Here is a 72,089-nt window from a genome sequence, read left to right as displayed (position 1 = left end):
CTATTGTCCAAATGACTCAAAATCAAGTGTTCCCTCTCGATGTTACAAAAGATTATAAAGCCTTAACAGTTAGTTGTGATAATGAGGGCAGGCTTTGGCATCTACGATATGGAAATTTGAATGTAAATGGGTTGAGATTGCTAAGCAGAAAGGAGATGGTTTTCGGGGTGCCAAAATATTGGTGAAGTTGGTTTTTGTGAGGGGTGTGTTTATGGAAAACAAAGCAGAAAGTCGTTTCCTGTTGCAAGTTCTTGGAGAACTTCAGATTGCCTAGAACTTGTACATGCTGACTTGTGTGATCCTATGAAAGCTAAGACATTTAGCGGAAGTCAATATTTTTTCTTGCTTATCGATGATTTCAGTCGTATGAGTTGGGTTTATTTCCTAAAACTCAAGTCAGAAGCCTTTGAGTGTTTCAAGAATTTCAAAGCTCTTGTGGAGAAACAAAGTGGCAGGAACATCAAGGCTCTCAGAACTGATCGTGGTGGCGAGTTTTCATCTAATGAGTTTAATGATTTTTGTGATAAAAATGGAATTTACAGGCAATTAAGAGCACCAAAAACACCCCAACAAAACGGGGTAGCAGAAAGGAAAAATAGAACAGTAGAAGAAATGGCAAGAAGCATGTTGAAAGCGAAGGGACTGTCTGATCAGTTTTGGGGAGAGGCTGTTGCAACGGCCATGTATATTCTAAATATATCTCCAACTAGAGCTGTTATGAATCTCACACCATATGAAGCTTGGACAGGTAGAAAACCCACAGTAACCCACTTAAAAGTCTTTGGTTGTGTAGCATATGCTTTGGTAAATTCTTGTTCAAAACTTGATGAAAAATCTCTAAAATGTATTTTCATTGGGTATAGTCCTCAATCCAAAGCATATCATTTATATAACCCTCTTAGTGGCAAAGTGATAATAAGCAGAAATGTTGAGTTTAATGAAGAAGCAAGGTGGATACCTAATAGCCAAAAAGAAAGAGATCAGGTTATAAACTTTGAAGATGTTGTCACACCCCTAAACCAGACGGCGGAAACGTCCGGGGGTGGAGGACTTCATTTGTAGTATCACGACACATGCATCATAGTAATCAAAGCACAAACAACCATTGTATTTAAAAGTATAATATTTACATGTGTTCAATCATTGTATATTGAAACCAAAATAGTTATACAAAAGAAGAAGATAAGACTCTTAATGGCTCCATCTTCTCAAAAATCTCGGGGAGTACTTGTTATTATTTCCCTGATAATACAAGTAATTTGAAAAGAGAGTATCAACAACAAGTTGAGTGAGTACATAAGTCTTTATGTTTGAATGGGTGTCTTTGTATTTTGAATATGAAAACTGTTCTAAAAAATCCCATATTTTCTGTGGTATTTGAAAAGTAGTTTTATTCCCATAAAACCATCCTATTTTTAAACCAATGTATTTGTAAAACTTGTATATGAGAGTGTGTCTGGCTTCACCAGCTGTTATTGAAAACTGTAGTATACCATTGTACTTTGTATTTTGTAAACTGGTACTTTGAAGATGTACTTACTTTTACTTGTTTATATACTAACGTGTTGTTAATATCTTTTTAATGAGTTATTATAACCATACTTAGACATGAACGCCTGAAACAAACGCCTTGTGGGCACTTAAACTGTTGATAACAATTGCCACTCATTGGCGTGTATGCCTGACTGTAGCTAGCAGCCTGAGTGTCAGGTTGTCAATCCCGATATAGATCTACACACAACTTGTTTCGATCCCCGGACTGGAGATTCTGGTTATAATGTCAGGAATTTACTTTGGTTGTCTAAAATGAATTAAACAACCTGAATTGAATGTCTCATAAAAAGCATATAAACGTTACATGTATATTAGTTATGAAAACCCAATCATTCTGAAATAAATGATTGACAGTATGTTCTTGACTTAGTATCCCGAACATGTATTTGATAAGTGTAAACCCTTGATTTGTTTTGAATTAAAACCCTTGTTTCATGTAAAACAATGTATTCATGTATAATAAAATCATGAATTATTGCTCTATGTATCATAAATTATACCTATTATAATTTATACGTACTTTATGAATTGGTAAATAACTATTTTTGCATGTAATCCTTTGCTCAACATGTTACAAAGGGTAATTAAATTGATGAAATAACTTTTATTTTTATTTACATATACAATTTTATATATAAGTAAAATTTAAACGACCTTCGGACAAATAATCGGTACTATAAGTCCACATCCAAACAAGGAAAAGGACCTAATGAATTATTAGTCCTAAGCCTTTTAAATCCTATTTATATTAATATATATATATATATATATATATATATATATATATATATATATATATATATATATATATATATATATATATACAAATATGTATATTTGGGAAAATATAAGTTTATAAAAGAGTTCAATATTTGAAGTATTTTTGATGCTTTAAAATCATTTTATCGTGATTTGAAATCATTTATTTATAACACAAAGTTGTTGTGTTATACTTGTATTTCCCCCTTAAAACAGTAGAAATTATGAAAATACGGGGGTATGAACTCACTTGATAGGTGGTAATACGGGCAGCGTTTCGTTTCCCGGAAATTAGTTTGTTTGGCGAAAAAACGACTTAAATCGGGCAGAGTTTTGACAGGAGAGAGGATGAATTCTCGAGAATTTCGGGGCTTCACGGCTTACTTCGGGCTCGAGTCTTGATACCGGGGCTTTAGGGGTTGTATATGAGCTTAAGGGAGTGGAAAAGGTGAAAGAGGGTGAAATTTAGGGTGAAAAAGTGAAAAATATTTGGAACCCTCGCATGCCTTATATAGGCCGAAGCCTCGGATCCGAGGCTTATGCGAGGCTGACAGTTTGTGAGGGAAGCAGCTTTGGTTTGGAGGTGGTAGGCTCGGATTGGACCAGACCTCGGTCCAATGGGAAGAGGGCACGTGCGAAGGGAGTGTCCAAGGAGCATGCAAGGGGCGTGCGAGGGGTGTCTCCGGTGTCTCATGCGAGGCTATCCGGTTCTAAGTGGACATCGGTTGCGGTCCAATCAGAAGGCGACACACGAGGCATAGGTCCAATCAGCAGCTGACACGTCGGGGCCTCGCATGTGAGGGGTGACGTGGCGTTACTATTCATGCGAAAATTCCCGATTTTTGCTATTTTTCTTTATTTTTGTGCCAAAACTTGTAAAGTTCATAACTTTTGCATATGAACTTCGTTTTTGACGTTCTTTATATGCACGCGTAGGTAAAATTATATTCTATGATTTTCGTTTAGACTTCGTCGGCTAATTTTGACTTTATTTTTAATATTATTATTTTAAACAGACCGGGACGGGAATCCGTTATAAATTCATAACTTCTTCATACGACGTCCGTTTTTGTCTGTCTTTTTACCGTTGTACTACTAATGACGAGACCTTCAATTCTCGTTTAGGTTGTGTCGGCTAAAAACCACTCGATCTTTATTTCGAGTTTTTAGTTGTACACTGCTATACTGAAACTTAGAAAAATCATAACTTCCTCATACAAAGTCAGATTTTGGCCTTCTTTTTATGAAAGTTCTCGGTTTAACATAAACTATAACTTTCATTTAGATTGTTAAGGCTAGAAAGCCTTTTATTAAAAATTCATTTTTTACACTGAACAGTGTTTTGCCGGTTTTGTCACGGATTTTCGATTGGTCATAACTTCTTCGTTATAACTCGGATTTTAGTGTTCTTTATATTTTTGGAAACCTTGTTACAATCTCTATCACTTGGTTCAACCCAATTGAGATTATTTAATAATTTATTTTTGAGGGTCAATTATGTAAATATACATAGTATGCCAAAATTTCTCTTTATTAATTTACAAAGAAGAACAATTTGACCTACACTATTACATAGGTTTGAAATAACGGTTTGTTACAGATGTATCATCCACAAGTTCAGGAGATAATGCAGAAATACCCCAGGGTGATCAAGGCTCTACAAGTTCAAATTCTACAAGTTCAGATTCTTCAAGTTCATATTCTGATAATGACAATTCATCAAATAATCCACCACCGAGACACACTTATGATGATACACCGAAGAAGTTCAAATCTGTAGCTGATGTTTAGAACTCCTATACATTTGCCTTGTATGCAACAGATCCAACCGATTATGAAGAAGCTGTTCAGCAACTTGAGTGGCAGAAACCTATGAAATAAGAAATACAAGCCATTGAAAGAAACTCAACATGGGAGTTGGTTGATGTTCCAAAAGACAAGAATGTTGTAGGACTTAAATGGGTATATCGAACAAAGTGTAATGTTGATGGAAGTCTTCAAAAGCACAAAGCTCGTCTTGTTGCGAAAGGGTATTCACAAGAATGCGGTATAGACTATGAGGAAATGTTTTCCCCCGAGGCTAGATTCGAGACATTGAGAATTATTATAGCATTGACTGGAAAATTTCAACTACCTGTTTTTCAATTTGATGTGAAGTCCGCCTTCTTGAATGGTGAGTTAAGTGAAGAAGTGTATGTAGCTCAACCTCAAGGATTTATTGTTAAAGATGTGAAAATAAAGCCTACAAGTTGAGAAAGGCTTTGTACGGTTTGAAGCAGGCTCCACGTGCGTGGTACAGTAAGATTGATTCTTTCTTTCAAGAATACGGATTCAAAAGAAGTGAGAATGAGCCCACTCTTTACCTCAAGCAACAATGTATTAGAGAATTCTTGTTACTCTATCTTTACGTGGATGATATCATCTATATGGGGTCATCTAAGTCCTTAATTGATGATTTTAAATCTTGCATAATGAGCACATTTGAGATGACAGATTTAGGGTTGTTAAAATATTTTCTTGGGCTTGAAGTGCTGCAAAGAAAAGATGGAATTTTTGTATGTCAAAAGAAGTATGCTACGGACCTGCTCAAAAAGCTCAATGTGACTAGTGGTAAAGTATCAACAACACCAATGAACATCAATGACAAGCTAAAACATGAAGATGGATCCGATAAAACAAACTCAAGTGTGTTTAGAAGTCTAGTTGGTGGTCTAAACTACCTGACACATAGTAGACCGGACATTTCTTTTTTATGTTAGCGTAGTACCAAGGTTTCTTTACAGCCCTACAAAGTTGCATCTTGGTCCGGCCAAGAGGATTCTTCATTATGTAGCAGGTACCAAGAATTATGGCATCTGGTATTCAAGAGTTTTTGAATTTAGGTTAGTTGGCTTCAACGGTAGTGATTGGGCTGGGTGCTTAGATGATCACAAAAGCACAACATGCAATGTTTTCAGCTTTGGTTCCGGAGCTATAACATGGAGTTCTAAGAAGCAAGATACAGTGGCTCTATCGTCATCAGAAGCTGAGTACATAGCAGCAAGCACAGCAGCTCGACAAGCCTTATGGCTTCGAAAAGTTCTTGTTGATTTGTGTGTTGAGCAAGAAGATGCAACAGAGGTATTTTGTGACAACAGATCAGCCATTGCAATGGCCACGAACCCTGCTTTCCATGCTCGTATAAAGCATATAGATTTGCAATACCATTTTATTCGCAAGTTGATCACTGATGGAAAGATTAAACTGAGTTTTTTTGGGACAAATGAGCAGACAGCAGATATATTCACTAAATCTCTTCCTCAAGCCAAACATGAGTTCTTTAAAATGCAGCCCGGAGTATGCAACTTTGAATTAAGGGGGAGTGTTGGTTAATTGATTCAAATAATCATTGCCATGTGTCTTTAATTACTGCATTAGTAGAGTCTTAAAAGGTGTTTTTCAGTTACAAAAGTCAAGAGTCCTAGTCTATCTTTTTATCTTTCTTTCCGTTCATGTTTTTGTTTCTTATTTAAGCTCTGTAAATTTCTCAGTTTCAAATGGCAGTGAAATATTATCCTTTTTTCTCTTCTCCTATTTACATACAACAAATAAATGATAATCACTTTATATAAATATATTCAAAAGTTGGAGGAATTCATCAGAAACCATCCAACTTTTAGAAGAAAAAAAATCTTATTGATTATGAATTTATGATTTGTTAATGTTGAAACAATCTTAATGGAAGGCTAAGCCACTAAACTTTTGCAGTTGGGATACGTATCTTCCATTAGCGGAATTTCGTATAGAAACAGTTACCACGCTAGCATTGACCGCCCTCCTTTCGAGATGCTCTACAGGAGAAAGTGTACGACCCCGATTTGTTAGGGCGAGGTCGGTCAGCGAGTCATCAGGAGTACCGAGGTGGTGCTCAAGACCACAGAGTTGATCCAGCAGGTCCGTAGCAGACTGCAGACTGCGCAGAGTCGGCAGAAGAGTTACACCGATAAGAGGCGTTCGGACTTGGAGTTTCAGGTGGGCGGTATGGTCCTCCTAAAGGTATCACCTTGGAAGGGTGTTATCAGGTTCTGGAAGAGGGGAAAGTTGGGCCCCAGGTTTATTGGTCCTTTTAGGGTTATGGCCTGGGTGGTTCGGGTTGCTTATCGGTTGCACCTTCCAGCAGAGCTTAGCCAGATCAACAACATTTTCCATATTTCTCAGTTGAGGAAGTGTTTGGTGGACAAGTCAACAGTTGTACCCTTGGAGGATATTCAGGTTGATAGCAGCCTGAATTATATCGAGAGACCAGTTGCGATCTTAGATCGGAAGACGAAGACCTTGAGGAACAAGGTGGTTCAGTTACTGAAGGTGCAGTGGCAGCACCGAAAGGGTTCAGAGTGGACGTGGGAGACCGAGGAGGAGATGAGGGAGCATTATCCAGAGTTATTCTCAGATTCAGCAGCAGCAGACTTCGAGGACAAAGTCTAAGACAAGTGGGGAAGAGTTGTAACGCCCCATTTTCTGGTAAGTGATTTAAATAAAGTAAGTTTCAATTCATGAGGGGCACTCAACGAGTCTGTAGCCCAACTCGTCAAGTAGAGACGGGTTTTGCACGTGTTTTAAGTTGGCTACTCGACGAGTCCATATTCTTGGACTCGGCGAGTCTGCCGGTCTGGATGAAACCCTAACTTCAAGGGTTTATACCCTATTTAAACATCATTATGCACCCCAAACCAGCCTCCATCACCCTCAAAACGTCCCTACCCTAGCCTCCTTTTAAGCATTCTTGGAGTATTTCTCATTTTGTGGAGGATTTGGGTACATTTTGAAGTTAGAAAACGAAGAGAGAAGAGGGGTTCTCAAGAGAAGCAAAGAAGATCTGATTTTATTGTGTCATTCCAGCGTCCATTAAGGTATAAAGCTCGAATCTTTGCTTGTCATTATGTAGATCTCCAAAAAAAAGCTTGCTAGTGTTGTTTTTTAGCCTTTTCTAGACTTTTGAGGTCGATTTATGGGTAGTTAAGATGAATGGGTTTTAGATCTAATCATTTCAGGACTCCTTAAGCTCAAGGTTGCCACCTTTATTGAGCTAAACACCCATTCCAAACCTAGATCTCCTCTTTTAGCTCCTTATTGGGCATTTTAGCTTACTATGAGCATGCATGAACGTAAAGTTAGAAACTTTACGTGTGAAATCAGTCCTAGGAACCCAAATATATGAATTGGATGCTTTGGAATCGAGAGAAATCGACTGTATAGTAATGGCATGCTTGGGACTCGGCGAGTTGTTCTTAGACTCGGCGAGTCGAATCGTGAGTCCCTGGTTTTTCCTCGATTTGAGAGTTTAGGGTGAATCAGAGTGGGAATGGACTTGGTAAGTTAGAGTTCAGATCTAGTGATGGGGGGACTTGGCGAGTCTACGCCCTGACTCGGCGAGTCCGGTCAACTGAAAGGTCACTTTGACTAGGAAGTTGACTTTGACCAGGGGTAAAATAGTCATTTTACCCAGAGGACAGTAATCAGTACCTGATCTAGTGTTTTTGGGATTTGTAGTCGGTGAGTTCCGGAGCAACAGTCAGCCAGTTTTAGAGTCAGTATCTAAGCAGCCAGCGTTACGAGGTGAGTTTCCTTCCAGTAGGAACGGATCTATGGGCATAATGTCGGCCCGTTTAGTTGGAAGTAGTTCCGGACCTCGGTCCGATGCGGTAGTTAGAGTGTTTGATGTCTTTGTGATTCATGCATGTTTTGTGTTATGTATTTTGGACTCTGGTCCGATGTAGTATGTAGTATATGTATTGATGCTAGTTGATATGTCTATGCTATGCTATGTTCAGCCAATTCCGGATTTCGGTCCGATGCAGTCAGTTCCGGGCTTCGGTCTGATGCAGGGCGGGGTCCCAGTCAGTTCCGGACTTCGGTCCGATGCAGTTAGCTCCGGACTTCAGTCCGATGCAGGGGACGGGGTCCCAGTCAGTTCCGGACTTCGGTCCGATGCAGTTAGCTCCGGACTTCAGTCCGATGCAGGGGACGGGGTCCCAGTTAGTTCCGGACTTCGGACCGATGCAGTTTCTGGACTTTGGTCCAATGCAGTGGGCGAGGCCCAGTAGTTGTTTATATGTTATTGTATGGTATGTGGTAGTTTGGGGAAGCTCACTAAGATTCGTGCTTACAGTTTCAATTTTGGTTTCAGGTACTTCCGCTAGCAAAGGGTAGAGCTCGGGTTGATGGCATCGCACACACCACAACTTGAGTTTTATCCTTGGAGTTTTATTCAGATCTTTTGATATGATTGATATAGTTTTGTTTTGACACAGTTACTATGACTTTTGAGTTACTCATTTCATGGTTCCTATTATATATGACATACGATGATGTGATTTTTAGTAATATTAAAACAAAAAATTTTGGGTCGTATTCTGGGTCGTTACAAGTTGGTATCAGAGCCTTGGTTTGAGGGATTCGGGCACGCCTTCGAGTGTGTCTGAACTCAAACTAAGGAAATGGTAAAATATTTTCAAAAGAGAGACATTTTCGAAAAGAATTTTTGAAAAAGAACTTAGAAAGAAAAAAAGAGTTTTCTTAAAAGGGGTGTGGTGCATGCGATCAGCCGAGCTCAAGTAAGTACTCCCAAATTACCCATACAAGTTTATGTTATGATTATCAGTTTCAGTTTCAGTAGAACAGCATGCTAGAATAGGACTAAGGATCTAGGATGATGCCTTATGTGCCTACTATATGTGTTTCAACTTTATGAGAATTGTATGCTAGTATTGAGTAGACAGCAGTAGGATAGCATGTTTAGGTTATGCCTGATAGTATGATCTTAGCATTGCATGATAGTACAATTTCTTCTTATGAGGATAGAATTGCTTGAGTAGTTTCCTGGATCTAAATGTTGTTTGCTTTGTGCTTTGTGGGACTCCAAGTGATGGGAGTTAGCCATTAGGTGAATACGTCACATCACATGTGATCAGGGTTGAATAATCTCAGAGTGCTGGATTTGGCCCTATTGCGCAGCTCTTGTTTGAGTCCAACCGTTGTAGGGATGAGTCTTTACTCGAAGGATTATCTGAGCCTCGTCACATGTGATGGTATTAAGTTGATGGATAATTGGCATTACAAGGAGGCCTTCAGCAGCTGAGGGCTGGTATCTGGAAAAGAAGAGGAAGCCAGAGGCGGTATCTGGCACTGGGAGTCCGGGCAAAAAGCCCAAGGTATTCGATCACAGACCCAAAGGACAGAAGAGCCACAGTCGGTGTGGCAAGTGTGGGAGATTGCACGATGGGGCGTGCAAGGCAGGTAGTGCCGGTTGCTTCAAGTGCGGCCGGACCGGACATGCAAATAGAGATTGTACAGCTACTACCACCACCGCAGCATTTGATCTGATTTGCTTCCATTGCAATCAGAGGGGACATAAATAGTCCCAGTGTCCGAGTTTGACAGCAGCAGCAGCAGGGAAGGTGGTAGCACCTGCCCCTGCAACATTGAGGATTACAAACGGCCGTCAGGGCCGGAGTGATGTGTCAGTGGCGAAGAGTAGAGCTTTTCAGATGACAACAGAGGAGGCGCGTGCGAATCTTGATGTGGTTACGGGTATGTATCATCCTTACATCTTTTTATTGCTATTAATTGTTTCTTATGGTTATATGTTTTATATAGGGTCGTTCTTAGTGAATGGCATTTCAGCTACAATCTTTTTTGATTCGGGGGCTACCCGATCATTTGTTTCGCTTGCGCTTAGCAAGAGGTTTAGCAGAGCTCCGGGGGAGTTGGATTGTCCACTTGAAGTCGAGATAGCTGATGACAGGACCGTCAGGGTCACGAAAGTGCATAAGGGGTGTTCGCTTCGGTTATTTGAGGAGCAGTTTTCGGTAGACTTGGTTCCTATTCCTCTGCGAGGGAATAAGGTTATAGTGGGTATGGATTGGCTGAGCCCCAAAGGGGCAGTGACTGATTGTGAGCTGTAGTTAGTGAGGGTTCGCACTCCCAGTGGGGGAGAGTTAGTTATTCAGGGCGAGAGGCCACAGTGCGGATCAATTCTTTGTTCAACAGCGAGAGCGAGGCGCTATTTTCAGCAGGGTTGCGCGGGCTTCGTCGCCTATGTGTTAGATGCCCGGGAGGAGGGCAAGGCGACAATCGACGATGTTCCGGTAGTGCGAGACTACCCGGACATATTCCCGGAGGATTTGCCTGGGATACCTTCGGAGACGCAGGTTGAGTTCAGGATTGATCTAGTTCCTGGTGCGGCTCCGATAGCCAAGGCGCCATATCGGTTAGCTCCTCCAGATATGTAGGAGTTGTCTACGCAGCTGCAGGAGCTGCTAGACAAGGGTTTTATCAGGTCGAGCAGTTCACCTTGGGGAGCCCCGATCCTGTTTTTGAAGAAGAAGAAGAAGAAGGACGGGTCACTTCGTATGTGCATAGACTACCGGGAGTTGAATAAGGTGACGGTGAAGAATCATTACCCACTTCCGAGGATAGACGACTTATTTGATCAGCTTCAGGGAGCATCTTGGTTCTCAAAGATTGATTTGTGCTCCGGTTATCATCAGATGCGGGTCAGAGGTGAGGATGTTCAGGAGACCGTTTTTAGGACCCGTTATGATCATTATGAGTTTGTGGTGATGCCGTTTGGGCTCACCAATGCTCCAGCTGCGTTCATGGATCTCATAAACCGCGTGTGCAGGCCGATGTTGGATCGGTCTGTGATAGTGTTTATCAACGACATCTTGGTCTATTCCAAGACTCAAGAGCAGCACGAGGAGCACCTGAGGAAGGTGCTAGAGTCTTTGAGGAGGGAGAGACTTTTCGCGAAGTTCTCCAAGTGTGAGTTCTGGTTGCGCGAAGTGCAGTTCCTTGGGCACCTCGTCAACCAGAAGGGTATACTAGTAGATTCGGCCAAGATAGAGGCCATGATGCAGTGGGAGGTCCCGAGGTCTCCATCTGAGATTCGGAGCTTCCTAGGTTTGGAGGATACTACAAGATATTCATCCAGGATTTCTCCAAGATAGCAGTTCCAGTCACCCGACTGGCTCGGAAGTCGGTAGTGTTTCGTTGGGGGCCTGAATAGCAGGCAGCATTTGAGACCCTCAGACAGCGATTGTGCGAGGCACCGATTCTTACCCTGCCAGAGGGAGTGGATGACTTTGTAGTCTACTGTGATGCCTCGATCACCGGTATGGGAGCAGTGCTGATGCAGCGAGGGCATGTGATAGCTTATGCCTTTGACAGTTGAAGCCTCACGAGGCTAACTATTTGACGCACGTGTTAGAGCTAGGGGCAGTGGTGTTTTCCCTCAAGATTTGGAGACATTACCTCTATGGGGTCCGCTGTACCATTTACACGGATCACAATAGTCTGAGGTACCTCATGGACCAGCCGAATCTAAACATGAGGCAGCGTTGATGGTTAGATGTGGTAAAGGACTACGATTGTGAGATCCCTTATCATCCGGGTAAGGCCAATGTTGTGGACGACGCCCTGAGCCGCAAGGCGATGGCGGCTCCGATCAGAGATATCTGTCTGAGGATGACGGTGATTACTCCCTTGTTGGAGCAGATTAGAGAGGCACAGGTCGAGGGCCTGAAGGAGGAGCGGCAGGAGTGTGAGAGGATTGTGGGCCGAGTAGCTTCTTTTGATTATGACAGTCGAGGATTGTTGACCCTTCATGGGAGATTCTGGGTGCCGTATTAGGGAGGAGTACGAAAGGTGTTGATGGATGAGGGCCACAAGTCTCGGTTCTCCATCCATCCAGGGACGACGAAGATGTATAGAGATCTTCAACCCGATTATTGGTGGCCCTGCATGAAGCGGGACATAGCCTGGTACGTAGAGAGGTGCCTGAACTGCAGGAAGGTCAAGGCAGAACACCAGAGACCCACGACAAGATGTAGCCGTTAGACATTTCTATGTGGAAATGGGAGGATATCACTATGGATTTTATCACTAAGCTTCCCAGGACCGCACATGGAGTGGATTCGATTTGGGTCATTGTGGATCGGATGACCAAGAGCGCCATTTCATACCGATTCAGGAGAGCATATTGGCCGAGAAGCTAGCCGATATCTATGTGCGCGAGATAATGGCACGGCATGGGGTGCCTGTATCAGTAGTATCAGACCGAGACATCGTTTTACTTTTAGGTTTTGGAAGCGGTTTCATGAAGAGATGGGGACTCGTCTTCATTTTAGCACCGCTTTCCACCCCCAGACGGACGGGCAGAGCGAGAGGACGATTCAGACTCTCGAGGACATGCGTCAAACATGTGTCTTAGATTTTGGTGGCAGTTGGGATACGAATCTTCCATTAGCGAAATTTTCGTATACCAGCAGTTACCATGCTAGTATTGACCGCCCTCCTTTCGAGATGCTTTATGGGAGAAAGTGTATGACCCCGATTTGTTGGGGCGAGGTCGGTCAGCGAGTCATCAGGAGTACCGAGGTGGTGCTCAAGACCACAGAGTTGATCCAGCAGGTCCGTAGCAGACTGCAGACTGCGTAGAGTCGGCAGAAGAGTTACGCTGATAAGAGGCGTTCGGACTTGGAGTTTCAGGTGGGCGATATGGTCCTCCTGAAGGTATCACCCTAGAAGGGTGTTATCAGGTTCCGGAAGAGGGGCAAGTTGGACCCCAGGTTTATTGGTCCTTTTAGGGTTATGGCCCGGGTGTGTCGGGTTGCTTATCAGTTGGACCTTCCAACAGAGCTTAGCCAGATCAACAACACTTTCCATGTTTGTCAGTTGAGGAAGTGTTTGGTGGACGAGTCAACAGTTGTACCCTTGGAGGATATTCAGGTTGATAGCATCCTGAATTATATCGAGAGACCAGTTGCGATCTTAGATCGGAAGACGAATACCTTGAGGAACAAGGTGGTTCAGTTACTGAAGGTGCAGTGGCAGCACCGAAAGAGTTGTAACGCCCCATTTTCTGGTAAGTGATTTAAATAAAGTAAGTTTCAATTCATGAGGGGTCCTCGACGAGTCTGTAGCCCAACTCATCGAGTAGAGATGGGTTCTGTACGTGTTTTAAACCGGCTACTCGACGAGTCCATATTCTTAGACTCGGTGAGTCTGCCAGTCTGGATGAAACCCTAATTTCAAGGGTTTGTACCCTATTTAAACATCATTATGCGCCCCAAACCAACCTCCATCACCCTCAAAACGTCCCTGACTAAACCCTAGCCTCCCTTTAAGCATTCTTGGAGTATTTCTCATTTTGTGGAGGATTTGGGTACATTTTGAAGTTAGAAGAAGAAGAGAGAAGAGGGGTTCTCAAGAGAAGCAAAGAAGATCTGATTTTATTGTGTCATTCCAGCTTCCATTAAGGTATAAAGCTCGAATCTTTGCTTGTCATTATGTAGATCTCTAAAAAAGCTTGCTAGTGTTGTTTTTTTTAGCCTTTTCTAAACTTTGAGGTCGATTTATGGGTAGTTAAGATGAATGGGTTTCAGGTCTAAGCATTTCAGGATTCCTTAAGCTCAAGGTTGCCACCTTTATTGAGCTAAACACCTATTCCAAACCTAGATCTCCTCTTTTAGCTCCTTATTGGGCATTTTAGCTTATTATGAGCATGCATGAACGTAAAGTTAGAAACTTTACGTGTGAAATCAGTCCTAGGAACCCAGATCTATGAATTGGATGCTTTGGAATCGAGAGAAATCGAACTTATAGTAATGGCATGCTTGGGACTTGGCGAGTTGTTCTTAGACTCGGCGAGTCGAATCGTGAGTCCCCGATTTTTCCCCGATTTGAGAGTTTAGGGTGAATCAGTGAGTGGAAATGGACTCGGTAAGTTAGAGTTCAGATCTAGTGATGGGGGGACTCGGCGAGTCTACGCCCTCACTCGGCAAGTCCGGTAAACTGAAAGTTGACTTTGACCAGGGGTAAAATAGTCATTTTACCCTGAGGACTGTTATCAGTACTTGATCTAGTGTTTTTGGGATTTGTAGTCGGTGAGTTCCGGAGCAACAGTCAGCCAGTTTTAGAGTCAGTATCTCAGCAGCCAGCGTTACGAGGTGAGTTTCCTTCTAGTAGGAACGGGTCTACGACCACAATGTCGGCCCGTTTAGTTAGCAGTGGTTCCGGACCTCGGTCCGATGCAGTAGTTAGAGTGCTTGATGTCATTGTGATTCAAGCATGTTTTGTGTTATGTGTTCCGGACTCTGGTCCGATGCAGTATGTTGTATATGTATTCATGCTAGTTGATATATGTATGTTATGCTATGTTCAGCTAGTTCCGGATTTCGGTCCGATGCAGTCAGTTCTGGACTTCGGTCTGATGCAGGGGACGGAGTCCCAGTCAGTTCCGGACTTCGGTCCGATGCAGTTAGCTCCGGACTTCGGTCCAATGCAGGGGACGGGGTCCCAGTTAGTTCCGGACTTCGTTCCGATGTAGTTAGCTCCAGACTTTAGTCCAATGCAGGGGACGGGGTCCCAGTCAGTTTCGGACTTCGGTCCAATGCAGTGGGCGAGACCCAATAGTTGTTTATATGTTATTGTATGGTATGTGGTAGTTTGGGGGAGCTCACTAAGCTTCGTGCTTACAGTTTCAGTTTTGGTTTCAGGTACTTCCGCTAGCAAAGGGAAGAGCTCGGGTTGATGGCATCGCACACACCACAACTTTAGTTTTATCCTGAGAGTTTTATTCAGATCTTTTGATATGATTGATACAGTTTTGTTTTGACACAGTTACTATGACTATTGAGTTACGGCCCCGCTTGGTATACAGATCTGTCAGTCATCGGGCCCCGCCCAGCATTGGCCCCGTCCGGTATACATATAAGCATATAAGCATAATAACACAACACTTGCAATAATCACAAAGATAAATAACATACATAATGGTCATCGGGTCATGCCCGGTAACATATAAACACATATCACATCTAAGAGTCACACAGACAACTAGTATACTAAACATACAATCCATGAGCCGACGTTAGTGCCTTTGACCTACTAAAAACAATGAGGAGACTCACCTCTAGTTGCTGAAACACTCAAATGAAATCTCGGTCTGCTGGTACAGAAGATCCCCACGCTATCATCATCAAAATAATATGCAATTGTTAATTGGATATCGACCCATAACCAAGAATCTAAGCTACTTAGCCCATAACCAGGGTAAGACCATTTTACCCTTTTTCTGACTTGGCCCAAAGCCAAGGCCCAACTTAACTACTCAAAAGGCCCAAATCCTAAATAGCAACCCAAAGCCCAATATGACATAATCTTCCAAATTGGGCCCAAAACCCATCATAGGCCTAAATCCAAAAGGAGCCTAAAAGCCTAAAATCAGAAGTCTAATGGCCTAACCAGACCCAATCTTCAAAGTCCAAATCATGGCCCACTACTGAGAACGTCAAGCCCAAAAGCCCATTTGTTGAGTACGCGGGGTGTACTCAGCTTGTATGCTTAGTGTACTCCATTTAGGCCAGTATGCCTAACATACTCCCCAGATTGACAAGCCACTCCATTAAGCACTTAATCGGCTGAACCTAAAGCCAAACTATCAGATCTGGTCCTAAAGGGTGACTTATCACGTAAAGTTGGCAACTTTACACCCATGCATGGCTTGAATGGGACTTAAGGCTCAAAAAGAGCTTAATAAAGGCCTTAATGCTTGCATGAACCAATAACATCCATAAAGTTTGCATTTTTATGAACTATGGGCCTCATTGTAGCTAAGATCTAGCCATCCATCGCTTCAGGAGTAGATCAAAAGCTCATCTTTGTGACAAATCGAAATTTTCATTCGGTCAAACCCTAACAGTCAATCACTTCGATTTATAGGTCAATTACATTATTACTTATTTTTAGCAAATTTAAAGTTCGTTTGATTATTTTAATATTATTCTTTAAAAGAACAGGTGAAAGAAAGTGTCGTCTCGGGTTTTGATTTTTAGAAAAACCGCAAACACCTCGTGTCTTAGAAGTTCGCGGCCAAACTTTTATGTTTGGGTCGAAAAATCATCCAAAAACGTAAACTCATGCCTTAAGCATGAGTTTACTCCCCAAAAACTAGTCATTTTGTGTTTACTCCCCATTTACCAAAAGAGTAAACTCCAAAAATCCTCTTAAGTATCATCCAAGTTTTGTTCAAATATCTTCAATCTAGTAAGTGTTTCTAGCCCTTTCAAGTTAGTATATCACTTAATCTAGTGATTGTACACCCTTTAATCCATCCATTTATGTGTTTTGACTAGTTTTTCCAAAACACCAAGAACACACACTAGTGTTCTTGGACTTAAAGTTCATTTCAAGCTTCCACAATGTAAGTACTTCTATCCTAGAGTCATTTAAAGCTTGCTATACATGTTTATATCAAAGAAAAGTCCCAAGAACACCAAGAACAAGGTGTTCACGGTTTTGGGAGGCTCCCAAAACTGTAAACACCAAATTTAGTGCCTTAGGGTGCTTTAGGGTGTCTAGATGCTTCACAATTCCTTAGGGACTTGTCTAGATCCATCCTTGATGTGTATATCACCTAAAAGAACAAGAAAACAACCATTTATATGTGTTTACAGTTTGGGGATCTCCCAAAACCGTAAACACCCCAAAAAGTGTTTAAATGTCCCATAAAAGTCCCATGGTTGTTCCTTATGTCTAAATCTAACCTAGACTAGGGCCATGACTGAGCTAAGGACTTGAAAACCCCCAAATACCAAACTTATGGGTTTAAGGTAGTAAACTCATGAGTTTAAGGTAGTAAACTCAGGAGTTTAAGGTAGTAAACTCATGGAGAAATGGTCCTTAGACCGTAAACTCCATTTAGGAGTGTTTTGATGCCACACAACACTTCCTAAGGCTTAAACATGAAGTAGGAATGTTTGGAATATCTTAGAGGTCTTTAAAACAACAAAAGGTCAAAAGGTTAGGAGTTTACGACCGTAAACTCAAGAGTTTACGACCGTAAACTCATGGGGTGTTCGTCTTTGCGGAGTAAACTCATTATAGGAGTGTTCCTTGAACCCCAAACACACTAGCCTTTCCCTACAACACTTAGATGCACTCCTTAGCACTTATAACACTTATACAAAGTGTTTGTCATGTCCTAGAGTGTCTTGACTTGTTTATTAGTTGTTTAAAGACTAATTGTTTATATACATATGTCCTCATATGTAATTAGGATCTTTGTGCGTGTCTAAGTCTTCACTTGACACCAAGCACTTATCCGACACTTCCTTCCGATCCACTCGCAACAGGTGAGTTCATACCCCTTAATCAATGTTTTAAATGTTTTTAAATGCTTTATGGGGGGGATACAAGTAGAATTATGCTAGTTATTATATCAATCATATGTGATTAATAAGCAACATTCAAATGATTTACTACTCATTAGCCATTTTACCAAACAGTTTCCTTCAAATGTTTTTCATAAACACTTTATATGTTTAAAACTCCTTATTAAACTGTACATTTTACTCTGTATGTTTCATTTCAAACTCATTTACAAATGTGTTTCAAACAAATGTTTCTTTATACTTAAACTGTTTTATCAGACCCATGCTTTCAAACTGTGTTATCGATTGACATCAAGTCGATTTTTCTTAGATAATAAAACTTATTTTATGCTTTTATTTTATCAATTGCATGCCTATATATATATATATATATATATATATATATATATATATATATATATATATATAAGAAATGTTTAAACGACTTAGGAAGGCTATCCACCCTACTTCCTTTTCGCGCTTGAGATGTGGTCTGGTGGGACATCGAGTATCCATCCGAAGGTTGTTTAAATATTAGTTATATATCATATGTACATATATAGTCATAAAGGTCCTTCCAGTTCATCCAATGCCCTTGGGTAGCAAGGGTATACATCCATGTTCATACGTACCAGTTAAATTACTAGTAAGCTACCATATGGGTAGTCTAGGAAGATACTAGAACTATTACGAGAAAACAATATCATACAATGAGTCAGTTCATTGATGAGTCAATACTTGCTAGATAGAGAGAGAACACACGTCACAGCTAGTACACACAGTACATTACTATACTATTACATAGATACATTTACATGTTTACATTTACATAGATACATCTACAAGAGAACATTTACAACTATACTAGAAAGAGAATATATACAACGATACTAGAACGATTAACAATACATTACATATACATGAATACGTTAACATAATTGTGATCCACTGTATCGGAGCATGCCTTCAATGTCATGGCCCGAGTTGTAGCTAGAGTCTCTTGGAGGGAGAGTGTGAGTTTGCGTATAGATCTATATTGGATTGACTATCCTACACCTTGCTTCTAGCTACAGCCAGACCTGCAGGTCTGCGGGTGCCAAACGTCATACCTTTTTACGACCTACATTGTGGTGTTACTTAGTCGATAGTATGGTACAATTAATCAGATAATACCTTAATATAAATCCAGTTTAAGAAAGTTAGTACAACGGTAGTTCCTATAATACAACACTACAGTACTACATTAATTTACCCTTTACATATATTTAGTGATCATTTCACTTAAACATTAATGTACAAACTATATTTGGTTAATGATAGTTACACTTGGGAAAATTACACACTTTTACAAAGAAACGAACATATAAAACAGTTAAGTCTTGGTAGAAGACTACATTTAGAACAATTAAGTCTTGGTAGAAAATTACATTTAGAACAGTTAGGTCTTGGTAGAAGACTCCCTTTTAATATAGTAGGAATCATAGGGATTTCTAGGGTTTTTCAAACGTTTATAGTTGTTTTACAAATTTTCATACTTACACGAACTTTCTTTCAAAACATTTTCAAGTCTTTCATTACATGTCAAACAAATACTTACATACAAATTAAGACACATTAATACTTATGATCTCACCAGCTTTAAAGCTGATACTCTCTTTCAAAATAACTTGTATCCTTAGGTCAACAGTAGACAGGTACCGATGCAAGGTTTAGAGAAGATGGAGCTCGTTCAAGACTCATCTTTCATTTTGTTTATACTTTAGTGTCTATTATAATTTGACAGAACACTTGTATTAAAATTATATTATTAATGCAATGGATGATGTTGTTGCTTGTTTACTACTTTTCATTGTTGTGATATTGTACATGACGTCCTCCGCCCCAGAACGTTTTTGCCGTTCTTGGTTTTGGGGTGTGACAATCTTTAACATAAAAGGCTCAAAAATGCATAAATAACATCATAAACTAGATCTAGAACATAAGACCATCAAGGTGTGAGCTTTTTACCTCTAAAAGCTTGCAAATGAGAAAGTAATCTTGGATCTACAAGCTCAAACTACTCCTTTAATCAATCACCAAGAGTTCTTCTTCTTCTTCTTCTTTCACTAAACCACCACCAAAGTCACACTTACAAGCTCAAAACTCAGAAGAGGCACTTTGGGTTTCGCTTTCAGGGTAAAGGAAGATGAAGGTTGATCATAAGTGTCCAAGAGGTGTTATAATGAGGTTTAAATAGGGACCAAACCTTAAAAATTAGGGTTTATCCAAACCGTGTGTACGCCCTGCGTACTCCTACATACGCCCAACATATGTGGGTGACGTTCGCGATCATCAATGGGCTAGTAGGCTAAGCCTACTCATAGAGTATGCCCCACGTACTAGCCAAGGACCAAAATGTTAACAAATTGCATTAAAGGCTAAAAGAGAAACTTACCAAAACTTGAATGTTACAAAAAGACTCTCCATACTTATTGTTACATATTTAATTTATTTAATTTTTTTGTTAGATACTATTTACTTTAAAAATATTGTATATGCTTAAAAAAAGAAAAAAAAAAAATATATATATATATATATATATATATATATATATATATATATATATATATATATATATATATATATATATATAAGAGGCTACATAAAATATTTCACAAAACCAAAACATATTTGTTAATTAAAAAGTCAAGTTTAAAATTGATCAATATTTAATTAATATTTAGGACATTATGGATACTTTAAAAATAATGTTTGAAAAAATAATACAAACAAATATGAAAAATAGAATCACTATTAAAAATGGAGAAAATAACTTATGAGTGTAATTAACTTTTCATTTTGTTCATATTTAAACAACTATCTTTTTTTGTACATCTTTGAACATTTAACTTGTTAAATGAGTTCATATATTATCATTAGGCCTGGCAATTGGGTTGGGTTCGGGTTGGCGGGTCAGAATACATTGACCCAACCCAACCCATATAATATATGGGTTGTCGGGTTGAAAACATCAACCCAACCCAACATACATAACCCGTATAAGTATATCGGTTCGTGAGTCAGTAGGTCGAACCCAACCCGTATAACCCACATGAGTGACGACAACTAGTAGTTTGCGACAGCCGGAGGACGAGAAAACGAATGGTGTGCGTATGACACTATGGCAGTCGATGCCTCAATCGACGGAGACGGGAGACACGGAGTCGTGAGTTTGGAGAGTGAAAACTGAATTCTTTTTTATTAGGGGCTAGGGCATGCTAAGTCGAATCGAAGATGTTTTGCAGTTTTGGAATTCGGAAAACGATTAAACGATAATCAAATATTCAAAACTGATAAATAATTAAAAATATTTTTTAAACATTATATATATATATATATATATATATATATATATATATATATATATATATATATATATATATATATATATAATCAGGTTGGCGGATTGACCCGCGAATCCAAAGAGGTAACCCAACCCAACCCATGAAATAAACGGATAGGCGGGTCAAAAATCGCAACCCAAACCCATTTATTTTCGTGTTGGGTTAGTGTCGGGTTACGAGTTACAGGTTGGGTCGAGGATTGCCACCCATAATTATCATTGTCATTGCTATAACCCATGACTATGATAATATGTAAACGACAAAATTTAAAAAATAGTCCTGTGGTACGCATTTTTTTGGGGTTTTAGTCCAAACCATGACTTTTTTGGTTTCGTGGTCCTTTTGGGCTACTTTCATTGTAGAATTGATCCTCGATGAAAAGACTACTTTGCCCTTTTAGTTTGTTTTTTCTTTTATTTAATTATAAATATTAAATCAAATCAAGAATGGGACCCACCTGCCCTCTCTCTCTCTTCTCTCTCTCTCTCTCTCTAAAAAAAACCCACTTCCCCACCCCTTCTTCTTCTTCTTCTTTACCTACACCACCATTCTCGATCATTCTCTCTGTTTCTTCCTTACATGCACCACCATTCTCTAACTCGTGATTTACAAACCCGTCCTCAACACACAAGAAAAAAAATCTAGACCTTCCTCCCTCGATTCGACTGATGAAACGGATTAAGGGGAAACAACCAATCTACACGAAATAAGGGGATGGATGGCTTACCAGCGACGACAACAACAGCGGACGGCGGTGGCTGGAGGCTGTCAGAGGCAGCAGCAACGAATGGCAACGATTTCTGGTGGCGTGCGGCAGGGGCTGCTCCGACGGACTTTTGCTGCTTCGCTTATGTTTTAATTAGATGGAGACACGAGTGGGTGAGGAGGGGGAACTCGATGGTGGTCAGAATCAACAGCGGCGGTAGTTGTGGGTGGTTTTCTCGCCGGTGAAGGTGCTGGATGGTGGTTTCCGGGCTTCCTTGCAACAGAAATGGTGGTGGTAGTTGATTATCTGAACAGGAGAGGATGTTAGAGTTGATGGTTGCCAAATGATGGCCAACGGTAGTGATTCACGACAGTTACCGGTGGTTCTATGGCGGAGCATTAGTGTAACGGTGGTGGTGATCAAGAGGCTTGGACTGTGAATTGGTGCAGATGAAGTGGCCCCTTTTTTTATCAGTCGTATCCTACCATCTGTTTAGGAAGAAAGAAACACCTTCCTATGAGAGAGAGAGAGAGAGAGAGAGAGAGAGAAAATGTGGGCCCCTTATTGATTTGATTTAACATTTATATTTAAATAAAAGAAAAAAATAATTAAGTAAATTGAAAAAACCAATTAAAAGGGCAAAGTCGTCTTTTCAAGTTTATCGGAGACCAGTTTTACAATGAAACTAGCCCAAAAGGCCTACAAATCCAAAAAACCTGTGGTTTGGACCAAAACCTCCAAAAAAAAATGCATACAACATGACCATTTTTGCAATTTAGTCTATTTAAACACAAATAAAAGTTAAATGATCACAAAAAAAAAAAGAAAAAAAGAAAAACTGCATACGAACAAACAACAAAAGCATACGAGCAAACAACAAAAATGATTACATATAATTCATTCTCCCTTTATATTTTACTTCCTCACTATTTTGGCTCCCTGGTTGACTATTGACAAACAGATAGAGATAAGGAGCAGATCTAGAGAGCATTCACAACTCAAATCGATCCAAGTTGAAAGAAGAAATTTAGGAAGAAATCGAATTATAATCTTTCAAAAGTAAGTTGATTGCAAAGCAAAGAGCTTAGAAAGGGAGTTTGCTAAAGTTCGGTGTTGCTGGAAATTTGAGGTAAGTTCCTCAAACTGATAAATTACTAAAATATATGTTATCAATAAAGAAATTGCAGTTTTATGCAAGCTATTGAGTGAATTTTTTTTGTCGATAAGCTAAGAAAAATGTCGATCTGGAATGTCAAACTTAACGTATTTTGACCTAATTGAATCAAAGTTATAAGTTTTTCAATTAGTATAGTTAGATGAGTAAGTTAAACAGATTTTGAAGTTAATATGTTGTTGTGTGTGGTATAAACGAATGGAAGTAAAAGGAAGTGATTCTAATGATGTGTGTTGTGATGTGGATACAAAAAGAAATTGAACAGGGGATGAGGTGTTTAATGGATGCTTTGAGAGGGGACTGGTCTCTGCGTGCGTTTCTGTGTGTATTAAGCTGTCCAAGTATGCTTAGCAGTATTTAAATTAATATATTGCCACGTTAAAGCATCAACTACTTGGGATATTCATGATAAGTACATAACATTATAATCAGATCAAAGATACTAGTTGTTAACTGATTATCAGTTAAGGTGTTTAAGTGTTTCAAAATGAGTATGGATGACTTGTTTGGTGTAAACATAGGTCCACCTAATGACCTAAAGCATAATTATCACCTAAAGCATCCGACAGAGGCGTTTACTAGATTGTTGTGAACATATGATGAATGGGGTCTTGTTCTAACTTCAAACTTTATGCATCATTAGTTGAGATTAATGATGGTAACGATAAAGCTATGTGATAAATTTCATTAAAGATATGGTTTGGGAAAGTGGTTATTATTCACATGATAATATTCTTGGTTGGAATTGATAGATAGAACCACGTCTTTTCAGCATTAAAAACATGTCTATAACTGAAAACCGGTCCTTAACTTTTAACCGTGTCACATTAGAATTTTCTTTATAGAACCCGGTTTCTTCATTATATAACCTGTTTTTTTCTAAAAAATGGGTCTTATATTTCAAGTCTTATATGCCTTTTTGTAATATTGTAAGGCTCCATTTAGTTACGAAAATTGTTTTCCGTTTTGCATTTTCAGTAGAAAATATATAGAAAACGCATTTAGCTAAAACTGATTGAGCTTTTATTTTCTATTTTAGAAAATTATAAAACATGTTTGGATGTCTATTTTCTATCACTTTTCATTTTCTAGTTTTTGTTATTTCAAATAACACACACCCCACCACATCCTTACCCACCCAACTCCCACCACACCCATCCCCACCCACAATCCTCCCTACTCCACCCCAGCCCAAGGTGGTCGTGTGGGTGGGTGAAGGGTGGGGTGTTTGGGTGAGTATGGGTATGGGTCTCTGGGTAGGGGCGACGTGGGGGTGTGGGGTGGGTGAGGCAGTAGGGTGGGTATGAGTGGGGTGTGGCGGGGTTGAGTGGGTATGGGTGGGGTACGTGGGTACATGGGGTAGTGTGTGATGGGGTTAGAGGAGGGGTGTAGGGTGGAATGGGACAAGATGGGGGTGGGTGAGGTGGGATGGGCGAGAGTGGGGTGGGTGTGGCTGTGTGGGGGTATGGATGGGGATGAGTATATGTGTGTTTTAGAAAAACTTGGAGTTGGAAAATTGTGGAAAACAATATTTATTGGCTTTTCAAAGTTTTCTAAGTTCTTTATAATTTTGGAAAATGGAAAAGTTTCATTTTCTTGGAATTTTTTTGAAAAATAAAATGTTAACTAAACAAATCTTCAAATTTCTCATATTACATAGAGTTTTTTTTTTTTTTTTTTGATAAACACCCCATTTTCTGTAAGTAAACGGAGCCTACGTTGATATTTGATGAATTTGTATTTTAATGTATGGAAGGGTAAGACAAATAGTGGTATCTATGTATTTGGAGTAAATGCTGAAACTTGGGATAAGTTAGTTGACAAATAGCATAAGTGATGAAATATAGTTTTGGGGTGAGAATGTACAATATTGAAGTGTGGTGGCTAAATGTTGAACTTAAAACTCCAAAGCTTGAGTAAATTATAATTACTTTTTCATTATTTTCAATTTGTGGTTAACTGGTATAGAGAATTGAGAGAGAAGAGTCGACTGTTGAGCGGTCGAAGCAGTTCGTCCCTATCTTTTGAATTAAGAGTAAAACATTAGTTTAAAGAAAAAAATTTAAGTATAAGCTTGCAAAGTAGAAAGTTTAAAAAAGGGAGAAATTTCCTCTACTTTGTTTAAGAGAAATTTAAGAGTAGAACATTAGTTTGTATAAAAATTGAAAACTAACTTAGATCATCTAAACCAATTCATGCTTATCTTTTAAAATAAAACTTGTATTATACCTTCAAAGCAGTTTTTATGAAAATAAAAAATAAAAAAAATGCAAGGGCTAGTTATGAATTTTACATTATACTAAGTTCGATTATGAGTTCTGACAAGGTCTTTCTACATGAAACAGGTTTTATCGGAGACTTGCATCTCCCTATATATTTTAGCTCATTAAGGTGCACAAAAATCACATATATTCTATCTCAACAAGTCAACACGTCCATGGCATCTTCATCCTCTTCCCGTTCCACTTTGGCCTTTTCTTCTCAACCATGGAAGTACCATGTTTTTCTTAGTTTTAGAGGAGAAGACACTCGTAAGACCTTTGTGGATCATCTATATACAGCTCTTGAACAACAAGGGATCCACACTTACAAAGATGATGAAACACTTCCTCGGGGTGAATCAATCGGCCCATCCCTTGAGAAGGCTATTGAAGAATCACAAATTTCGGTCATCATATTCTCTAAAAACTATGTTAATTCTTCATGGTGCTTAGATGAACTTGCATATATTATGAAATGCAAGGATAGGAAAGGGCAAATTGTTATGCCCATATTTTATGATGTGGAGCCCTCTATAGTGCGAAAACAAAAACAAATATATGGAGAAGCATTTTCCAAACACGAGTTGGAGAACAACAAAAAGGTTGAATCATGGAGAAAAGCACTTGTGGATGCAAGCAGCATTTCTGGATGGGAAATCAAGCTCATGGCCAATGGGTAATTCTCTTCTTTGTTTTTGCACTTTTGGTGCTTAAGATATGTGTGCTCTAAAAGACATTTATACTTGTCTCTTAGAAGCTTTATATACAACTGATTTAATTACTCTTGATGATGTTGATGACCTTGATAAACACAGGCGTTAAATAGTTTACTTGATCTGCCTGTGTTGAGGGGAGTCAAATAATATTAAAAATCACTACACCATTGTGCTAAGAACCCATAAAGTAGACATTGTCACATGCTGATCTATTTAGCTTTTCCAAACTGGTAAAAGGTTATGAAATGCTTTCATTAGTGTCCTTTCTTAAGCTTGTGGGCTCCCAAATACCTGAAACTTTAGGCTGTTTTTCGATACTACAAATACAAGAAAAAGTATTTCATGATCTTAATAAATTAAAAGAATAATATGAAAATAAGCATTGATTGATTTCAACGAGGTATAATTCTAATTCCACACTTAGCACCTCATTTCAAGCTAAAATGTTTGATGTTCCCAAGAAAATCGTTACAAACTACTTGTGATATTGACTTTAGGTAATTATGACTCATTTTCTTTATTTCATGGAACATGAAACAATCTACCTCGTTTTTCAGTGTGAGCATATGTTAATTACCCTTGTGTGTCCGATGTGTAGGCATGAATCAAAGGGCATTAAAGAAATTGTTGACACAATTTCACATAGGTTGCGTCCACTAACTTCAAGTGCAAATAAAAACTATATTGGAATTGAGGCTCGCCTGAAAGATTTGAAGTCAAAGTTAGAAATTGGCTCGGGCGGTGTGCGCATGATTGGTATATGGGGGGTTGGGGGTGGTGGTAAGACTACTCTTGCATTATCTATTTATAGTGAAATATCTAGCAAGTTTGATGGTTTCTGCTTTGTTGAAAATATTCGGGAGGAATCAAGCAGATATGGTTTGGAAAAATTGCAGAAAAAAATTCTCTCGGATGTTTTGAAAAAAAACGAAATGGAGGTAAATAAAGATGGAGAAGAATGGTTGCCAGATGATAGGCTTCGCCGTATAAATGTCTTGATTGTTCTTGATGATGTCGATCACCATGACCAACTAAAAGCATTAGCTGGATCACATAATTGGTTTGGTGAAGGAAGCCGAATAATCATCACAACTAGAGATGAGCATGTATTAACTGCACACAAAGTAGATGTGATACACAATATTACCTTGTTAAGCGATGATGAGGCTATGAATCTCTTCTGCAAGCTTGCACCCCAGGAATACAGATCTAAGGAAGATTATGAGCTACTTTCAAAAGAGGTGGTTTCTTATTCTGGTGGGCTCCCTTTAGCACTTACAGTTCTTGGTTGTTTTCTGTGTGACAAAGACATTAATACGTGGAGGAGTGTATTAGCCAGACTGAAAAAGATCCCGGAGACTGATATTGTGGAAAAGCTAAAAATCAGCTATGATGGACTTAAACCAGTTGAAAAAGAATTGTTCCTTGATATTGCGTGTTTCTTCAGAAGGCGGTATAAAGATGAAAGGATAATGGCGATGTTTGATGCTTGTGGTTTTTACCCTGGTATAGGCATAAGGGTGTTGACAGAAAAGGCTCTCATAACCATTTCGGATGGAAGGTTTGATATGCATGATCTGGTGCAAGAAATGGGACACTACATTGTCAGAGGGGAACACCCTAACAATCCCGAAAAACATACTAGAGTTTGGAAGAAGGAAGATGTTCTGAAAGTATTTGCTACGAATGCGACGGAGGTAATGGTTAAGCTAGATTTGCATGATATATTATGTATAAAGAAACATTTTTAACTACACCATGTCACCATTTTGTTCCTCTATTACAGGAACTTGACATGATTCAAGCAATAAGATTTGAATGCTATTCGTATGGTCCAGTAGAACTCCTTCCTCCGGTTGTTGCAAACATGAAAAATCTGCGGTGGGTTGATTGGAGAGGTTATTATGCAAGTCCTTTTCCTACTAACTTTCCACCAAGGGAGCTTTGTTGTCTAATATTGGATTGCTACTCCCAGAAACAACTTTGGAAGGGTTATAAGGTGAATTCTACTTGTTTTTCTGATTATCTAATGAAAATAAAAGTGGATTAATAATCATAGACCTGAGTAGTTCAGAGAGTAAATTATTAGTAGCTACAAGTATAATTCATGTGATCTGCATAATTATAAACATAAGTCTTGTTATAAAGGATCCACATCATTTAAGGTTGGAATCTCCTTTCTTCAAGTTACTGGTGTTCATAATTCAGATTAACCAAACAACCTGTCCAATTCTTTTGTTATTCTGCTTATCTGGATTTTCTTACTCCAGTACTCAGGTTCGATTTTTGGGTGAAACCACTTAAAACTCTTATTAACTTGATATATTTTTATGGAGGAATAGATTAAGAGCTGTTAAAAAAAAAAATTGAAATATTATTGACTTGTTTGCACATGTATACAACAGTTACTTCCGAATTTGAAAATCATGGAACTCTATGATTTGGAAAAACTAATCACGACGCCAGACTTCGATAGACTTCCAAATCTTGAAAGATTTGTTCTTCATGGATGCCGGTGTTTAAAAGAGATTCATCCTTCGATTGGACGCTTGAAAGGACTTGTTTTCTTGTCTATAGAATTTTTTCCCAGTCTTAAGATATTTCCACCCATTACCCAACTAAAGGAACTCGAGACCCTTTCGTTATCATATTGGCACAAACTTGTCAAGCTCTTAGAGATCCAACAACAGAACATGGACAATTTACCACAACTTCATCCGGATAGTAGTGGGAAAGAAGTTAAAAAATCTTCAACAAACTTTTCAGTTACTTGTTGGACGTGTGGTGACACTGAAGTTAAGAAACCAGGAGAGGACCTCATTGATGTAGAAGAATGCTGTTTAGAAGAGCCTTTTTCACCTCACAACAACATGAAGCTCCACACAGTGTTGTGGCTATTTCCTAGAGGGTTAAGAAAGTTGGATCTCTGGTTCTGCAATTTGGGGGATAAAGAGATGGGGTCTGCTGTTTGGGATTTACCCAACTTGGAAGAACTCAATCTAGCAGGAAATTATTTTTCACGATTAAATTTTAGTCTGTTGAGACTTCCTCGGCTGAAATGGCTCAATGTGTCTGGCTGTGAAAACCTTGTAGGATTGTCAGAGTTGCCATCAAGCATAGCCGTTCTTAGAGCGGATTGGTGTACATCACTTAAAAGCCTTGGAGATATTTCAAACTGTAAATGGTTGTGGAAAGTCTCACTTCGAGGTGATAATGAACTAGGTCCACTTGTTAGTGACATATTGCTAGACTCCATGCTCCAGGTTTGGCTCTACATACCTTCTGAATTTCTATATTTATTATGTAAACATGAACATTAGAATCCTAATTGAATGTATTTTCCATGACAGGGAAATGCTATTGAACATCACTTTATCAGTGTCGCTCTTGCACATCAAATCACTCCAAAGAGGTTTGTAGGTAGGCTGTTTAGGAGGACAACATTTACACTGGATCTTCCACATGATTGGTACAACAACTTTTGTGGGTTCTTAATATGCATTGTTACCAACATCACACATCGGCCTGTTAATATAATCATCAGGCAGGAGGTAGATCAAGATTCCCAATCCGAGCTTTGGCAGGAGTCTAATAATGAAGCACTGGCTCCTAAATATGATGAAACAGCGACATTCCTAGGCTATGTTTCCTTTAGTTCATTGAGGCACACCACATCCTTGAATTCATCATACAATAAGATTTCATTTTCCTTAGACATCAGGTATGAGAAGTCATTATATGGTAAGACTTATATTGGAGCTGAGCTCATTCCTAAGGAACAAAAAGGCGATCAGGTGCAAACAAGTTGCTCAGAATTTTGGGATGGTGAAGGTAAATATAGAGACATATTTAGGATCCAGAATGATTCTGTCAAGATCTTATGGCAACCTGACAACGACACCTCTCAAAGCGGCATGGTATCATTTACTTTTATGAAAACAACATTTCCACCTGTCTCCCCTTCCCTTGTTTCCCACTTTCCCCTTGACTTTAGGTACCATTAAGGTTAGGTAAATGCATCACTTTAGTCTCAATGACGTATTTATTAGTGATTTGTTTTTAAGTTTGTGGTTTTCTCTGTATTCTCTTATTTGACCATTATGAATTTTCCCATTTTCCCCGGCTTCTCCTTCTACTTTAGTGGTTTCTGTGTTTCTTGGACTGTTTTGCTGCATTTGTTTGCGTTTTGATGCTTATATCCATCCTGTCAGTAGCTTCTTTTACCATCATCTAGCATTTCCACACCAAGTATTTTTCTCAAAACTAAACGGTATTCTTGGGGATTGTGGGTTTGTTTCTCTGGCATTTGGAATCAATGATGTGTTTGGTTGGCCAAATCCTACTAGCCAAACAAATCACAAATTCCAAATCCTACCAACCAACAGTATGTCAAAGGATTTGGAGCGTAGATCTGATAAATGACAAAATTACCCTCCCTCTCTCTCTCTCTCTCTCTCTCTCTCTCTCTCTCTCCAAGTATTTATTTGTTTTATAAATAATGTATAACAATAAATTATATGAAAATGATTAAATTACCTTTTGATTAATTGATTCTATACAAAAACTTTCTTAATACATAGAAAAGTGGATTATTTACATAAATAAGAAATTATATTTGTTTGATGTGTAGGCATACCTCTGGTCCAAAAACTGAAGTCAAAATTAGGACAAATTAATAAAATCAAATTGCATCTCTGAACTTAGCTCTTACAGATAAGAACATGTTGTTTATATCTGCAGAAGGGAGCCTAAAACTGTGATGCTGCAAACAAAAAATCAAACTTACGCTTTTTAGCCTCATTTATTTACATTCTTGAGTTTAACTTGTTATTTACTTTGTATACAATTGCAGGAAGCGGTTTTCAAAGTGGATGTACAGAATGCTAAAGAAAAAAGAGAGGCTATGAAGGCAGTTTCCAGCCTTGCAGGTTTACTATATATTATGTTGGTTTTGTTTTCATTCTATTTTCATTTGACCGAGTACTATAAGTTTCCCTAATTAAACTTTGTTTTGAAATATTTACAGGGATCCGATCGATAGCTATGGATATGAAACACAAGAAATTGACGGTGATTGGAGTTACTGACACAATTGTTATCAGCAGCAAACTTAGAAAGCGTTGGCACACAGAGGTTCTGACTGTTGGCCCAGCCAGAGGTTTGTGGAAGCTTATAGGGCCTACAATCCTTTCATGACACATTACTCTGTTCACAAATTATACAAGAGTAAACACATGTACCTAGTGCATCTTTTCTTGTACGCTTTAAATATCTTTGGAATATATGGATATTCCAGCGGAATGGTGGTCTGGATGATGGCGACGGAGGTGGTAGTGGTGGTAGCAGTGGGGTGGTGATGAGAAATTATGGTTGTACTATGTTTGTGTGTCCTGAATACAAAGGCAAAACAATCATTCTTGAAATGAAATTTAACCAAACTTGTGACCAAATAAGCACCAATAGAGTCTAATTTTAAGCTACATGTTACTCCAAATCCATTCTCCAACTTAAAGGAGATGAATTTTGATAGAAATTATGGTTGTAGTATGTTTGTGTGTTCACTATATATTATAAAATCAGGATTCTGTTACACATTTAGTGGATATTTGTTTGGTTTCTAACTATGCAAGGCGTTTGATTAACAACCAATAAGCCTCGGACATACCAAAAGAATACTTAATTAGAGTGTCATAAGCCAAAGTTCCTAAAATTTGTAGTTGTCTTCTCCATGCTTCAAAAAACTACCTAAAGAGTTTAGCTTTACCACATCTATCTTAAAAAGTAATTTAAGGACCAATGTTTAGACTTGTGATTTCAAACCTCATTCTTCCAGGAACCCAAATCCATTGCCATATCAAACAAGCTGTTAGTGACATGGCATTGGAATTCAAGAAAAGAAGCCCCCTTGGTTTTCTGCTTCTGAAAAATAAAAGTTCATTGGATCTCTGGAAGCCAAAGGAATTCCCCTTCAACTAGAAACCTGAAAAAAAAATGTTTAATCTTAGTGAAACTCCTAGTGATCTTTTAAATTATATATTAAGTAATACACAAAGCCATGCGCTTAAAGCATTTCACAATGCTTCGATAATTTAATATTACTACGCTACACATCCTTATTTCACACATGCAGTCGATGATCAGAAACAATAACAAAGTATTGTTTCACTAAAATTCTCTCAATGAAGGCAATTTTCAATATTTCAGATTAGGTAATAACAGATACATTTGCACAAAAAACTCAGTATGAAACATATAGAACCATTCGCTAAAACCACTTGTGTAGCTTAAAAGCATCTTTCTATTACAACTACTAGAACTTCCTCAAAAAAATCCAAATAACAATTTAATCAAAACTTACTTTGTTTTGCACGGGGAAATTGATGAAATTGTGATCGATCGGTATAAAAGTATCTTTCTATTACAACTACTAGAACTTCCACAAATTTTCATGTCTTCCTGCAAAAATGTGTGCCTTCAAGAAGTGCGTTTGTAAAACCTAAAACCGATCGGCACAAATATGTCATTCTGTTCGGTAAAACCTAAAACGGTTCTACACAAAACATCAAAATAATCGTCGTAAAATAGGTAATCGGGAATTGTAGACACAGAATGATGAAAAAACCTTATCTGTTGAAGGAATAGAACATGTGAAGTGTGAGCTTGGAATCCGTAGCCGGATTTGAAACCTCGATCCAGTAAACCCACAGTACTATTTTCACATCCAACCCCGATTTTCCCCTTCTGCCAAAACAACACTCAGTTTTTCCAGCGTTTCATCAGAACCAAACATTTCCCAGAAATATTCCGGCAAAGTTATGAAGGAGGGTACCGAAGAAGACCGGTTCGTCTGTGGCCGGGGCGTTAGGCAGGACGCGAAGAACCAAAGGAGTGTCGATGTAGGAAAGAAGATGCCGAATCACCGGTGAGATGGGGGAGGGGTAAATCGGTAATAATAGAAAGTATGATAAAATTATATAAACATTTCAAAGTACGATAAAATTATATAAACATTTCATGGTATTTATTAAATCTCACAATTTCAGTATTTATTATTATTATTATTATTATTATACAATATATTAAAGTTATCCAACCTTATATTATTTTAATACAAATAGTGAAATAGTCTTTATGGTTTCATTTTCTGGCATGGTCCCGACCCTATAAAATGCCTTTTATACCGTTCTATTTTCCTTTAGAGAGAATTTTGTATACATCCTTATAAACTTTCATAATTTCGTCTATATATTTGTAACACTTTAAATATATCCTAATAAAACCTATAAATTCACATATATACTAAAATACTTAATTTAACAATAATTAATGTATTTAAAAAAGAAAAACATTATCTTTAAACTAAATTATAATTAAATTACTATAATGTCCAATTGCAATCCTTTCCATAATCAATCTCTTTATTCACGATTTAATTATTATTAGCTTCATATTTTTATACTTGATTAGCAAAACCTGGTGAATGTATATTCTTAATCGATTGCTAAACAATATATTTTATTTCCTACTATCGATTTAAGAGACCTACGATTATTCTATTTTAAACAATTTTGTTATTCATTTGGTTCTTTTCGGTTAGAGATAACATCATAGAAAACTACTTTTAATGTGAGTGTCGATATTTTTATAATGATTCATAAAGTAAATAGGTCAATAATAGAAATATAGGAGAATGATAATATTGTAATTGTACAAGTAATTGTTTTCTTAATAGTTAAAAACCATTTTAAGGATAGTTTTTTTATTTTTTCAATATATTAAACATGATTAAATTAAGTTTTTTGGTATATATGTGAGTTTATAGCTTTTATAAGGATATAAATGTAATTTGAAATTTTACAAAGATATAGACATAGTTATGAAAGTTTGTAAGAATATAGATGAAATTTCCCCTTTCTTTTCTTTTATATAGACATAGTTATGAGTAATGTTTCAACATTTAGGTAAACACTAAAGTGAGTAAACTATGGGTAGACTTTTTTTTTAAGTAATTAGAAGAATTGCAAGTTGTGTTCTTTCTATTTTAATCTTTCCATTAAATTAAAAGAAATATACTTTTTATTCATTAATTTTACAGGGTTCTATATGCATGACACTACCAGTTAGGTATGAATATCTGTATAGAAGGAGTAAAGACTTGACTTTTCTTGGTTCATAACAAAAACATAGATAAAATCATTTAGGTTCTAATCGGTGTGTGGTAATGGTGGCGGTGACGGTGACGGTAGGTGGATGAGGGTGGCGGTGGTGACAGCGGGGGTAGGTGGTGGTGGGTGATGGTGGCGGTAAAAGAACAATTATGCCTACTTTTGCGCAACCAAATTTCATCACCAATTCTTTTGAAGGGGTTAGCTCTCATTTTCACACATAATGCCATTTTACTTATAGATTGTTACCCATATTAACATATTGCTTACATTTTGATATCAGTAATATTAATTAGGGACAGATAACTTACAACGTCCTTAAATAGCATTTTGATTTTTTTTTCTAGGAGGACTCTGAAGATGGTAAAGAAAACGGAGAATCCAATGACCCACAAGGTACATTGCCTTTTGTTTGAAACTTTGATTTTGGCTAAATAAGTTTCTGTACGAATGGATGTAAATGACTAATACTCTTCATAGAGGCTGAACTTTTTGGGTAAAGATAGGGTAATGTTCATGATTTTACAGTTGAATGTACCTCAATAAAATCTTCTCGTTTTATCCATTTTTTTTGGCGTATCCAACCCCGCAAAGCAGGGTTTTTCACTAGTTATCTATATAAAATAAAATATATAAAACTATGAGTTATGATATAAAAGCATTATGTTTTAAGCGTAAAAGTTTTGATTTGCTACTATTTCAAATGTATTAATAATTAAATGATATATTTACAACTAAAAACATTGGTTTAGATTATATATTTCACAACTCATTGCCTATTTTTTTGCATCTCACTTGAATGTGGTTTTTTTTTCCAAAAAACGCCAATATTGATTTTTTATAGCACATCATTGGTCATTACTGCTAATATGACAAAACTCAAATTTGAGTTAAAACCAAATTTTTACTTGTCATTAATGATTTTTTAGAATATTTTCAAATCACAACGATTTTTTATAAAGAAACAAAATATAAAGTAGTATTTTATATATACGATCCTAAAAAGATTTTTTTTCCAAAAAAAACTAATTAAATATCTAAAATAACATGTAATATTCATGTCAGTATTTTAATATTTCATAGCTTATTCATGTTATATTATAACATGGTAAATGTTTAGATTAAATGTGTCAATAAACACCCCAAACATCTCTAACCATTTCCGCTACAATCATAACAGTAGAGTGCAATTGACTAATCACTTAATTTATTGAGAAACAATACTTTTTATACTTAAAGAATGATCCAACATCATAAAATTTACATCAACGTTGATTGTTTGTTGCTTCAAGATCTTTCACACTTATAATCTAAAACAAGAATGTATTTATAGTTTCATTTTGTAATATATGAAGCATAAAAATATCATCTGAAATAAATTTCAAAAATTACAAAACATAGAAAGAAACTTGAGATCGTATAATTTAACTGACTTTGAATTTTTTATAATATTTGCTTTAAATCAATCAAATGACTTGATTTTTTGAATTTTTGATATACCCGAAGAAGATCGTATCGTCACAATGCATTTCATCATTGAATAGTTTCTTTTAGACATATGACAACTACAATATTTTTCTTTATTTTTATGTATTCTACCTAACAAAATTTAAAAGTATAAAAAGATAACAAGTATAGATAACAAAACATGAAAAATAATGTTTTTATATAGGTAACATGTTTCCATTAATATATTAACTAATTATAATAAATTAAAAAGTTTGGAGGTTTAAATGAATATATAGACAAAACTGCAAATTTGGTCCTTGTGGTTTTCAAAAACCTTTGGATGGGGTCCAAAAAGTTTCCAACTTGCATGGAAGATCCAAAATTAAGGTTTTTATGGGTTTTTGGTCCAAAAAAACTTAAAAAGACGATTATGCCCTTTTATTTTCTTTTTTGTATTTTTTATAACTATTCTAATGTTGTTTTAATTAAAAAAAAAGTATCCCCCACCCCACCCTCTCTCTCTCTCTATCTCTCTCTCTCCCTCTCTCTCTCTCTCTCTCTCCTGAACGCCATCTATCAAAAGAAAATTGATATCTCAAAATTGAACCACCTGTGGATTCATTCTCGCCGCCACCGAAACCAACGGATCCGTCAACAACCCCACTTTCGGAACTGTAACTCCATCTTAATCGATTCATTTCATCTTCGGTATACCCCTCTTCAGCCACCACTGTACATTTACATTTCCGACACCCAAAACTCCAACTCTAATCTTCTCCACTTTCTTCATGTCCCTCTCTCATCTCGTTCTCCATCTGAAATGGGTGTTCGTTACAACACGCGATCAAAGGTGCTCGTCGAAGGTCGTGGGGACAATGTGTGGCATAGATCTATGCCCTTAAACCTGCATCTGGGTGTATTGAGAGCTCCGACGACCAGTGGTATTCATCTTCTCTCGCAAGGCGTCGCCGCTGGTGGTAAAGCGAGAATAGATATGAGCTCGTTTTATCTATAAATTCGATCCACTTTAATTTCAAGCACCTTCTGAATCTCTCCTCTCTGATCAACGACCTCCGTATGAACTTTTGTTTCAGTTCAGATTGAGACTATAAATCAACACCTCAAAGGCTTGGAGCAGGTGGGTAAGAACCTCGAGGTGGAGCCAACAAATTTTTGGTGGTTGTATTGACCAGTGGGATGGTGAGGTTTGATTTTGATTTGTTGTAGGTTTGATTTTGATTTCCACCTATGATACGATCAAGAAGAAGAAGTGGGTATCGTATTTTTTTCTTTTTCCCAAACCTTCTTCAATGGACCGACAATTGATTTTGATCTAGTTGAAGAACGAATTACACTTCAGAACAATCTTAATTATACTTTATTTCCATATTAATTGTGAAGAAAGAGAAAGTTAGTGATCCATAGAAACAAAGACGAGAGAGAGAGAGAGAGAGAGAGAGAGAGAGAGAGAGAGAGAGAGAGAGAGAGAGAGAGAGAGAGAGAGAGAGAGAGAGAGAGAGAGAGAGACGAAGCGAGAGAGACAGAGAGAGAGGGTGGGGTGGAGATATTTTTTTCTTTTTTCTTTATTTTTTAATTAAAACAACATTAGAATAGTTATAAAAAATCCAAAAAAGAAAATAAAAGGGCATAATCGTCTTTTTAAGTTTTTTTGGAACAAAAACCAAGAAAAACCTTGATTTTGGACCTTCCATGCAAGTTGGAAACTTTTTGGACCCCATCTAAGGGTTTTTGAAAACCACAAGGACCAAATTTGCAGTTTTGTCGAATATATAGTTCAAAGATATATAGCTTATCTTTTAACGATATTGATTCGAATATATATAACCCATAGATTTGAACGGAAGCCCACGTTAATTTGTAGAAGCCATGGGCCCAGAAGAGAATGGGCTGTTTCAAGGCTTTTGGGCCGCCACAGCTTTTTTTGGGCTTAATGAAAGACGAGCAGGCGTATCGTAGACCTGCCGACCCACACTTCGGTCCGTAAAGGAGTCTGCTAAAGTTCCGTTTGGAAATTTGAGGTACGTTCCTCAAACTCATAAATTGATAAATTATAGGTTATCAATAAATAAATTGAAGTGTTAATGAAGTTTTATACAAGTTATAGACTGGATTTTTACCAATAAGCTAAGAAAAATGACGATCTGGAATGTTATTTTGACCTAATTTAGTCAAAGTTGTGTAGTTTTTTGAATTAGTATAGCTAGATGAGTCACTTAAACATTTTTTTTTGAAGTTAATATGTTGTTATGTGTGTTATAAACGAATGTAATTAGGGGGGAATAAGTCTAATGATGTGTATACAAAAAGAAGTCTAACAGGAGGATGAGGACATTTAATCGATGCTTTGAAAGGGGATTGGTCCCCAGTGTGTGTTTATTGAGTAATCCATGTATGCCTGGCACTATTTAAATTCATATATTGCTTTGCTACGTTCAAATTAAAGCACCGACTACCTGGGAAGTTCATGATAAGTACATACCATTATAATCAAATAAAAGTTACTAGTTGTTAACCACTTATCAGTTGATGTGTTTGAGTGTTTGAAAATGAGTCCGGTTAATGATGGAAATGCTCTTTTGGTGTAAACATGGGTCCACCTAAAACATAATTATCATCTAAAGCATTGGCACAAGATAGATTGGTGTTAACATATGATGGAAGGTATATATGGTCTTCGAACTTGAAACTTTATGCATCATGATTAAGCTAACTGATAATTTCAACATGGATAGGGTAGGGGAAAGTGTTTGTAATTCACACGATAATGTTCTTGGTTGGAATTGATAGATAGAACCAAAGGTGCTGGATTATGATTGAAGGGCATATAAAGCAAAATTTTGATATATTATGCAGGTTCTGTCAACTAATGGTTGAGGTAGTGTTAACATGTGAAAGCTGAAAGGCATGTTATAAAATTTGTACATTTATATTTATTGTGGAGTTTATGCTTTCATGCTTATCATTTAGGCTACACATTCTTATTTTCCATGTAGGATATGCATCTTCATTGCTATGAAAAACAGGGGAGGTTGGGCCAAGCTATCTTCAAAATCCCTAGGTGCTAGTTTAAACCCTAGGTGTAAGTGGTGAAAGTTATAAATTGACAAGGTTCATTAGCAAACTTTAGTGATTATAGCGAAACTTTTATTCTGAAAGGTTCGAGGAGACGAGGAGCATAATAGGTTAAAAGATACATGTGTGAATTAAGGTAATGGTAAGTGTTAGTGTAACACAGTCGAGGATTGAAATGGCAAAGTCTAATGAGTTGAGTAATGCCTGAGAGTTGGCATGTTGCTATTTGGTAACTTGTTTATATACTTGTTATGATTTGTACGGCTGAATGAGAGTGGAGTATGATTACTTGGGCATGAGATTATACTGATTATGTTATGACCTGGGATCTAGATCTCGTGACAGGACCTGTTGTGCTTCCTACAGCCGTGAGTATTACTAACACCTAATCTCCTATTGAGAGGAGACTAGGTTAAACTATTCTAAGATATTAAAAACAATTGACTTCAAGCATAATTTTATTTCATGAACGACTACCCTTTAAATAGGGATAAACAAAGGACTCTAATTAGGAAACAAGATCACCCAAATCGACTCAAATACTAAATGATCCTAATTACCAAATTTAAAAACTGAAACAAGATAATTTCCTAAAATAAGATACTCTCCAGAAAATACTTATTATCCGTATGATTCATAACATTACTCCCGTCCTACGCATTGAGCTTGTCCTCAAGCTCAATAGTCATCCATTAGCGTCATCTTCCTCATTGTCCATCATGATGCAAAAGAGCTTGACACATTTATGCCCAATCGAGAATATTTCATCACAGTTGAAGCACAAGCCTTTTGCCCGCCTCTCTGCCATTTCTACAGCCGTTAGTTTTTTTTAGGCCGGATTTAGTGTTTCAGTTTTGTAGTTTCCAGCTCCCCCTTTTCCTGCAGACTCTCGTTTTTGGCTTCCAGCCGAGGTTTGGTTTCCCGTAGGCCCGACCCCTATTGGTTGTCCTGCTTCGGCCACCCTTAGCTCAATTTTTCTAGCTAGATTCATGGCATAGTATAGAGTTATGGGTCTCGCAAATTCAACCTCATATCTTATCACATTTATTAGCCCCGCACAAAAGTGCCACATGCTTTGTTCTGGAGTTACTCCGGTCGTTCTTCCTAATAGAGACTCGAAACTTGCACAATAGTCTTCCACCGTGCCGGTTTGCCTGAGTTGCGTTAGTTCTCCTAGCGGGTTCATACTCATCGGAGGCCCAAAACGAATTTTGCACTCCTCCACAAACTCGTTCCAGGTTGGCTGTCCTTTCATCCGCCTCAAATTCCGATACCAGTCGCTTGCCTTGCCTTGAAGAACAAAGGTTGCCTGACGAACCCATGCTTCAGTTCGAGTTTGTTGTTCTTCAAAGAAATCTTCGCACTTCTGTAGCCAAGCCAGGGGGTCGTCCTTGCCATCATAAGTTGGAAACTCCATCTTTGTAAATCTCGGCACCCTAGTTGCTTTATACCCATTGACTTCATCAGTTTCGTCCCATATTTTGAACCCCTGTTCTGGTTCTGTCCTCCTTTGATACATAGGCTCTTGATCAACTTTTCGATTATGTGTTGACGCTTCACCTTTTAAAGGATCCCACTTATATTTGAACTTCGGTTGGTAAGTACTCCTCCATGATTCCGATTCATGTGCCTTCCCTGTGCTGTTAGGGTTTATTCCAAACCCCTTCCCTGCGTTGTTAGGGTTTATCCCAAACTCTCCTCGTCCCCGTCCTACCCCTGTTGAGGATATGAATCCCCTTCCTTCTTGCGCGCCCAAATTAATACCCTTGCCTCTACCCTGGTTGGGTTCGTTGTTGTCTTCAAATTGTTGTTCACCTTCTTCCTCCACGCTGGCTTCTGATCTGTTTTTAGAGTTTGTATGTTTTGACAAACCTTCTTCCAGGGACACATATTTAGCTTGTAAGTCTGCAATCGCCCCTTTAATCTCGTTATTTCTCTGTTCCTGTCGAATCATGAATTCCTCCAACTTTTTCATCAAATCTTCTGCAGGAGTCGCCATCACGAGTGGCTTTGATACCAAATTTGTTATGACCCGGGATCTAGATCTCGTGACAGGACCTGTTGTGCTTCCTACAGCCGTGAGTATTACTAACACCTAATCTCCTATTGAGAGGAGACTAGGTTAAACTATTCTAAGATATTAAAAACAATTGACTTCAAGCATAATTTTATTTCATGAACGACTACCCTTTAAATAGGGATAAACAAACGACTCTAATTAGGAAACAAGATCACCCAAATCGACTCAAATACTAAATGATCCTAATTACCAAATTTAAAAACTGAAACAAGATAATTTCCTAAAATAAGATACTTTCCAGAAAATACTTATTATCCATATGATTCATAACAGATTATTTGCCACCGTTGTGTGACAACTAAGTATGATGAATCTTACTAGTGCACTAGACTTAAACTTAACAGAGATGGGCTTTAGGGGAGATCGCAGCCCAATACACGACATCGTAGCCCATGAAGTCCCAACTGCAATTTTGTTGGTTATTTGGGTCATTTCCTTAAAATTTCTCTATTTCTTGGTAACTAATTAAGAATTTTGGCTAAATTTGTCTGTTTCTAACTGTCAACAATTTTACCAAGATAAAATCGTTTTCAAAAGAATGTTCTTTCCATCAATTTTGGAAAGTAGAATAGATTCAAAAACTCATATGCAAACATAATTGGTATTCAAGAATCTCAAATTTGTGGTTGGAACAGATTTCTTGTTTTTTTTAGTGGCTCTAACTTTGATTATGCAGTTAATAAAGTATTTATTTGTATTTTGTATATATTTAATTGTACATATTAAATAGTAAAAGAATAATAAAATTATAATTTAAGTATGAACAAGAGGATAAAATTGAAATGGGATTAAAATAATGGATAGAAAAAGAACATAAAATTGGTAAGTGGATAGATGATTAAGCATGTTTATGCAAAAACAAGCTTTTAAGGAAGAATTAGGGGATGTTTGGCTAAGCTTATTTAAGGAGCTTATCAGCTTATTAGCGGTTACACACCGCTATAAGCTAAAAAAGTGTTTGGAGAAAAATAGCTTATTGCGGTGGGAAACCACTAATAAGCCATTTTTTCATAAATTACCTCAATCTAACTTATTATATAAACTAATAAGAAATAAGCTTTTTGCCAAACACTGCCTTAGACAAATAGTAAGTCATGTAAAAAAAATTCTAAAAACCTTGTTCAGAGGTGTTTTAAGTTTTGGGTTATTTGACAAATTAGCATGAAATAGAATTTTTTGATATTTATGAAATTTTTAGGTTTTGGAGGCGAAAATGTCAAATATAGAAGTGTGACTACCAAATGTTGAAACTCCAAAACTTAGAATAAATATGTAGGAAATTATATAATTACTTTCTCATTATTCCCTCGTTGACAGAGAGATGTGTGAAACGGTGGAGAAAGGTATCCACTAACTCAAATTGATTCAAGTTGAAAGAAGAAATTAAGGAAGAAATCGAAGTATAAGCTTGCAAAACTAAGTTGATTGCAATGTAAAGACCTTAGAAAGGGAGTCTACTAAAGTCTGGTGTTGCTGGAAATTTGAGGTATGTTCCTCAAACTGATAAATTGATAAAGTATAAGCTATCAATAAAGAAATTGAAGTATTAATACAGTTTTATACAAGTTTTTTGGTCAATTTTTATAACAAGTTAAGAATAGTGTTGATCTGGATTGTCAGAAACGTATTTTCATCTAATTTACTCAAATTAGAGCATCTCCAATGGTAAACCTATGTTATCACTTAAAGTTATTGTCACATCATCTATCTATTATCTTTGACCTTTAACTAAATTGCATCTCCAATGGTTAACCTCTATGATAATTTTTTTTAGAAGTTTACCTAATTGATCACTATCTATCTAAAATGTTTTATAAAACCCTTTCGTTTAATTAGTTGTTCTTAAACATATCATATTTTAGTAACTATGGTTTGTATTAAACTTTACTATGGTTTATAATATATAAATGTTTGTAATGTTTAATAGAAATAAATATGTGTTAAAAAAATAAAATTTATTTAAAACTAAAATAAAATTAAGGGGTAAAATGAACTATTATTACAGAGTGAGGGGCTAGATGGACAAACCATTATAGTATATTGACCACTCAATATATATTGAGTGGTAACTGAAATGAGATGGAGTCATAGGCTTAGGCTTAATGGAAGTATGATGTAGACCCATATATCATCTGTAGTTTTGGGCAGGCAGGTTTGTAAAGATAAGCGGTATGAAACTAATAGGTTAGGGTTGTATGTTTATATGATGGTAAATTAAAGGACTTATACCGAACGATGATTATGAGTGAATTTTATAATAAATGGTATAATTGTGAAAGTTGTAATATAATAGTGACTTGGTGAAGAATCATGAAGGCTTTATCTGTGAGAGATAGATGTTGACATTAAATTATAACTGTGTACATATCCGTTGTGATCCAAAGAGAATGAAATCTAGGAAACAATAATGTGGGATATTTTCTGCTGGAGGATGATGATGCTAGAGATGAGGAGACATTAGATTATGTTTGTTAGGAAACTACTAGAGGTGACACTGCTTCATGAGAATTTGAAGATGAAACTAGGAGAGATGAGCCTGAGTTGTTTTCCCTTGTCATATTTTGGGGACAGAATCTGTTTCAAGGCGGGAGAACTGTAATACCTACAAATTTTGAAATACTAATTATGTAAATACAACCTAAGTTATTATTTGATATATTCCGTATCTTGTTGTATGGAAGGGTAAGTCAAATAGCGGTGTATATGTATTTGGAGTAAATGCTGAAATTTGGGGCTATAAGTTATTTGGCAAATAACATAATTGATGAAATATAATTTTAGGGTGGGAATGTACGTACAATCCAGAAGTGTGGTGGCCAAATGCTGAAACTACAAAACACGATGTAAATATATAAGAGAATTATAACTATTTGTTCATTACATCTACTCGATGGCTAAACCTATTTAGAGAATTGAGAGAGAATAGTCAAGCGGTGGAGGAATGAAAGGCATTCACTTAGTCAAATCGATTCAACTTGAAAGAAGGTATTAAGGAACAAATCCTATGGAATTGAAGTACAATCTTGCAAAGTAAAGAGTCTAAGGCCTCGTTTGTTTTTCTACAAAAGTACTTTTTTAGCACTTTTCCCTTCTGGCGGGTAGACATTTCGCAAGTGCACGTCTTCTTCCACAAACTTGGAAAAAGACAAAAGACATTTAACCACTTCCAAAACAAACGACACCTAAGTCTCTAAGAAAAGAGTCTGCTAAAGTTTGGTGATGCTGGGAAATTTCCTCCATGTCTTTTAAGAAAAATTTCAATGTAGAATTAAAAGTAAAAGATTAATCTGTATAATGTGATTGTGTGTAAACTAACTTACATCACCTAAACTGATTCATGTCTATCTTTTGAATCATGACTTGTATTATACTTTCAAAGGTGTTTTTATGACAAAAAAAAAGAATGTAGGGACTAGTTGTTAGATTTTGTACGTGGTAATCTGACGAGGTTTTCTATATATGATAACAGGTTCTATTGGAAACTCACATTTCTCTATATAAATTTCATTACATTGATGTGCTCAAACCACATGCCTTCCTATCTCAACAAATTGACACATCGATGGCATCTTCATCATCATCTTCTCCTGCTCTAGCTCCAGTCATTTCTTCTCAGTCATGGAAGTATGATGTTTTTCTTAGCTTCAGAGGAGAAGATACTCGCAAGACATTTGTGGATCATCTCTACATGGCTCTTGAACGAGATGGGATTTACACTTATAAGGACGACGAAACACTTCCTCGGGGCAATTCAATCCGTCCATCCCTTTTGAAGGCTATAGAAGAATCTCAGATTGCTGTTGTCATATTCTCTGAAAACTATGTAGATTCTTCATGGTGCTTAGATGAACTTGCATGTATTATGAAATGCAAGAAAACGAAAGGCCAAATTGTTATGCCCATATTTTATGACGTGGATCCCTCTGAAGTACGAAAACAAAAACGAAAATGTTGTATATCAAACTAAGAGACACGCAAGGAAACCGACAAATAATATTGTGAATTATATGTCGATTAGTTGCGAATAATAAATTCAATTTATTATTATTAAATTTACCAAGTTTCGTCCGAAACCAGATCTATCCTTCTCGATTAGATCTGATTATAAGAAAGGTAGAAGAAGACTGTCCTGTTATTGGACAAATTAAACACAAGACAGAAAAGTAAAACCGACCTGTTGATTGCTGACTTGATCTTGAAGCAACTGCACAGATCAGATTCCTGTCCTTAAAGGTTTTTACTTCGCTTGTATTGGCTGTAAGCAACAAAGTTAAACCCCAGGATTTAATGCAGCTAGATCGATATTCCAACAACACTGGAAATCGACAAACACAAAGCGACTACTCGGAAACTAGAAGAAAAAACCGCAGTGAGAGGGAGAGAGCTTTCAGATTTTGTGTGTGTTCTGAATGGCTCCTAGGGGGCTATATTTATAGGTATCGAAACCCTAGAAGGCATAAACCGGGCCCCCATAGGCCGGCCCCAGAAACCCTAGGGCGACAGCTTGCTCTCCAAGCAAGCCGTCTCCTGATCCTTCTAGAATGCCCCGATGACTTATCCTTCATGAAGTCAACGTCGGTCAACCATTTGACCGGGTCGGTCAAATCGGCTTGACCCGAACTCACCAAAAATAAAAGCTCCTCAGCTCAGTGCAAAGTGCGCCTAAATCGCGCCATTTCGCGCACTCGCGGCGTCGGCTAGTGCTAGGCTAGGCTAGGCGCGCGCGTGGGCTTGGGCCATTCCTTTGATCCACTAAAGCCTTTGAAGGCTTACCAAGGGAATAGGCTTATAAACCCTCAAAAGTTTCTTCTCCCCACCAATGTGGGATACAAAGGAAATTGCCAACTTGCAATTCCTTTATATATATAAAGTTCCAACAATCCCCCACCAAGTTGGTAAGTTTCCTTTCACTCAGACAGATGATGTCACTTGGGTGTCACGAAGATTAAACCCTAGTTTAATGAGAACAAACAAGAAGAGACCGATTTAATGGTATCCTTATAGGTTTAAACCATGAACCTTAATGACCTCTCCGGTTTACCCCCACACATCACAAGTCATATTTGTGTTCTCCCTGAGCGCTATTATGGCCATGCGCTATAAATCCTTTTCATGACCCTTTAGAAGATAAACCACTAATCTTCACTTGAGGCGGCACCACCTCTAGATCATATAGGCATAGTTTTACAACATCTTCGTTGCTTAGATGTCTCCAAAACTACGTTAAGAGTCGTAACTCAACCTCATTCTCGGCAACGACGCACTATCCTACCTCACATAGATCTATCATGAATGATAGTACCTTCTATCGTTAGTAATTTCGTTGTTACCCTTTAAACTTGAAAATTAGGAGCACTAATGTCAAGTTGGGTTTCCATCACTAAACGATTCTATTGTGGTTTTAGACCCATGACTCTCGTGGTAGATGTAACCAAATCTCTCGTCAGAGGTTTGGTAAACGGATCTGCCAAGTTCCTACTTGTCTTGACATAGACAACCTTGATGGTACCACTTTCAATTAGTTGTCTCACAAAATTGTGACGCAGACCTACATGTCTTGACTTCCCATTATATACCGCATTATATACTTTAGACAGTGTGGCCTCACTGTCACATTACATGGGTATTGAAGGTATCGGAATATCCCACAAACGTATATCCATAAGTAGATCTCGAATCCACTCTGCCTCTTTGTCTGCTGCTGCTAAGGCAATCAACTCAGCTTCCATCGTTGAATGAGCTATGCATGTCTGTTTCTTGCTCGCCCAAGAAATAGCACCACCAGCTAGAGTATAAATCCAACCACTTGTGGATTTTGAATCACTGGTGTGATCAATCCAGCTGGCATCAGAATAACCTTCAAGTATTCCATTAGATGATGAATATGTCAATTCAAAAGTACTTGTCCTTTTCAGGTATCCTAGTACTCTACCCACTGCTTTCCAGTGCTTCGTCCCTGGATTAACTGTATACTGACTCAACTTGCTTACAGCGAATGCGATGTCAGGTCGCGTGCAGTGAGTAGCATACATCATGCTCCCAAATGCACTAGCATATTCTAGTTGGGCTACAGCTCGACCAGAATTCACCTTAAGTTTCACACTTGAATCAAAAGGAGTGTTAAATTCTTTAATGTTCAAATGTTGAAACTTTGTCAGAATTTTCTCTATGTAATGAGATTGACTCAGAGAAATCTGACCACCTGTCCTCTTCACCTTGATACCAAGAATAGTATCTACTTCTCCAAGATCTTTCATCTTAAAGTTCGAGGATAGGTATTTCTTCGTCTCAAGAATACCTTCTAGGTGAGTGCCAATGATCAACATATCATCAACATAAAGACATATAACTACTATGTAATCAGATGTATGTTTTGAGTAAATACATATGTCAGCACTATTGTGCTGAAAACCAAAGGCAGTCACAGTGGTGTCAAATCTCTCATGCCACTGTTTAGGAGCTTGTTTCAACCCGTACAAAGACTTAACAAGTCTACATACTTTGTTTTCTTGTCCAGGTATTACGAAGCCTTCAGGTTGCTCCAGGTAAATCTCCTCTTTGAGATAACCATTCAGAAAGGCTGTCTTCACATCCATTTGATGAATGTACAATCCCTTCAAAGCTGATATTGCTATGAGAGTTCTAATTGAACTAATTCTAGCAACTGGGGCATAGGTATCAAAATAATCGATCCCTTCTCGCTGCCTATAGCCCTTTGCAACCAACCTTGCTTTATAAGCAGATATGGATCCATCAGGATGATATTTCTTCTTGAAAATCCATTTGGATCCTATGGGTCTTCTCCCCTTGGGCAAATCAGCTAACTCCCAAGTTCCATTACCCATAATTGAATCCATTTCGTCATTGATTGCTTCCTTCCACATAGGAGCATCCCGAGACGTCATGGCTTCAGTAAAGGTCTTAGGATCATCATCCAAATTAATTGAAAAGATGACCTCTCTCGTCACTTTCTTTTGTGTTCCTTCGACCAAATAAGAATAGAAATCCTCTCCAAAGGTTTTCTCAATTCTAGCCCTAGTACTTCTCCTTGGTTCCTCCACAATGGGAGGAGGTGGGAGTATTTCTCGAGAGGTACTTGTAGGTGTTGTATGACTAGAGTTTTCTTCATCCTTAGAAAACTTGTCCTCAAAGAATTCCACATCTCTGGATTCCACAACAACACCAGAATCAATATCTAGTAATCGGTAAGCTTTGCTATTTTGAGCATATCCAATAAATATACTCTTATTAGCTCGTGCTCCCAATTTGGTTTGCTTAGGATCGGGAGTCCGATAATAAGCAACACACCCCCACACTTTCAAATAGTCTAGGTTAGGCTTTCTACCTTTCCACAACTCATAAGGGCTTGTAGGAATCACACGACTAGTGATCCTGTTATGAACATAACAAGCAGTTAATAGTGCTTCCCCCCACAGATTGTTTGGTTGACTCGATTGGTTCAACATACAGTTGACCATCTCACAAAGAGTTCGGTTTTTCCTTTCAGCCAAACCATTCTATTGAGGGGTGTATGGTGATGTTCTCTCATGTTTGATTCCATTCTCTTCACAGAATGTGTCAAACTCTTGGTTGAAATATTCTCCGCCTCTGTCAGAGCGAAGAATTTTGATGTGTCTTTCAAGTTGATTTTCGACCTTAGCCTTATATCGTTTAAATGCATCAAAATCTTCATCTTTTGATCTCAGCAAATAAACATGTAGATATCTACTGAAGTCATCACAAAATGTGATGAAATACCTTTTTCCTCCTCGAGTAAGGATTCCATTTAACTCACATATATCAGAATGAATCAACTCAAGTAAAGATGTGTTTCTCTTAACTGATGGAAATGGTTTCTTAGTGAACTTTGATTTTACACATGTTTCACATTTTTCAAAATCTTTTGTGTCATATTTTAACATACCTTTAGTTTGCATTTTTTTCAATGTTTTTAACATTAGTGTGAGCTAAACGTTTATGCCATAAAGAAATTGAACAAACAATATAACCAGAAAAGTTCACTTCATTCACATTAGCAACCAATCCATCAATTACATCATTACCAACACCCGACACACTAGCAACACTAGAAACACCACACTCAACACTAGGAACACTCACATTACCCTCATCACTAAGACACAAGCGATACATTCCCGAAGTATTGTTCGCCCTCCCAACATGTCTTCTGCCTTTAGTGATCATAATTTTGCCTCTCTCAAGCACCATCTTGAACCCACCCTTGTCAAACTTGTCCGCAGAAACCAAACCCTTCGAGATGGTAGGAACATGAAGAACATCTCGAAGAGTCACCCATTCACCACGTGTGAACTTCAACCGAACATCACCCTTTCCTAGAACTTCAACTCTGTGGCCGTCAGCACAGACGACAACCGTCCCTTGTGGCATGGGGTGGTAGGTGCTAAAGCTTTCTCGATGCCCACAAACATGCACAGTGGCTCCAGTGTCCACGAACCAACCTCAAGCATAGATTTCTCGAGTAAGATAGGAGATCATGAAAATCTCTCCAAGGTTCACGCTGGCCACCATGTCAGTCACCTTCTCGACTGCGTGTGCAACCGGTACTGATTTGCGATCTTTGCATTCTCTTGATAGTGCCCAATCTCTCCGCAGACGTGGCAAGGACCGGCTCTTTTTGGCTTTGAGTTAGGATTCTGATGACCCGGTTTCTTGAAGCTTTGTTTCTTGGTTCCAAAGTTCTTCTTGTTCTGACCCCCAGATTTGCCTTTGTGGCTAGAACTCCCAGCTGACACTTGATGCACACTTTGTCCAACTTTACCTTTCTTGTCCCTGATGCGAGTTTCCTCCTCAATGCGGAGGTGTTTCATCAGATCATCCAAGGAGTAGTCCTCAGACTTGTGCATCATTCTCTTAGAGAAATCTTTCCATGAGGGTGGCAGTTTTGCGATGATCGCACCAACCTGAAAGAGTTCTGGAAGAGAGATGGTGAGTGCGTTCAACTTGTTGACCATGACTTGGAGTTCATGCACTTGCTCCATAATCGATTTGTCATCAACCATTTGAAACTCAAGGTACTTGGACACAAGGTACTTGTTAGTACCTTCCTCATGTGCCTTGTACTTAAGTTCCAACGCATTCCATAGCTCTTTTGGATCTTTGACCGGCAAGTAAAGATCATAGAGCCGATCAGATAGGGAATTCTTGATGTGACCCACACACAATTCTTCGGATTCTCTACGCAGAATCCTTTGCTTTTCCAGTTCTGCAATGACCGCTGGGTCCACAGATTCCCTTTCCTTTGGAATTGGATTATCTGGAATTGGTGGCAGTTTTGGGTCCAACACAAAGGAGAGCTTCAAGACATGAAGCATGAACTTGACCTTTTCGGCCCAACGAGTGTAGTTTTGACCATCAAATTGGTCAAGTTTGGCAAACTCTTGGTTTATGAAGTGGAGGCTAGCAGTAGTGTCTGTTAGTCTGTTGATCGATCACAAAGTATAAAAACCTTTAAGATTGTTGTATATCAAACTAAGAGACACGCAAGGAAACCGACAAATAATATTGTGAATTATATGTCGATTAGTTGTGAATAATAAATTCAATTTATTATTATTAAATTTACCAAGTTTCGTCCGAAACCAGATCTATCCTTCTCGATTAGATCTGATTATAAGAAAGGTAGAAGAAGACTGTCCTGTTATTGGACGAATTAAACACAAGACAGAAAAGTAAAACCGACCTGTTGATTGCTGACTTGATCTTGAAGCAACTACACGGATCAGATTCCTGTCCTTAAAGGTTTTTACTTCACTTGTATTGGTTGTAAGCAACAGAGTTAAACCCCAGGATTTAATGCAGCTAGATCGATATTCCAACAGCACTGGAAATCGACAAACACAAAGCGACTACTCGGAAACTAGAAGAAAAAACCACAGTGAGAGGGAGAGAGCTTTCAGATTTCGTGTGTGTTCTGAATGGCTCCTAGGGGGCTATATTTATAGGTATCGAAACCCTAGAAGGCATAAACCGGGCCCCCACAGGCCGGCCCCAGAAACCCTAGGGCGACAGCTTGCTCTCCAAGCAAGCCGTTTCCTGATCCTTCTAGAATGCCCCGATGACTTATCCTTCACGAAGTCAACGTCGGTCAACCATTTGACCGGGTCGTTCAAATCGGCTTGACCCGAACTCACCAAAAATAAAAGCTCCTCAGCTCAGTGCAAAGTGCGCCTAAATCGCGCCATTTCGCGCACTCGCGGCGTCGGCTAGTGCTAGGCTAGGCTAGGCTAGGCGCGCGCTTGGGCTTGGCCCATTCCTTTGATCCACTAAAGCCTTTGAAGGCTTACCAAGGGAATAAGCTTATAAACCCTCAAAAGTTTCTTCTCCCCACCAATGTGGGATACAAAGGAAATTGCCAACTTGCAATTCCTTTATATATATAAAGTTCCAACACTTCCTCGGGGCAATTCAATCCGTCCATCCCTTTTGAAGGCTATAGAAGAATCTCAGATTGCTGTTGTCATATTCTCTGAAAACTATGCAGATTCTTCATGGTGCTTAGATGAACTTGCATGTATTATGAAATGCAAGAAAACGAAAGGCCAAATTGTTATGCCCATATTTTATGACGTGGATCCCTCTGAAGTACGAAAACAAAAACGAAAATACGGAGAAGCATTTGACAACCATGAGTTGGAGAACAAGAAGAAAATTAAATCTTGGAGACAAGCTTTTGTGGATGACCCTTGGGGATGGCTCTCTGCACCTCGAGAACAAAGCCGGAAATACCATGAAGCCTTGGCCAAGCATGAGTTGGAGAACAACAAAAAGGTTGAATCTTGGAGAAAAGCACTTGTGGGTGCAAGTAACATTTCTGGATGGGATCCCAAGCATGTTGCCAACGGGTAACTTTCTTTGTTTTTTCATTTTTTATGCTTAAAATATGTGTGATCTACAACACATTTATACTTGTATCTTATAAGCTTTTTATACAAATGTTTTAATTATTTTAATAATGCTGATGACTGTGATAAATTGTGGCTTGAATACATCAATTGATCAGTTATTCAGTTTGCTAAGTGAATAGATGTCTCAAGTCCTAGGATTATGGATAACCTTAAATTAAGTTATGATAGACGTTACTATGTTAGTAATTATTATTCCGTACTTAACGCCTCACTTCAAGCTACAACAACAAATTCGTCCTGCTTCACTTTTTGCTGTTTGAAACTATTCAATGTTTACAAATAAAAGGTTTACAAACTACTTGTTATATTAACTTTACAAATTTTATTTTGACTAGATATAAAGGGTCATTAGACTCGTTTTCTTCATTTAATGGTCCATGAAACAAATTACTTCTTTTGTCAGTGTGAGCATGTGTTATATATCCATGTGTATCAATGTGTAGGCATGAAGCAAAGGTCATTAAAGAAATTGTTGACCAAATTTCACACAGTTTAAAACTAGTAATTCCAAGTACAAATGGCAATCTAATTGGAATAACGGCTCGTGTCCAAGATTTGAAATCGGAGTTACGAATTGGATCGGGTGGTGTGCACATGGTTGGGATATGGGGGGTTGGGGGTGGTGGTAAGACGACTCTTGCATCTTCTGTTTATGATGAAATATCCAGGAAGTTTGATGGCTGTTGCTTTGTACAAAATATCCGGGAGGAATCAAGTAAGAATGGTTTGGAAAGACTACAAGAAAAAATTATTTATGGTATTTTGAAACAAAAGCAAGTGCAGGTGGGGAGAGTTGAGGAAGAAAAACGAATGATAATGAGTAGGTTATGCCATAGAAAGGTCTTGATTGTTCTTGATGATGTCGATTGCATTGAAAAACTAAAAGCATTGGCTGGATTACATGATTGGTTCGGTGAAGGAAGCCGAATAATTATCACAACTAGAGATGAGCATTTATTAAATATTCACAAAGTCGACGTGATACACGAAATTACCTTGTTAAAAAATGTTGAGGCCATGGCTCTCTTCTGCAAGCATGCACCTCGGGGTGACAAACGTATAGAAGATTATGAGCTACTCTCAAAAGAAGTTGTTAACTATGCTGGTGGGCTCCTGTTAGCACTTACAGTTCTTGGTTGTTTTCTATGTGACAAAGGCATTAACGAGTGGAGGAGTGCGTTAGCCAGACTGAAAAAGATCCCAGATACCAATATTGTGGAAAAGCTAAAAATCAGCTTTGATGGACTTACAAAGGATGAGAAAGAGTTGTTCCTAGACATTGCATGTTTCTTGAGGGGATCCTGCCGGTATACATATGAAGAGAGAATGATGATGCTAGATGCTTGTGGCTTTCACCCTGTTATAGGCATAAAGGTGTTGGTACAAAAGGCTCTCATAACTATTACAGAAGATGGAGAGTTTGATATGCATGATTTGGTACAAGAAATGGCACACTACATTGTTAGAAGGAAACACCCCAAGAATCCTGAAAAACATAGTAGAGTTTGGAAAGTGGAAGATGTTTTAAAAAGATGTTCTATGGATGTAAGGATGGTAATATTAGGCTACCTTTTCATGATATATATGTATGTATAAAGAAAAATTTTGAACTCGATGTTGACACCATTTTGTTTCACAATCACAGAACCTTGACACGATTGAAGCTATAGGTGTTTCGTGTTTTTGGAGTGTCGAATCACAACATGTTCTTCAAGTCGCTGCAAACATGAAGAAACTTCGTTGGATTGATTTGAGTCAGAAATATGTTTCAAAGAAACTATTGGTTGTGACTCCACTTTCATTAGTTATAATGCCAAAAAGTTTTCCACCAGGGGACCTTTGTTGTCTAACATTGAAAAACATCAATGCAAATCAACTTTGGGATGGTTGCAAGGTAATCCTTATTGTTTAATCACTTTAATGGATGAAAGCAAAGTGAATGGCTAAATTAATAATCTGAGTTGCTTCCTCTCTCTTCCTCTCTGTCAATAAGACACACACATGTACATAAATGGCAAGATTTTAAAGTATCTCAGTAATCATAAAATACTAGGCTCTTATTAAAATGAATATTTTATTTATTAAAAGTTTATTTCTTTTGCTTATGAATATGAAGCGATTATTAATAATTTTATTAGAAAGTTGGTGGTAATGATATACACATATGATAGTTAGGAAGGTAACTTATACGTCACATCGCCCAACACTTGTAGGACATATAATTTTATGTGTCCTTACTCCTTAGGTTTGTCGGTTAATAAGATCACCCGTATTTTTCAGTATTGTTGTTGTTGACTATAATTTAGTCAATCCGGGATTGAACTGGAACCAAAGCCGTGGTTTTTATTTTTTCTCAAACTTAAATCATTTTCTTCAAAATTAAAATAAACTCAATTATACATTCAGTTAAAGGTTTGGTTTGGGCCAAAAATGTTTAAAAGCTGAAATCGAATCTTTTTAAATCAGCTTTTTTTTTTCAATTTTATTGTTTTTTTTACTTCTATTAGAATTTGAAACATAATGATCAATGATAAATTTTTAAATGTGGCTTTATTTATATAACAAGTACTTCTGATGATAAATTCTAAATCCTCCTATAATTAATGATATTTTTTTTTATATAAAATGTGTTTTAAGGAAGTGATTTTATAAACATGACTTGCTTTACATTCAAGATACCGATTTTGTATGAAAATTTTCGTATCATTAAAAAATCAATTGCTTCCCTGAAGTCAAATTTTCTTTTTCAGTGTGATGGTTTCTGGCCATCAAATTTTTTTAAAAATGTGTTGTTTTATATAAGGGGTTGTTTGATTTAGCTTCTAATTGGGTCTGATAGGTGACTCGGTCCAAAAAAATTTAATCAGCATGTTTGATATGGTCTTTACGATCATGGACTTGGTCCAAGCTTTGGAGCTGATTCAGTCCTCCCTTTTCATTTGCCGGACCGGGACAAAAATTGACATACTTTCTAATTTTGCCCTACGATTGAACGCTTCCGCATGAAGAAAAACCATCGACGACCTGCTGCTATCACTCCGATCTGCTGTTCGACGATGCCAGCTTCCTTCGACCACTCAACCGGAAACCACCAATATTCCCTACATTCCCAGATTCCCTACAGGTGACTTTTCGTTCCCGTTTTCTGCAAGTTTTTGTGCTTGAATTTTGCTGGGATGTTGGATTTTTGTTGTGATGTTCAAGTTTGTTGTTTTTTTTTTGTGTTCTTTTTTCGATTTGTTGTCTTATAATCGAACCATTGATGGTTTTTTTCTGAGAATTTTTTCAATTGGGGCTGTTGATGTTGCTGTGAATTTGGATTTGTGCTGTTGCTGTGAATTTCAATTTGTGCTGTTGCTGTTTTCGTATGGTTAATATTGTTGTGAATTTTGATTTGTGATGTTGCTATTTTCAACAGCTTCCACCTGGATGTTTCTTGATTTGAAATGGACATGAGTCAACATGGTGTGAATTGATGAACTTTGCCTCAGCAATGGTGTAACTTGATGAACTTTTCCACACGTGAAATGCATGCAGGGAGTTCTATGTTAAAACAGTTGATAATTAATCTAGGCATTGAGTTGTATTAGAAGTGGATTTTGTAGCCCTTACTTGAAAAATGTTGATAAGTTATATAAAAACATAAATGTGTATTTGTTTGAGTGCGAAAAATGTTGTTTGAGGGTAATATAGTCATTTTGTACATTCAATCAGATGCAAATTCAAACATCAAGTTCAGTTAGAAGTTAACTCAATGAGAAGTTCAAACCCAGTTAGCGTCTAACTCAGTCAGCTATAATTCAGTTAACGATTATCAAACGACCCCTAAGAGAATTTTATCAAACCAATCATGTTCACAAACATTATAAAATATAACATGGTTCATCTTTTTTTTTTTTTTTTTTGGAAATGAATGCATATATATACCCGTTTTCTATGAACTGTTGATAGACTTTTGTCTTATGTGCACCTGTGAATTCAGTTTCTATCGAACTGTTGATGAAGACACCAAATTCCTCAGGTGGTTGGCTGCTGGTTGGGAGTTACCCAATTTGCTAGAACTCGATCTAGAAGGAAATGGATTTGTACGGTTGGATTTTAGTCTCTTGCTACTTCCTCGGCTCAAACGGCTGAATGTATCATGGTGCAAAGAACTTGTAGAATTGACGAAGCTGCCATCAAGTATAGCTGTTATTATAGCGGGTTGGTGTTACTCACTTGAAAGGTTTGGAGATATTTCGAACTGTAAATGGTTGTGGCAAGTCTCAGTTTGGGGGTATACACTTTGTGGTGACATATTACTAAACTCCATGCTTCAGGTTTGGCTTTTGATTTTGTTTCTTTATATATCAAAACCTCACAAACATAAGAATAATACAGGTGAATCATAATCGAATGTGTTTTGTGGCAGGGAAACGCCAAAGATTACTTTATCAGTATCAACCTTTCGGGTGTTGACATTTGGAGGAGGGAGTCTATACTTTGGGTCGAGTGGGTGAAGACTTATAATATGCTGCTTCCACATGATTGGTACGATCACTTTTCTGGGATTTTGATGTTTGTCAAACCAGATGTGATATTTGAAGGGTTCCCCGACATAACCATCAAGCTGGGTGTACGCAAGATTTTTCAATCTGAGCTTGGTCAGGAGTCTAATGAAACACTCGAGACTCATTATGATCAGATTTTTGTAGGATATGTTTCGTTTAGTTCATTGAGGCACGCCAGATGCTTGAATTCAACATACAATATGATTTTGTTTTCCTGCAATGAGGATTTTTATGGAAATGGGCATAGGTTTAGAGTTGTACTCGTTCCTAGAGATGATCAGGTGCAAACACCAAAAGTCCCAAGAGATTGCTCAGAATTTTGGGATGGGGAATTTGATTACAGAAAGACATTTATCATACAACATGATTCAAACTCCTCTATCAAGATTTTATGGAAATGTCGGTTTTGAGACATATTTCCAAAGGTCGTTCGACTGCCCACCAGTTTTCCCCTCCTCATAATCTTTTGTATCACCATCAAATGATCTATGGTACCAATTTTACTTTCATGAATTGATTTATGAATGAGAAATATACTCCTGAGTCACTTAACTCTCAAATTCTTGGTTCTTTGTTTATTGGCCATGACTGTTGTTTTTGTTAAAAAGGATTACATCGGAACTGATTAGATCAAAAGTTGTATGGTAAAATGTCTTTATTATAAGATACATGTCAAATATGTGCTCCTTGCCCTATCGAACATCAATCTAGAATGCAAATTTGGTCATGTGAATATGGCATGCATATACAATTGCAGGCTAATTATTTGGTTGAAATAGAATATGCCATATATCATATACATTTGTACGTGTGTAATTTGAAAAAATAGATGCTTTATTGGATGTCATATCAATAAAAAGCAGACAAACTTATCCACAAAATAATCCTTCTCCAACAATAGCAGATTGCATGGCCATTATCATCAAGTTTCTCGATTTTCGTGAAGAGTCCAAAGAATTTTCATAAGCATTGCTTGTCTTCACCAAAAAGAAAAATCATGAAGCTTTTATGTTTCCAACGACTGATGAAGCCAATATAGAGTTCCTTAAGTTACTTATGAAATAATGATTTGACAGTTGACATCATGTCTTATCGTTTTATGTGTTATGCTTTGACATTATGTGTTACGCTTTGACAATATGTGTTATGCTTTGAAATTATGTATTGTCCTTTGACATTATGTGTTTGACATTTTATATAATGTTTTATTTCTTGTCGTTATGTAATCGACATTTTATATTATGTGTTATTGTTTGACATCTTTTTATTTGTATTACGTAGGATGGATAGTGACGAATTTAATTGATCTAATAATAATGAAGAATGTTGGGAGGAAGAGTATAGATAATTTGAAATGTTATATGGATTAGCTTTGAAAGGGATAATACTATCCCATAACGTATGTATGCCATGTCACACTTTAGACCGCACATGGCACATGTTTATTAATGAAGTACTGAATGGCCATCCTAGACGGTGTTATGAGATGTTTAGAGTGAACGTACTAGTTTTTAGACAGTTATGCATAGATCTTGCTACAAATTATTGACTGCAACAAAAATGAAATATATCTATTGATGAGTCTGCAGGAATATTCTTGATGACTTTCGCTCATAGGTGTAGCAATAGATTTGTGCAAAAAAAATTTAATCATTCGGGGGAAACGATTCATAGGAATTTCCACACAGTTTTGGAAGTCGTGCTAAAGTTGAGTGCCGACATCATCAAGTCAAATCCAAACTATAATGATGATGTTCCCGAATATATAATAAATAACCCTCGGTATCATCCATTGTTCAAGGTATTATCCAGTTTCAGTTACTTGGTAGTCAAACTTTAACAAATGGTTTATTTATGATATATTTTTTGTATTTGAAGGATTGCATTGGTGCTATAGATGGGACACACGTTAGGGCATCAGTTACACAAAAAGAGGAAGCAAAGTACATTGGTCGAAAGGGATATGCAACACAAAATATAATGGTTGTTTGTGATTTTAACATGTATTTAACATTTGTATGGGCCGGTTGGGAGGAAATTGCACATGACACAAGAATTTTCAATGAAGCCTTACAGAGACCAGATCTTCATTTTCCATATCCAACGGGTGGTTAGTATAATTTTTTTTTTTGGAACACAAGTTTTATGTTTTTACTACTTGTTTCAAATGAAGAACAAATGTTTTTTTATTTACAGATAAATATTACATTGTTGATGCCAGATATCCAAATACCAGAAGGTATCTTGCTCCATACAAATGTGCAAATATTCGTTATCACTTACCAGATTTTCGACGTGGACACACAGCTACTATTCGTGAACCTCGTGGACCGAAAGAGACATTTAACTATCTCTACTCATCATTGCAAATATCATTGAACAAACTTTTGGAGTGTGGAAAGCTAGGTAGACATTATTAAGAGACATGCAAGTTAATTACAAGTACAAGAACCAAGTGAGAATTGTGATAGCATCGATAGCGATCCATAACTATATTAGAAATGTTGGTAGGTTTGATGAAGCATTTAATAGGGCACAACAAAAATCATACAATCCTACATACGTGGTGGTACTAGTAGTGAAGTTTATGAAGAAGGTCCAAGTACACATTACACGAATGATGATGATTCATATATGGCAACGATACTAGATATTATTGCACAATATATAATCACATTGCAGGGATGAATGTAATATGACATTATCTATGATATTTTTTATGATTTATTTACAATTTGTATGAACGTAGTTTTAATATTATATGGTCTAATAAAAAAAATTAAAAATACTTTAAAAGAAATTTATATTTTATATTTTCTAATAAAATGTTTACAAAATTATAATGTGAGTAAATTTTTTTTAAGTATAACATTGTATATGTAAAATAGTAAATCCTTATAAATATGTATATGTACAAGTTAAGCTAAACATTTTTTAAAAACAACTTTTGGCTTTTGTTATTCAAAAACTAATCCAAAAACAATTTAAAAAACTCCTTTTACAAAAATGATTTTTAAAACTAAAAAACAATCCCAAAAACCCTCATTATTTGGGGTTCCACAATGTCAAACAACTGAACAAGGGGTTATTGATTTTTGTTCACTGTTTTGAGTTTTAATTTTGGTTTACTCATCTACGGATAAGATTTTGATTTCAGTAATTGCTATGCTACGGGTTTGATTTTGGGTCCCAATAGGCAATAGACAATAGTGATGCTAGCGCCACCTATTGGTGGGGGATGTTGTCGGCTCGTTTTGCTGGCTTTTTCCTGATCGTCTCATCTCCTCTTTCTCCACGTCAGGTACAAGCTACTAAAACACGAGGTACAAGTCTCTTGGATTATCTGGATTTTTTTTTACAAATTAAAGAATTTTCTAGACAAAATAAAAAGTAACGGGTTACGAGGTGATATATATATATATATATATATATATATATATATATATATATATATATATATATATATATATATATAATGTTTTGGCCTGAGCCTGAAAATGATGAAAACTAGGGCGTGTTTTATGAGGGAATATGGTGGAATTAGAATCTAAATTTCTATGAAAATGGTGTTTGGATAACAAAATTAAGGGAAACATTACTGTGTAAATAAAGATTTTCAACCATTTTAATAATAATAATAATAATAATAATAATAATATTATTATTATTATTATTATTATTATTATTATTATAAAATTTACAGTTATTTGAATTTTAAAAAAGGTCAACTGTAAGATATTTCTTGAGCTTTTTGCTTAATTGGAAATTTCTTGGAAATAATATAATTCATTCCATAAAGCGCTCAACCACATATATTTTATCTCAGCAAATCATCAATGGGAAAACAACTCACTTTATATTGAAAATATCATGTGTTAAGATATTCTTGGAAACTCTCATCTTTGTATATATACATCTTCTATCTCAACAAATCAATACATTGATGGCATCTTCCTCATCGTCTTCTCCTTCTGCTCCGGCCTTTTCTTTCCGGTCATGGAAGTACCATGTTTTTCTTAGTTTTAGAGGAGAAGATACTCGCAATTCTTTTGTGGGTCATCTCTATTCAGCTCTTGAACAAAATGGGATATACACTTATAAGGACGATGAAACACTTACTCGGGGTGAATCGATCGGTCCATCGCTTATGAAGGCAATCGAAGAATCACAAATTGCCATCATTGTATTCTCTGAAAACTATGCAAACTCATCGTGGTGCTTAGATGAACTTGTGTATATTATGAACTGCAAGAATACTAGGGGCCAAATCGTTCTACCCATATTTTATGATGTGGATCCCTCTGAATTACGAAAGCAAAAAGGGAAGTATGCAGAAGCGTTTGCCAAGCATGAGTTGGAGAACAAGACCAAGGTTGAAACTTGGAGAAAAACCCTTGTGGATGCAAGTAACATTGCTGGGTGGGAATCGAAGGACATTGCCAACAGGTTATTTTCTTCTTTGTTTTTGTGTCATATGCTTCTGACATGTGTGTTCTCAAAGACATTTATACTTGTTCTTTATAGGCTTTTTATACAGATATTTCAGATATTTTTATGATGTTGATAAATAGAGGCTTTGATTAGATCACATAATAATTTTGGCAAGTTAAAAGATATCCCACATCCATGTGGCAAGTTAAAAGATATCCCACATTCATTGACTTCTAATCTAATTCTGTACTTAACGCCTCACTTCAAGTTATGACAAATCCATATTACTTTAGTTTTTATTTATCTGTTTAAAGATATTTTATATTTCCCTAGAAAATTGTTTCAAAATTCAAACTACTTGTGATATTAGTTGTGCAAATTCTATTTTGAATGTAAAATATAAAGGGTATTTAGGACTCTTTTTCTTTAGTTCATATATAGAGCATGAAACAAATTACCTCCTTTGTGAGCATATGTTAATTATCCATGTATAATTAATTACTAATGTGTAGGCATGAATCCAAGTTTATCAAAGAAATTGTCAACACAATTTTACCTATGTTGCATCCAGTAACTTCAAGTGTGAATGACAACCTGATTGGAATAGAGACTCGCATGCAGCGTTTGAAATCAGAGTTAAAAATCGGGTCAGGCGGCGTGAGTATGATTGGAATATGGGGGGTTGGAGGTGGTGGTAAGACTACTCTTGCATCTTCTATTTATAGTGAAATCTCTAGCAACTTTGATGGTTGCTGCTTTGTTGAAAATATTCGAGAGAAATCAAGTAAGTATGGTTTGGAAAATTTGCAAGAAAAAATTCTTTCTGGTGTTTTGAAGCAAAATAAAGTGAAGGTTGGGAGCATTGAGGAAGGAAAACGCATGATAGTGGATAGGTTATGCCGTAGAAAGGTCTTGATTGTTCTGGATGATGTTGATCACCTTGTTCAACTAAAAGCATTAGCTGGATCACATGATTGGTTTGGTGAAGGAAGCCGAATTATAATCACAACTAGAGATAAGCATTTATTAAATGCACATAGAGTAAAATTGATGCACAACATTAGGTTGTTAAATGATGATGAGGCTATTAAGCTCTTCTGCAAGCTTGCACCCCAGGATAACAGACCTAAGGAAGATTATGAGCAGCTTTCAAAAGATGTTGTTTCTTATGCTGGGGGGCTCCCACTAGCACTTACAGTTCTTGGTCCTTTTCTGTCTGACAAAGACATGGATGAGTGGGTGAGTGCTTTAGCCAGACTGAAAGAGATCCCAAATGATGATATTGTGGGAAAGCTAAAAATCAGCTTTGATGGACTTACAAAGGTTGAGAAAGACTTGTTCCTTGATATTGCATGTTTTTTTAGGTGGGAGAAGAAAGATAGGGCAATGGAGATCCTTGATGCTTGTGGTTTTCATCCTGTTATAGGAGTGAAGGTGTTGGTACAAAAGGCTCTCATAACTATTTCAGAAGATGGAAGGTTTGATATGCATGATCTGGTGCAAGAACTGGGACACCACATTGTTCGAGGGGAAGACCCTAACTATCCTGAGTTACATAGTAGAGTCTGGAAGAGGGAAGATGTTCTAACAATATGTGCTATGGATGCAACCACGGTAATCTCTAAGCTAGCTTTGCATGATTTATTATAAAGAAATACTTTTAAATCAATCCTGACACCATATTGTTCCTCCATCACAGGAAGTTGACATGATTGAAGCAATAAGATATGATTCTGGTACTATATATGGATTATCACATCTTCCTCCAGTTGTTGCAAACACGAAGAACCTTAGGTGGATTGATTGGCAAGGTGATCTTGCAAGTCCATTGCTTACTAAATTTCCACAAAGAAAGCTTTGTTGTCTAATATTGCACGACAGTTTGCAAAAACAACTTTGGGAGGGTTATAAGGTAATTCTTATGGTTTATCTCTAATTAACAGATGAAAACAAAGTTGATGATGAATTATAAACCTGACTAAACGACAGTAAATTCTAAGTAGTTATACAGAAATGAGTTATGGTCATCAAACAACTTCGGTTGTATCTTTTTATAACTTGCTATAGTATTGAGAGCATGGACCTTTATTGTATACATGTCCTTTGTGTTGAACTGTTGATAACAATAAACTTTTTAAATTATAAAGTGTTTTATATAATATTTACACATTAGTCATTGTAATCCTTGGGATTTATGTAACCTCTCACCCTCCATAACAAAATAAATAAATAAATAAATAAATAAAATAAATCCTTTTGTCTTAACAAATACAAAAATTCAGTTCGTTTTGTTTTGTTTTTTCTTAAAATAGCTAGTATATATGATTATTTTGCTAAGCTTTGGTTTTTTGTTGATTGATAAGTATCATACAGCATTGATATCATAGATTTTGGTTCAAAACTCTTATATTATTTGTTTTTTAGATAGTTAATCAAACAATCAAACACTTAAAGTGATTTCCATATATGGATGGATGGAAGGAATGAGTTTTGCTTCATTATTATCCCATATAGAAATAGTATGGAAGGAATTAGTGTGCCTATTCTAATTCAATTCTTATCACCTTGACACTTTTGACTTGTTGGCACTTGTATATTACAGAATCTGCCAACTTTAAAAATCATAGAACTTTATGGTTTGGATAACCTACTCATCACACCTGATTTTCGTGGACTTCCGAATCTTGAAAGATTCAAACTCATTGCATCTTCGCATTTAGAAGAGATTCATCCATCGATTGGACATTTGGAAAGGCTTGTTTTCTTATCTATAGAAACTTGTTCCAGACTTAAGAGGTTTCCACCCATTACCCGACTAAAGAAACTCAAGACCCTTTCATTCTCAGAGTGCCCTGGACTTTTTAAGCTCTCAGAGATCCAACAAGAGAAGATGGACAATTTACCACATCTTCATTTAGATAGTAGTGGTGTTACAGAAGTTCAGAAACCAGGAAAGGGCATTAATGTAAAATATTGGTTAGAGGGGTCTTCTTTACCTCGTAACAACATGAACCACATACGATTATGCTTTTTTCGCAGAGACTTAAGAACGTTGAATCTCAGCTTGTGCAATTTGGGAGATGAAGACATCGGCTCTTCTGTTTGGGAATTGCCCAACTTGCAAGAACTCGATCTTTCAGCAAATAGGTTTTCACGATTATGTTTTAGTCTCTTGAGACTTCCGAGGCTCAAATTTCTCAATGTGACAAACTGCCTAAGTCTTGCAGAATTGTCAGAGCTCCCATCAAGTATAGCTATTCTAATGGCGGATGAGTGTTGGTCACTTGAAAGATTTGGAGATATTTCAAAGTGTAAATGGTTGTGGAAACTCTCTCTTCATGCTGGGTACAAAGTAGGTCCACTTGGTGGTGACTTATTACTACACTCCATGCTCCAGGTTTGGCTCTACATACATTTTTAATTGCATTCTTTATATATAAATCGAAACATAAGTATGTGTTTTTCCATGGCAGGGAAATGCTATTGAAGATCATTGTATCAGTTTCACTCTTCAACATCAGAGTTCAAAGAGTTTTGTAGGTAGGCCTTTTAGGGGGAACACGTTTACACTGCCTCTTCCACATGATTGGTACAATGAGTACAGTGGGTTCTTAATACGGGTTCTTACAAATGACAAACTTCCGAATATTAATATAATCATCAAGCAGGAGGCGGCTGAAGATCCTCCATTTGAGCTTTGGCAGGGGTCCAGTGAAGCAGTGGACCCTGAGTATGATGATGGGATAACATTCGTAGGATATGTTTCCTTTAGTTCGTTGAGTCACACAACATCATTGAATTCAACATACAATATGATCTCATTCTCTATGGAAGATGTGAAATGGAGTTTCTTTGAATTTGAAAGTTATGTTGGAGTTGAGCTCGTTCCTAGAAAAAGTAAATATAAGCCGGTGCAAACAACCAAAGACACTAAAGATTGCTCAGAATTTTGGGATGAGTACGATGGTTATAGAAGGACATTTAAAATCCAACAACATTCAAAGTCGTCTATCGAGATTTTATGGCAACCTTAGGACTATAACATCTAACAAACCCATATACCCACAAATAACTATTTGCCAATTCATAGTTCCAAGTTGTCAACGTTTTCATTTGCATTATTGTATTAAATGATAGATGATTAGTGGTGGCCGTTATTTTTATGTTTTTGTTGTAAACAAAAGTCGTTGGAAATGGCATTTGCATCTGTTTTCCTCTCACTTTCCCCTGTAAATGTGCCAGGAATCAGTTGACTCAATGTCTTGGTAGGTCGTCGTGTAGGATTGTGGTTTTCTCTTTATTTCCTAATTTGACCATTACAATGTCTTTCCTGAATTCCCTTCTCCTTTTACTTTTGTGGTTTTCTGAACAAGGATCATACTACTTTTGTTTTCGTTCTGAGGCTTGGTAGTTCTTTGACTATCATTTGTATTTCATTTTAAATTAAATCCTTAAAATATTTGATATTCCAACGTAATTTATTCACTAATTGATTTCAAAGATATTTCATATATGTAGTTTTGCAATTATGAGATCACATGACGTAAGTTGATTTAAGGGATAATGACTTGAAAGGGTAACGAACTTTCGACTTTTGTCACATTTAGTCACTAAACTTTTTTTCGTTATCTATTTGTCATTGAACTATTGAAACTGTTCATATTTTACCCTTATGACCGGCTATTACCGGTCATAAGGGTAAAATGTGAACAGTTTCAATAGTTTAGTGGTAAATAGATAACGAAAAAAAGTTTAGTGACTAAATGTGAACAAAATCGAAAGTTCATTTCCCTCTAAAAAGTTTAATGACTAAATGTGAACAAACTTCCTATTGTATTATGTTTTAGCAAATTATTTATTTTTGTTTAATTGTAGCAACATTTGTTGATAAAGAAATCTATGAAATAAAAAAACAAAATGTAACATCCGGATTTCCAGGTATCATAATTTAAGTATTTTTCTTTTGAGTTAAGAAGAGAGACTCGACGAGTTGACGCCTCAAGTTGTCGAGTAAGGTCGCGACTGATGACTCGGATTAATGAATGGACTCGATGAGTCTGCGTTGTTGGCAGAAACCCTAAATCTTTGGGCCCGAGCCATATTTAAAGGCACTTATGGCCTTCAATTGCGACTACCTTTCCCATAAGTAAGAACCCTAGCGAGCTTGAGTGTGTAGAGTGAAAGGTAGAGCTATCTTGAGATTTTTGGTGTGATAGATCTGGACCCTTCTAGGTCCAGAAAGCCGAGAATATGAAGCTTTAGTAGAGTAAACCTTGGGGTTCGAAGTTAGGAAGCATTTATGGTATTTTTATGCTATATATAGTTATTTTCATCTTACACATATATATGAAGTATTTTATATGAATTACGTGCTATGTGTGCATATTATTTGAATACTTGCTGTCTATGTTCGATGAACGATTTTATACATGTTTTAAAAGATTTAAACGGTATATTTATTTTATATCTACAAATATGTTGCGGATGAAACATGGGTAGATGAAATAGTTGGTGTGTGATGAAATAAATGATGAGAGATAGGTGATGATAATTAGGTAAATAGATGATGATGAATATGTGATGTAGGATGAAAGGAGATACCATAACCTTAACCGACAATGTGGCGATGTAGTTATATACCAGAGTATAGATGGCGACCACAGACTATTCTAGACAACCCAGTGGAAACACCAGCAGGCCCATAACCTGTAGGTGATGAATTACGAGTTCAGGCGATGTTGTAACTACGTATTCATGTGATGATACTGTAACCCCTTACTATGAATTACGAGTTTAGACGATGTTGTAACTACATATTTATGGGATGTCTCAAATTTCGCATGCCAAACTAATGGTCATAATTCACATCAGTGAGAATGGTTTATTTTTTTGTAAAACCAAAATCAGATTGGAAATTTTGATTTTTTATTTTGGAAAATGTCAAACCATTGGTTTTTTATTTTGGTTTTGTTTTTTTGTTTTTTTTTTTTTTAAATATATTTTCAGGGTTCTGTGTTTTTTTTTTTTTTTCATAGATTTCTTCATCAACAAATGTTGCTACAATTTAACAAAAATAAATAATTTGCTAAAACATAATACAAGAGAAAGTTTATTCACATTTAGTCATTGAACTTTTAGAGGGAAACGAACTTTCGATTTTGTTCATATTTAGTCACTAAACTTTTTTTCGTTATCTATTTGTCATTGAACTATTGAAACTGTTCACATTTTACCCTTATGACCGGCAACAGCCGGTCATAAGGGTAAAATGTGAACAATTTCAATAGTTCAATGGCAAATAGATAACGAAAAAAAGTTTAGTGACTAAATGTGACAAAATTCGAAAGTTCGTTACCCTTTCAAGTCATTATCCCTTGATTTAAATACCTAAAGGTTTTTATTTGACTACGTTTATTACAAAACTTTATTTATATTTTCTAGGGTAAATTAATGAAAACGTCCCTTTTTTGGGGGGTCAAAATTTACGTGTATCGTTCCATTTTTCTGTGGGGTCATCCTATGGTATCTTTTGTTATTTTATTATGATATTAATCCTTATGATATGCGAAATGACTATTTTGAACTTTTTTTATTCTTTGTTTTATATTTTACATTAATATTTTCTTGTTACCATTTTCGATGAACTTTTATGAATATTTTCTATTAGTTGTTTTACATATTTTTTATATTTTCTTGTGCATTTTTCTATATATGTTTTGTTTGAGATTTTCTTTTGGGGGTCTTAATTTTGATTTTTATGGGTTTTGCTGGGAATTTTCCGAGATTATAGTTGTTCATCTCCATCTCTAGTGGGTGAGGGATGAAAGTGGGGGTGTCACTCAAGGGTGTTTCACTGGAGGTGGCAGGCGTTGACATGACCTAGTCGCTAGTCAACTAAGCATAGAGTTTTTTACAACCTTGATAAATACATAATAATATTATTTTGTGACATGGCGTTTAAACTATTTTAGAGTGAATTATAGATAGCGGTCCTAAGTTTCACAAAAGTGCGTACCTTCTAATCTAGGTTTCATTTTGGTGTAGTTTTGGTCCTTTTGATTGATTTTCGTTTAAATATTCGTTTGTGGGTAACACATGTTACTCACGTAGTCAAACCGTGAGTTTGTATATTCCTACAGAATTACATATGAACTCTATATAAAGAGTAGAATATTACACTTCAATACCCTTTACTTATTATAACTTTAAATTACATAGTCTAACATTCCCCCGCAAGTTGAGGGCAGGGAACGACCTGCAACTTGGACCGTAGGAGCTGAAATCTATGAGTAGATAAGGGCTTTGTGAAAACATTCGCGATCTGATCACCCATAGATATAAACTGAACTCGTAGTTGACCTCTTGCTACCTGCTCACGAACAAAGTGAAAATCTACCTTGACATGCTTAGTGCGAGCATGGAACACATGGTTGGCGGATAGATATGTAGCCCCTATATTGTCACACCAAAGAGTAAGAGGAGACGGAACCGATATGCCAAGTTCACGCAAGAGTGCTTTCAACCAAATTAATTCTGCAACAGTGTCAGCAAGAGCTTTGTACTCAGATTCAGTTGAAGACCTTGAAATCGTCTTTTGTTTACGGGCAGACCAGGAGACAAGATTGGATCCTAATTATATGGCAAATCCCTCGATGGATCTACGGTCGACTGGGCTGCCAGCCCAATCAGAGTCAGAGTACCTGGACAGGTGAGGGAGTAGAATCTTGCCAAAGAGCATTTGTGAAGGACTGCAATTGTTTACCAGATTGATGATGAATCAAGAGACCAAGATCAGCTGTGCCTTTCAAATAACCTAGGCTACGCTTAACAGCAGACCAATGGTTTTATGTGGGAGCATGCATAAACTGACATACTCGATTCACAGCAAATGCAATATCTGGGCGGGATAAAGTAGCATATTACAAAGCAACAACTACTTGGTGATACATGGTTGGATCAGAAACTAAGAGGCTATCATCAATGGTCATGACATGAGAGGGACTCATTCGAGAACAAGCTGGTTTGCAGTCAGAGAGGCATGACCACTGAAGAATCTCGAGAATATACTTATGTTGAGACAACACAAGATTCTTCTTATCATGAACAACCTCAATGCCCAAGAAATAATGAAGTTGACCTACATCTTTAATGGAAAAAGTAGAACTGAGATGACTTATGATGTGGTCAATGGTTGACTGGTTGTTACCAGTGACAATAATATCGTCCACATAAACCAAAACATAAACAATAGTACCACCAGAGTTGAAGATGAAGAGCGAAGGATCGGTTTTGGATCCTGAAAAACCAAGTTCAGTTAGAGCGCTAGACAACCGGTTAAACTATGCTTGTGGAGCTTGCTTGATCCCGTAAAGAGACTTGTGGAGAAGACATACATGGTCTGGTTTGGTGGGGTCAACAAAGCCAGGAGGTTGTTTCATGCAAACAATTTCTTGGAAGTCACCATGTAAAAATATGTTTTTCACATCCAATTGTCGAAGAGCCTAATTGTTGGTTACGGCAAGAGAAAGAATGACCCGAATGGTGGTTGACTTCATCACAGGACTAAATGTTTCATGATAGTCAACACCCGGTTGTTGATTAAATCCTTTAGCTACTAGTCGTGCTTTGTAGAGAGTAACATTACCTTGTGGATCCTTCTTTAACCTATACACCCACTTACAATCAATGAGATTAGTATTTTTAACATAAGGAACTAAGGTCCATGTAGCATTCGTTTGAAGCGCTTGAAACTCCTCAGCCATGGCAAGACGCCACTCATGAGATTTGTTGGCAACAGTAAAGGAAGTGGGTTCAGTTTGGGAAGTAGAGGAGCGGGTGGAAGTATAAGCAGATGGATCGAATCGAAAGGTATGTGTGGGATTTTGTCAAAGATTAGGAGGCCGGGACCGAGGAAGAGGTGGGGCAGAGGGGATGGAGTAGAGGAAAAGGAGTGTGGATGAGTGTTTGTTGAGTTGGAGTGGGTAGTGTAAACGGGATCAAGATCAATAGTGGGAGGTGGTGTAGGAAAGATAGAGATATAAGGAGGGGTAGGGGAAGTCTCTAGTTGTGGTGGTGAAGAGTTGAATGGGAAAACATGTTCATTGAAACGAACATGGCGGGCTATGTATATGCGTTCGGCAGTAGGATCAAGACAACCACAACCATGGTGGATAGGACTGTAGCCAAGGAAGGCACATGGTGTGGAACGGAAATCAATCTTGTGATGATTATAGGGACGAAGATAAGGAAAACATTGACAACCAAAAACACGAAGAAATAAGTAGTCCAGTTTTCGGTTGTAGACTTGTTGAAAGGGAGATTTATTGGAGGAGATTCTAGATGGAAGACGATTTATAAGATAAACAACAGTTTCAAAGGCAAAATGCCAAAAGCGTTATGGGAGATGGGATTGGGCAAGTAGAGCAAGACCGGTTTCCACAACATGGCGATGACGATGCTCAACAATTCCATTTTGTTCACTGGTATGAGGACAGGACTCAGGAGAGTCGATGAATGATTCCAAGGTTTGTGAAAAAGGAAGTGAGAGAATGGAATTCCCCTCCCCAATCAGTTTGTACACTTTTGAGTTTGGTTTTGAATTGTCGTTCAACCATAGTAGTGAAATTTGTAAATGTAGAGTATACATCAGATTTATGTGCAAGTTGATAAAACCACATGTATCTAGTGTAATGATCAACACATAAGAGAAAATATTTATGACCATCAGAAGAGATTGTGGGAGAGGGTCCCCAAAAATCACAATAAACCAAATCTAAAATTTTATTACTATGAAAAGTAGAGTTATGTAATGAAAGCTTAGAAGATTTTTCCAACTGACAAGAAGTACATAAAGAGGAACTGAGTTTTGTAGAAATTAGCAAAGAACACCTAGAAAAAATAGAATTAAAAACTTGCTCGTGTGGATGACCGAGACATTGATGCCAAGTGACAAATGAAGCTTTGATGGCTGTGAAGGCGAGCTTGGGGAGGGGCTGGAGCTGAGGAAAACGAAGCGAGTAGAGCCCGTTATTGCTTAGATCCGAAAGAATGATAGTGTGGGTAGCCTCATCCTTCACAACAAAGAACGCAGTGTGAAAATAAAAATAAACATCATTATCTTGAAAAAATTGTTGGACAGATAAAATATTCTTGTGAAGTTGAGGAACATGGAGAACGTTTGTAAGATTAAAGATTTTGTTAGGAGAAAAATATTTTGATGAACCAATATGAAGAATAGGAAGAGGGTTACCGTCACCAACAGAGAGTGAGTCATTACCATGATATGCTTTAGAGTTGTCTAGGTTTGATAAGTCAGGAGTAGCATGACTATTTGCACCAGTATCTGTGAACCATGTGGCTGCTGATGTAGATGCAAAATCAGAACAGGTGGCGATATTAGCTTGATGGTTGGACATGTTAGGCTGATTTGGGCACTGAGATGGTAGGTGACCTATACAACAATGGTTGTAGTGACCATACACAATGTTCTGAGTGGATGCCCACTGAAATTGGCGAGTGTTGGAGTTGGTGTCACGACTTCGGTAATGCTGGTTACCTCGTGATTTACCATGAAAAGTGCCTCAGCAGTTTTGGTTACCTCGGTTCTTTGATGGTCGGGAGGCATAGTAAGCCTGGGGTTGGGTGTTTTGTGAGCCCATATGATTTAGTTGACACCCTAATTAAGAGGCTAACAGCTGCAGGTTGTTAAGTTGAGACCGAATAGCAGCAAGATCAGGTAAAGAAGTAATAGAATTACCTCTAGTTGTAGCAACATAGACCTGTGGTGAAGTGATACTCGGCAAGGAGGCTTATTTGTTAATCATGTAGTCATGGTCAGACAAGAGGGCATCCAGATCATTAAAAGTGACTGGTGGTTGACGTACCAAGAGGTTTGATTTCAAACCATTATACTCATCTCGTAAACTTGAGATGGTATGCATAACTAAGTCTTTGTCCTTCATAGGTTCGCCAATGTTGGCGAGAGCTGATGCATATTCCATTGCACGACTGAGATATTTAAGTGGAGTTTCATCTTCTTTCATCTCTATGAGAAGTAGTTGTGTTTTTAACGTGTATTCACGAGAGGCGGAATTTGGTGCTTATGCATGTTCTAAGGAAAGCCAAATATCTCTAGAAGTTGTACCTTGAACATGTTGGAAGGATGCTTCAGAAATTGTTGACAGAATGATCATTCTAACATGTGCATCGCTAGCAATCCAAGGGAGATAACCAGGGTTATCAGTTATTGCATCTCATGTTTTAACTTTCTGTTCAGGGTGTTGAATGGTGCCATCTACATAGCCAATTAGATGGTTAGTAGTTAAGAATGGTTCGATCATCACCTTCCAGAAACCATAGTTTGTAGGAGAGAGGGTGAAGGCGAATTTGTGAGTGTTGTAGGTTGTTTTCACTGCAGCAGCAAAGGCAATAACAACAACCATGTGTAGGTGATCGGAAGAAGAAGAGAAGAAAGAAAAAAATCGACCAGATTTAGGGTTGGAGGCGGCAAGAGGTTTCTTGGCTTTGATACCAAGTCAAACCGTGTGATTTTGTATATTCCTACAGAATTACATATGAAGTCTATATAAAGAGTAGAATATTACACTTCAATACCCTTTACATATAACTTTA

General features: G+C 37.2%; 4 protein-coding genes, 1 long non-coding RNA gene and 1 pseudogene across 5 annotated transcripts; 4 read left to right on the top strand and 2 right to left on the bottom strand.

The window, feature by feature from the left end:
• Window positions 1-22,505: 22,505 nt before the first annotated feature.
• LOC145068506 (TMV resistance protein N-like) lies at window positions 22,506-31,342 on the top strand. The gene is made up of 8 exons (XM_079015475.1): window positions 22,506-22,722; window positions 25,113-25,704; window positions 26,343-27,441; window positions 27,531-27,743; window positions 28,150-29,007; window positions 29,095-29,661; window positions 30,597-30,672; window positions 30,771-31,342. Exons 2-8 carry the CDS (start codon window positions 25,205-25,207, stop codon window positions 30,938-30,940), a joined length of 3,483 nt encoding a protein of 1,160 aa, XP_078871601.1. The 5' UTR covers window positions 22,506-22,722; window positions 25,113-25,204; the 3' UTR covers window positions 30,941-31,342.
• LOC145068507 (uncharacterized) lies at window positions 31,278-32,698 on the bottom strand. Its single transcript, XR_013688988.1, has 3 exons — window positions 32,367-32,698; window positions 32,103-32,240; window positions 31,278-31,724 (listed from the first exon to the last, which is right to left on the bottom strand). It is a non-coding gene; the product is annotated as an uncharacterized LOC145068507 (long non-coding RNA).
• An 11,395-nt stretch (window positions 32,699-44,093) lies between these two features.
• On the top strand, window positions 44,094-44,498 carry LOC145067007 (toll/interleukin-1 receptor-like protein pseudogene; annotated as a pseudogene).
• A 4,588-nt stretch (window positions 44,499-49,086) lies between these two features.
• On the bottom strand, window positions 49,087-49,884 carry LOC145067006 (uncharacterized). The gene has a single exon (XM_079014236.1). It carries the CDS (start codon window positions 49,882-49,884, stop codon window positions 49,087-49,089), a length of 798 nt encoding a protein of 265 aa, XP_078870362.1.
• A 1,018-nt stretch (window positions 49,885-50,902) lies between these two features.
• LOC145067005 (disease resistance protein Roq1-like) lies at window positions 50,903-54,008 on the top strand. Its single transcript, XM_079014235.1, has 4 exons — window positions 50,903-51,414; window positions 51,921-53,031; window positions 53,123-53,371; window positions 53,985-54,008. The coding sequence occupies exons 1-4, from the start codon at window positions 50,903-50,905 to the stop codon at window positions 54,006-54,008; spliced, it is 1,896 nt and encodes a 631-aa protein (XP_078870361.1).
• A 5,885-nt stretch (window positions 54,009-59,893) lies between these two features.
• LOC145066074 (disease resistance protein Roq1-like) lies at window positions 59,894-64,793 on the top strand. The gene is made up of 5 exons (XM_079013245.1): window positions 59,894-60,473; window positions 60,971-62,072; window positions 62,158-62,370; window positions 63,061-63,855; window positions 63,932-64,793. The coding sequence occupies exons 1-5, from the start codon at window positions 59,971-59,973 to the stop codon at window positions 64,490-64,492; spliced, it is 3,174 nt and encodes a 1,057-aa protein (XP_078869371.1). The 5' UTR covers window positions 59,894-59,970; the 3' UTR covers window positions 64,493-64,793.
• Window positions 64,794-72,089: the final 7,296 nt, after the last annotated feature.

Source organism: Lactuca serriola, chromosome 8 (assembly GCF_051521515.1).
Source record: "Lactuca serriola cultivar US96UC23 chromosome 8, Lser_US96UC23_V15, whole genome shotgun sequence".
NCBI classification, from domain to species: Eukaryota; Viridiplantae; Streptophyta; class Magnoliopsida; order Asterales; family Asteraceae; genus Lactuca; species Lactuca serriola.
Note: the sequence above shows the minus strand (reverse complement) of the source record. Positions and strands in the feature narration are given on the sequence as shown.

Excerpts from the sequence above, each read along its gene's own strand:
- LOC145067006 (XM_079014236.1), bottom strand. The coding sequence starts at position 49,884 with ATGCTTCATGTCTTGAAGCTCTCCTTTGTGTTGGACCCAAAACTGCCA.
- LOC145067005 (XM_079014235.1), top strand. The coding sequence starts at position 50,903 with ATGTGGGATACAAAGGAAATTGCCAACTTGCAATTCCTTTATATATAT. Across the intron at positions 51,415-51,920 it reads CCCAAGCATGTTGCCAACGG|GCATGAAGCAAAGGTCATTA; the intron begins GTAACTTTCTTT and ends ATCAATGTGTAG. Across the intron at positions 53,372-53,984 it reads AACTTTGGGATGGTTGCAAG|AATTTGAAACATAATGATCA; the intron begins GTAATCCTTATT and ends TACTTCTATTAG.
- LOC145066074 (XM_079013245.1), top strand. The coding sequence starts at position 59,971 with ATGGCATCTTCCTCATCGTCTTCTCCTTCTGCTCCGGCCTTTTCTTTC. Across the intron at positions 60,474-60,970 it reads TCGAAGGACATTGCCAACAG|GCATGAATCCAAGTTTATCA; the intron begins GTTATTTTCTTC and ends ACTAATGTGTAG. Across the intron at positions 63,856-63,931 it reads TACTACACTCCATGCTCCAG|GGAAATGCTATTGAAGATCA; the intron begins GTTTGGCTCTAC and ends TTTCCATGGCAG.
- LOC145068506 (XM_079015475.1), top strand. The coding sequence starts at position 25,205 with ATGGCATCTTCATCCTCTTCCCGTTCCACTTTGGCCTTTTCTTCTCAA. Across the intron at positions 25,705-26,342 it reads ATCAAGCTCATGGCCAATGG|GCATGAATCAAAGGGCATTA; the intron begins GTAATTCTCTTC and ends TCCGATGTGTAG. Across the intron at positions 30,673-30,770 it reads GGCAGTTTCCAGCCTTGCAG|GGATCCGATCGATAGCTATG; the intron begins GTTTACTATATA and ends AAATATTTACAG.